This window comes from Ceratotherium simum, chromosome 16, assembly GCF_057802395.1.
Source record: "Ceratotherium simum simum isolate JZ-2026a chromosome 16, ASM5780239v1, whole genome shotgun sequence".
Lineage (NCBI taxonomy): Eukaryota > Metazoa > Chordata > Mammalia > Perissodactyla > Rhinocerotidae > Ceratotherium > Ceratotherium simum.
The window spans coordinates 50,414,350-50,486,438 of NC_141915.1; the positions used below are offsets into that span (position 1 = coordinate 50,414,350).

Sequence of the window (72,089 nt, forward strand, 5' to 3'; positions counted from 1 at the left end):
GTTGTTGCAGATGTAATTAGTTAAGAAGAGGTCAAACTGGAGTAGGGTAGACCTTAATCCAATACGACTGGTGTTCTTATAAAAGGAGAAATTTGGTCACAGACATGCACAGGGAGAATGCCATGTGAAGATGAAGGTAGAGATCAGGATGATGCAGCAGAAGCAAAAGATCGATAAAAATTGCCAGCAAACCACCAGAAGCTATGAGAAAGTTATGGAATGGATTTTCCCTTGCAGCCCTTGGAAGAGACAAACCCTGCCAACACCTTGATCTCAGATTTCTGGCCTCCAGTGAGAGAATAAATTTCTCTTGTTCTAAGCCACCCTGTGTTTGGAATTTTGTTATGGCAGCCCTAGAAAATTAATACAGTATCAATTCTTAATTCTTAGGAAATAGTTGATTTTTCAGGTATGACTGACTGAACCAGAGGAATTAACTTTGAGGCCAGCTCATTTCAAGACAACAAGTGATTAACGTTGATCTACAGTTTCATTCAATTAAAAGCAAACTTCCATTCAACACTTCCTCTGTCAAGTGCTGTACTCAAAAGAACTGTGTAAGACACAGTTCACCTCCAAAAGTAACAATTAGTCTAAAAACGGATAGGAAAAGATAAGAAAAGCAGACACATCTACTCAAAATAGTACTGTAACGTAGGTCCAAATGCTACTGGATTTAAGCAAAACGCAGATCAAATTATTTTGGGAAGATTAGAAAAGATTTTTTTTTTTTAAAAAAGAAGTGGTAGTGTTTGATCGAGGCCTTAAAATGTTGGTAAGATTCGACAGGTAGAAATTGTTGGCAGAAGGAGGGAGGAAATTAGTGGGAGAAAATTTCAAAGTTGTTCCATTTTGTGTGAACTTGAATTATAAGAATTAAAAATATGATGTATAGAAATATTAACAAAGTCTCATTGTACAAAATTTGGAATTGTTATTCCAAAATTAAAAACACAATTCTTTGTATAATTTCTAAGCTGGCGGGCTGAGGGGATAGTAAACTGTGTTTAAATTATTAGTAAATGTCGATGCTTCTTTTTCCGGTAAAACCAAATTCTCACCATTCTATGTCATTATTATTGTTCCAAAAGCCAATCTGGTGTTTATGGGTATTGGAAATTCTGTGAATGATTGTGGCAATTGTTATGCTATTATTTTAACATTTACAATTATTAATCATTTAAAATCTTTATATGTTATTAACAACATTATCTAAACTTTTATTATTTGCTGGTGCTCAGCCTGATACTGAAAAATGTCTCTAAAAACATCAGTAACTTGGGAATGAAGTTAGATGTGGTAAAGTGCTCTGAGGAAGACTAAGCAGTGGTTATGACGTACTGTAACGGTAGTCTAGAAGAATGCTCTCTGCACAACATGAGAGCTAATGCTGAGTAGAAACAAAACAGAGTGCTTTACAGTGGGTACACCTTCAGGTTCACCAAAATTCGGTAATTGGACAAAATAATGGGGAAAATGGAAAAACGGATGACTACACGTCTGTAAGAATAAATTTGCTTGTAGCTCTATGTGTTCAGAAAATACATACTCCAATCTTTGTGTGTGTTGCTACAGGATAATTGGTCCCAAGGTATATGAGTCGAAGAAACACATTCCTTGCATAAAATGGGACTGCCTCTCCTGGGAAGGTCCACCTCGGGTGGGAAGGAGTAGAGGTGGGAAGGCTGAGAGGGCTAGGAAAACGGTGAGCGGTCCAGCTTGGTGGGAGCACAGAGGAGAGGGAACTGAGCCTGGAAAAGGATTTTAGGAGCATCCACAGAGGGTCTCCAATCCCAGGTGAAGCACTGATGTTTAGTTTAGTGGGCAATAGAGGAAGCACTGAAAGTTTCAAGCAGAGCAGTGATACTGTGCCTGAGATTGTAGATGCTCAACAAAGTTGAATATTAAGTGAATGACTGATCGGAACTATCCTCTAGAAAGTTATCAATACCTTTACACGGCAGATATTATGTGAGATTTACCTAGATTCTGGGGTCCAACAGAGGTGTGTTCATGAAATTCCTCTTCTGCCAAGATAAAGTGCATCATTTCCCTCCCCAGCCCACACCTGCTTCCACAGAACCAACAGTGACAGGCACTTGCTCCCGATTCCTGGAATCTCAGAATTCTGAGAAATCCGAAAAGCTGCATTGAACCTTTGGTCCACATAAATGATGACTTTTGTTTTCCCCCTAATAAGGGTTTGTTGCCGGTAGCATCAAACAGCTGTTTCCTAAATCAAAGATCAATTTGTTAGATTATTTTTTACTGGTGGCGTAGGGCTAATTGCTTCTGCAAAACATCTGTTCCATAATTAGAAAACAAAGTTTCTTCGTCCCAACTGAGTGTAATTACTTTTGGCTACCAGAGGGAAAATTTTAGGATCATCATCAGAATTCAGTGAGGGTTGTTTGTAGCTGAATTTTTCTTTTCTATTTTTTTCTAAAGTAGCTAGGAGACTATAAGAAGATCTGTATTTATTAGCATTTTATAAGCTGTAATAGAATAAAGCAAAACTCTCCAATCTGTGTGGGTTTGTTAATGCAAATGATGCCAGTGAATTAAATTCAGTCAATTCAAAGGAATTCCATTTTGAAAAGAAGTGAGGGGATATCGGAATTAAGGGCCTTTTCAGGCAAATCCATAAATAGCTTTAATTCAAGGGCATCATTCACCCACTTGAGTTTAAGTTCTGCATTGGCAAAAAATGACTATTATAGATGCCCCCAGCTTGCTCTGATTTGCTCTTCATGACCATGTACTGTGAATGTAGGCTTGCTGCGATTGCACACAACCCAAGAGAGTTCTACTATGACGTTTGATGGTCAGCCTGTTTTCTACTTCTCAGTGTGTCACTTCCACCGTACCTGCCAGCCCTACCTCTGCATCCTGAGCTCTCAGTCGTTGCTATAGTTCTCCCCACATCACACCCAGGCCCTGCTCTTACTCTCTTCATCCTGTCTCTTGAGCTTCCCAGTCTCAACCCTGCCCTGATTTCACCTGTTTCCTAAATACATCCTTATCAGATTTCTCACTTCTACTTGCCAGTTTCCAGGAGTAGATTGCTTCCTGGAGCTGGTCTAACAAGTTTAAGGACATTCATTCCTCTCTCTTTAATTTTCCAAACTCCTTGTCCTTTGCAGGCCACTCTTCCTCTGACCAGGAATATTGGTCTTCCTTATAGTCCTATACTCTTTTCTCACTCTGCATACCTTGCCCCAGGCAATCTCATCCTTTTCCTTTCGTTACTATCTGTTTGTTGTTAACTTGCCATCCATATACTAGTCTGATGTGCTCCAGATCCATGGAGGCAGCCAACAACTGAATGTCTCCTCTTCAATGCTGTATTAGTTTCTAAGGGCTTCTGTAACAAACTACTACAGGCTGGGTGGCTGAAAACGACAGAAATTGCTAGATAACAGTGATATTAGAATTACTTTCAGAGGTGACAATCATAGCTTGTTAACGAGCATGATGATTGTTAGAAATGAGCTGTCATTGGAGAAAGGAAAGTACTCAAGTTTTGTGTATCAGCTAAAATGTTTTGGAGACACTACTTAACTTCCCTGACCAGAATATGAAAATCTTGCAAGGTTGTAGCCTGTACTCTTAGAGTGGGCCTCTGAGGCTGAGTCAGCGGATAATCTTGTGTTTAGCCTCTGACTTTGGAACATTTCTGGTTGCCTGATTCCAACTGAGAGCAGCTGAATCCTACCTCTGGAACGTTGTTGGGACTGTTGACTAAACCTTTCTAGTAAAGGTAGTGTTCATAGTTCCTAAAAGACAGAGAGCTGAGACTTCATCTGAGTCTGTGAAACAGATTGCATGAACTGTTTGGTGTCTTCTTGCCAATAAATGTTTGTTGAATAAATGTCCACGTGATAGGAAGAATTTGATTTGAGATTTTCTTTGCTTATAATTTGGTAGGAAGGTTATAAGAGAAGAGCTAATTCTTTCCCATTCTAAACTTTAGCAGCCACCATTATTTACAAAAAGAACTTATGAGTTTTGCATGACCCTTAGGCCAGTTCACAACATAAATATGTGTAGAAATAATGGATCACTTCATTCATCAACTTATGAATTGAAAAATTAGACTTCAAATGGAGAAGTACAAAGTCCTTTATCTGGACAATGTAGATTTGTTGCTTTAAAGGAAAACTTCTCTTAAGCCTCGGGAAATATCTAGTGGAAGGTGGAAGGTGGAAGAGGGGAAATTCAAAGATTAGCTGATGGCCACATTAAAAGCCAAGAGGGCAAGGACCCAGACACCCACTCTAGGGAGACAACGGTGGCAGAGACTGGCAAAATGGAGTCCTCTTGAATCCAGTGGCAATGAGGAAAAGACTTTGGTTAGGAAAAACATGTCCCATTGCAATTATCTTTCCCCATAAGGATTTGAGACATTTCTTTCTCTTAAATCAAGACCAGACCAGGCCCAAATGCCTGCAATGACCATAACAGCGGCGACCTACCAATTAGTAGGACAGTGGAATTAAGGACAGACCCATCCGGCCTAAGGAAACAGCAGTTAAAGCAAATCCTGCCTTGTCATTGTCTTCCCATTCCACATTTCCTTTGGTTTGAGATGTGAGGTCAGCATCTAAGAGACCAAAAGACAAGTAGCAAATGACACACAAGAGGAGGTTTTGTTTTGGGGTGAACATCATCTTAACTAACCAGATATTTAACTAGGAATTTTAATCTCAGGGTAGTGGTAAGGATGGGAGCTGGATAAATGAAGGAAGGATATGCCCTTCACTCATCCTTCCCTACTTCCATTTTTAAATATTACTAAACCGATCCCACATTGACTTCCCTTTATTCCAAACCAAACTGCTTTATTTCTTATTCAATTATCACAACAATGATCTGTTACTTAGCTTCTGAATATATAGTGTTTACAACTTCAGGGAGGAAGGTGAGAAAGACTGGCCAGCCCAGAAGGGAAGGAGATGGTGCGGTATGATTTTGATAAACTGAAAAGAACAGCTGGCAAAGCTTCCTCAAGGCTGTGGCTGTTCACTTTCCAGATGCTAAATTCTCCACTTGGAAAAGTAATCCAGAGAGGTAAGGCGTGAGAATGGATGCAGATTGGAGGCCAACCAGCTGGGTGATGGAGTACCCATGATGCACGTGTTGGCACTTCTCCATTCCAGCTTCTGCAGCAGGTAGACATCTTGACACATAGCATGATGGCTCTGGAAACCCTGAGCACCTTCCTGTGCAGTCATTCCCAGGCCATGCAGGTATTTCCAGAGTCTGGAGGTCCCAGGCTACATTTTAAAGAATGAATTCCAGACCCAGAGGAAACCCCAGAGGAAATTCATTACCAGCAGCTCTCCCATTTTGCATAAGAAAAAACAGAGGCGCCAGAGGGGGGAAGTGACCTGCCTAAGGTGATGCATCTGTTAGCAGCAAAGCTGGGGCTAGAACTCAGGTTTCTCTATTCCTCTTCCCAAACCTGGCACCACCTCCCTGTCTTTCTGGGTCTGAGGTCACAAGCCAGAGGCCCTCGGTTTTCAGAGTAGACTTTGTCGAATGTTCTAGTGCACGTTTTCTGCTCAGGTGCTTCAAGGATCTTTCTTGTAAAGGTGAGGAGGAGTGGTGGGTCCTCAGTAGATAGTGATTGTTGATTGTCCTCTGCAGACTAGCTATGGGATGGGGGTGGGGGGTGCTCTAAAAGAAATGGGGCTGGATTGGGAGACCCAAAGGACATAGGCTCAAACATCTCTCCCTCTCAGTTCTACCAAGTAGAAGGCCATTAGGATGAACAGTCTTTGAGTTTGAAGTGCAAATCTGGGGGATAGATTGATCTTTTAGTACACCTTGGTATCAATTGCTCTGTTCTGGTAGTCAACTCCACACTTAGTTCTAGGCAGCAGCACTCCTAAAGTGGAGTTTTGATTGAGAGAAAAGAAAATTTGAAGTTGGAAGGCAGACCTGGGTGGGGGTGGGGGGGATGTTAGAAGGAAGTCTCCATAATGTAATAAACAACAACAACAGAAACAATGACAACCACAATATGTTACCATATTGTTTCATCATATCACAGCCCACAACATCCAACTTATTTTCATGTAGAGGGCTCGTAAATGATATGAGCTGATATCTTTGTACCTCTGATCCTTCTGCTTGTGAGCAGCCTCCCACTCGCTCCTTCCTCCCTCTCCCCCATTTCTTGCCTACCTTCTTCTCAGTGCTCTTGTGTCAGTTAGAAGTCATGCCCAACAGTCTTGCCTGATGTTGGTGTTAGGTTCCCCTCACTTGCATCCTTCTGTGCTACAAGAGTCAGCACCTCATTACTATACTGTAGTTATTTACCTGCGTCCTTAACTAGACAGGAAGCTCTGTGAGGACTGGGATCTTGTCTGTCTGTACACTCTTGTGTCTCCAGCACTGAGCACAGTGCCTGGGAAAGAGTAGGACTCCAATCAATAATGATAAATGAAGAAATGGGTCATTTTACTTCTCTTAACCAAGAGGAAGAAGAGGGGCAGGACAGACAGGAAAGTCAGATGGACCAGAGGCATATGCTGTAATTTTAAGGTTTATTGGTGCTGTCTCCTTTCCTCCTCAGAGTCTAATCTCAACAAATTAGATTTCTGCTTAACATCCCCTCCCCTGCCCTATTGTTTTCCCTTCTCAATTAAAGTGAGTTTGGGAGAGGAGGGTTGGAAGGGTCAATCATAGTAAAGTGGATCTTTGTGTTCTACTTTCCAGAATAATCCAGGATTAGGTGTGCACTGCACTAAAGAGAAGGCATGTGAAAGGGAGTGTAGTGGATGCTGTTATGTGCCACTAAGATCTCGCCTTCACGACCAGGTGCACAACACTGATGTCCTGAGTGTTGCCTGTGGCTCCTGGTTGAGACCCTCCCCTCTGCTGAAGAGAACTTCCCTACTCAAGAGCACATCCCCTCCCCGAGGCAGCCCAGATCCAGTGACTGGTTGATGCAGGAGTACAAGGCTCAGCCCTCTTGAAGGGCCATCTTCAGAACTCCCCAAGGGTTGTGTGGGATGGGATGAGGCCCTTGCTGCAGCCACATCACAGCTCAACCCTCCCTCTTCACTATCTCCCTTCTCTCATTCCTTTACAAGTGTTGCAGAAGTGCTCACCAGAGAGCCTTCTGCACACAAATCTCCATCTCAGAGTCTGTTTCCTAGGGAACCCATCCTAAGAAAGGTAGTTAATACTTCATATGTCCACGTGCCCATCTATACATGTAGCTTGGTGAGAATTATTCGTATAAAAAATATTTGAGAACTTTAATGCAACTCATGGTAACTCCAGGCCAACCTGCCTGGCGGTCAGAATGGGTTCACATTCATAATAGTAATAAATAATCTTGACTTTGGATGTGCCTCTCACTACTGAAGGATGAACAGCTCCCTTCATAGCCCCACTCCTTATTCCTAGGTGTCCTCATATGTGCTCATAAAAAATCTTTGTGTTTCACCCCGGCCTCTGCCGTGTTCTCTTTCTTCTCCCCTAAGCTCCTTTGATGTTATTTTCTGCCTTCTGAGCTATACAGGGAGACTCTGCCATGGCGCTGCCATGGAGGGGCCCATGATCGAAAATGCTGGCATCTCCACCAAAGGCTCTGTTTTTGATTGGCCAAGAGTTGCTAGTGTCTCTTCCTGCTTCCAATATAGCTGCAGGTTCTAGGGTCTCAGACTGTCAGTGCTGGAGTCTTGGGCACTGCTGATTTGCTGGTGCCTCTGAGGTGCCAAAGTTGCTCATGTTTTCTACCACACCAAGGATGCCCTGTCTCTTCCCATTTTGTGTTACCATGCCTTGATTCCAGGCCAGTGCTGTCCTGGCTCCCATGGTCTCAAGGGATTTCCATCATTTTATTTGTAGCACTTTTCTTCCTGGGACTCAGGCCTAAGTCCACGAGGGGTAGGTCTGAGTGACAGATCCTCATGCTATGCCAAAAATGGCCTCACGTTTCCCAATGACTGAGGCATTTTTATTTGATCAACTTTAGGTGATTAAATAAGTGTGCCCAACAGGCCTCTAGTGATGCTTATTCATACCTGAATCCTCAGCGAAGCAGCTTAAGTTCAAGCCAAGATCCTTGCTGCATTGAGAACAATGGCAGTTTGCTTTTCTGAAACTTTTAGAAGAGTTTTCTGGCTCCTCTGTATGTGGGAAAGGTCAGAATGATCCAGATTCTTCAACATGTGCAAAAAGTCAGGCAACTACATAAAAAAATTTTTTATTGTAATAAAATACACATACATAAAATTTTCCATATTAACCATTTTTAAGTTACAGTTTAGTGGTACTAAATACATTTACGTTGTTTAATTATCACCACCATCCATCTCCAAATCTCTCCTCATTTTGCAAAATTGAAACTCTATACCCATTAAGCAATAACTCCTCATTCCTCCCTCTCCCCAGCCCCTGGCAACCACCATTTGCTTTCTGTCTCTGAATTTGACTATTCTAGGTACCTCATATAAATGGAATCATACAGCATGTGTCTTTTTGTGATCGGCTTATTGCACTTAGCATTATTTCCTCAAGGTTCATCCATGTTATAGCATGTCAGAATTTCCTTCCTTTTTAAGGCTGAATAATATTCTATCATATTTACATACTATATTTTGCTTATCTGTTTGTCCACTAATGGACACTTGGGTTGCTTCTACATTTTAGCTGTGGTGAATAATGCTGCTATGAACATGGTTGTATAAATCTCTCCTTAAGACCTTGCTTTCAATTCTTTGGGGTATGTACCCAGAAGTGGAACTGCTGGATCATATGGTAATTCTATTTTTAATTTTTTTGTGTGTGTGTGAGGAAGACCAGCCCTGAGTTAACATCCATTGCCAATCCTCCTCTTTTTGCTGAGGAAGATTGGCCCTGGGCTAACATCCATGCCCATCTTCCTCTACTTTATATGGGATGCCACCACAGCATGGCCTGACAAGTGGTGTGTCAGTCCGTGCCTGGGAGCTGAACCTGTGAACCCCGGACTGCTGAAGTGGAGGGTGCCAACTTAACCACTACGCCACGGGCTGGCCCCTCTATTTTTAGTTTTTTCAGAAACCGCCATACTGCTTTCCACAGCAGCTGCACCATTTTACATTCCCACCAAAAATGCACAAATATTCCAGTTTCTCCACATTCTTGTCAACGCTTGTTCTTCTCTGTTAAAAAAAAAAGTTTTTTCGGTAGCCATCCTAATGGGTGTGAGGTGGAAAGCAACTATATTTTAAAGGAAATTTGTTCTCAAACGGATGACCTTATGATATGTCTTTACCCATGTGGATATGAATAAAGAAATTTCTCCAATCTGCCCATTAGTGTTTGACTATGATGCTATTGTTATGTGAAGAACGGACAGGCAGATCTGAGAAGAAAGACACAGTCAGGTTCCTGTGCCCTGAGAAATCGGAAAAGAACCAAGCAGAGCGCTTCCTAAGGGGGGAAGGGAAGTTCAGCTCAAGTGGAGACAAGGCCCAGCTGAGCTGGTGGATGCTTCACGGCAGACTGGTCAAATTATATCTCTTGGACTAAGATCCTCATTAAAGGCCTGCACCTCCGAGACATTTTGGCCTACCTAGGCGCATCATTATGGAAGCCCGGGCATGATAACAGTAATTTAAACGAAGTTGAAAGAGCAGTCTAAATTAGAACAGGTACTCACGTTTCAACTTCTCTTGAGAAGAGTCTCCATGGGATAAAGAAAATTCACTGCAGGAATCATGAGCAAAATAATCTTTCGAAGGTAGACTTTACCAGCCCTGGTGAGCAAGGTTTAGAAACATGCAGCACTTCTCATGGCTTTAAGGGTTCTCGTGTTTTCTTCCAAGTCATTTCATCACAGAACAATTTTCAGCAGCAACTTGGTCTACCCTGTGGCTCAGTAAAGTTCTGGTGGGGCTTTTCATCAAACGCTACCTTGTCTCTAAAAGCGTAACCCTTGCTAAATAGCTACATTGTTCCCTGTGAGGGGGAGTTTTGAAATGCCTCTCTTGAGGAATCCCGGATGGAGTATGGAGCATTTTTTCTGCGCTCATCCCTACTGTTCTCCACTGGAATCTTTCACACACTCTGTACCCTGCACGGAGACTGTAAGGCAGCTTCTTGGGAGAAAGGGAGGAGGAGAGGGTCATTTTCTTCCTGCATTTATAACACCCAACACAGGAAATGCACAGCATAGGTGTGGGAGTTTGGCTGACGTGTGGTACAAAATAAACATGGTTTCCTGTTTTCCTCTTATTTTCATTCCTAAGTGGTAAGGAGTTGCCGGTACTTCCTGCCAGGACTAGCATTTTATACAGGCAAAGAAGGTGTCATTTGGGGACCAAAAAATATCAATACCTGCAACCTTCCAAAAATTCTCACTTCTCGCTCATCAGCATAATTCCTTAAAGTCATACTGAGTATTTCAAATTACGCTAAATCATTGTGTGACTTAAAGTGTTGAAAGATTGACACATTGAAGCATTATATTTTTCTCACGTATCTGATTAACTTGAAGCAATTCCAAGTTCAGAGAATATTCAGTTGTCCATCCATCCATATCCATCCATTCATCCATCTATTCATCCATTCATATCTATCCATCTATCCATCCATCTATCCATCCATCCATCCATCCATCCATCCATCCATCCACCCTCTAGGTGCATCTTTACTCCCAACCGATTTTATACAATCTAACATTCATCTTGTATGGTCTTGTGATTTCTAATAATTCCAGAGATATATATTAGCTTTTCCAGCGAGACTGCAATCTCCTGAGTGGAGAGAGAACATCTAATACTTTAAAAATATTTTGTCAGAGTGTAGAGCAAAAGGCCAGATTCCCAATAGGTGTGCAATATATTTGTGCTGAAATAAAATGAGACCTGGGAAACGATTTGCCTAGCCTGGCAGAGGAAGGCCTCCAACCAAAGCCCTCCTCCCGTTTCCCTGCAAGCCTGCTGCAATGTGGCCATTTCCAGACTGTGATTTACAAGAGGGGCAGAACTGCCTCAATTACACAAAACACACAGTGCTGCCTAAGGAAAATGCCTGCCAATTGCAGGGGAGTCTGCTGACATTCATTTTTAGTTCTTGGAGCTTTCAAACCTCCCGTTTGCCCTCTGTCATGGGCACGTTCACCTCTGAGTCACCTTGTGCTCTCTCTAGCATCTTCTTCAGTCCCTGGTAGCAGCTGCCACATTAACACAAAACCACACTTGATCTTCCAAAGCCTGGGTGCCATGTGTTTTTTCATTCATCCACCTCTTTGCCAGACATTTAATGAGTAGCCATTGAGTACCAGGCATTGGACCAGGCATGGGGGAATACGGTGGTGAATAATACATAATTACCACTCTTTAGGAAAGCAGAGCCTTCAAGACAGACATTTATTCATTGTGATAAACATTGTAACAGTGGAGCAAAATAGGGAGGAACTAATTCTGCCTGTGAGTTGGGGGGAGGTTTCACAGAGAAGGTGATTTTCCGGCTGAGTCCTGAGGATAAGCAGGAGTTCCCCAGGAGATGAAGAGAGGAAAGACAGTCATGGCAGAAGGAATACTATGTGCAAAGGTACAGAGGAGTGTAAGAATATTCAATGGTGAAGACAAGTTTGGTGTGAGTGGAGAAGCGTGGACGTGAAGGGGTGGCATTCAAAGGAGGGGGCTGGGAGAAACAGGAGATGAGGCTAGAACAGATGAAGAAGGGCCCTGTGTGACATGCTAAGGATTTTGGCTCTTATTGTATAGAGGCCATGGGCGCCATTTAAGGAGTGGGGAGACCTAATAACATTTGTGTTTCACAAAAATCTTTCTGACAAGGAGAATGGTTATGGGGCTATTGTAAATGTAGAGAAGAGATGGCAAGGGCTAAAGCTAAGATAGTCGAGGCAGATGGAGATGAAGCATGCAACTAATTTGAAAGATGCTTAGAAAACGGGAATAATAAGTGGGCCACACACACATACGGAAGGAGGGAGAGAGAGATGTTAAGACTGACCTCAAGATTTCCAGTTCCAATAGCATGATAGATGGCAGCTTTATTAAGTGAGATGGGGAATGTAGGAGGGAATAAAGACTTTGGAAGGAATGTGATGTTTTGGGTTTGGGACATGTTGAACTTAGAGACACCCAGACAAGTCTAGAACTCAGGGGGAGAGGGATGAAGATACAAGGGGTATTGTTTCAGGGCTCTAGAACTTCTCTGCACGTTACTCACAGATTAACAATTTTAGGGTAGAACGGGAAACTTTCTCTTCTTGAAAATTAGATAGGCTTGGGTTCGAGTCCTGTCAGTGTAATTTCCTAACAACCTGACCTTATACAAGTTAACCAACAGCTACCGGCCTGCTCACTCATCTGACAAGTGGAGGATATTCGTATCAATCTACAGTGTTGATATACCAATCTACAGGGTTGTGGTGACGCATTGAGACTTGGGAGACAGTCTGTAAACAGTAGTCAGCATGGCACAGAGTTCTAAAAAGACCCTTTTAAGCACTCAAGTGGGCTCTGTGCAGATTTAGCTATTCCCAAGATTCTCAATTAAAAAAAACCCAGAAGATCATTCTGGAAATGCTCCCAAGCTGGGTGCAGGCTTTCACTTTGCTTACCAAGGCCCTGCTTCCTCACCTTCGTTACTCCTGGAGGAAGGCTGCAGATTCCGAAGGACACTGGGCCCTGAGATTCAGCTCACGTGTTTCCTTTCCTGGCATTCCAGAAAAAATTTTGGAAAAAACCCAAAAGCCTACTGTCCACATAGCAGCCCTCAGCGATTACTGCAATTGCTCAATTCCATGGTTATTCACGAAGTACAGATTATAGGGTAACTTAGCTCAAGGCTCTATGACTGGACCAGATAAAACTAAATTGAAAAAAAACAAAACATGCAAACGTTGGACATTTTCGGAGCATATGGCAGCAGTTAGTTCTAGTCAGCAAGAAATAGGAACAAAACAAAACAAAACTGTAAGCTTTTTGTGTTTTTTTTTTCTGTTTTGTTTTGCTTCTCAAGGATGTCGATAATCTGAGACCTAGGCTTGCAAGCCTTGTTTGAAAATACCGGATGTCAATGAAATGATGAAAGTACAGGGTACTTGCAAATTTTACACGAGCCCTGTTGCAGTAATTTGTTGCTAGATCCGTGTCTTGGGACTTGGCATTCGGTTTTGCATAGAGACGGCGGTGTACAGGTCTCCGGGCCAGCCTGGGCAAATAACCCTGCTCCAACTGACAGCGGCATCCACCCAGTTGCTCAAGCCAGAAACCTAGAAGCTATTTTGAAGCCTGCTCCTACACCTGTGACGTCCACTGAACCATGAAGTCTTGCCACTGTCCCCCAGACTGTGTCTCTGACCCATCGCCGTCTCTCCGTCTCCTCCTCCTCTGCCGGGGGCCAGGCCATCACATCTTTTGCCTGGACCATGGCATTAGTCCTCGAACTAGAGGCTCTTGTTTCTGATACTCAAATGCTCTCTCCATGTGCTAAGGAGGGTCATCCTTTTAATAAGCAAAGTAGCATGACTCTCCCACACTTGCAACTTTTCAGTGGCTTCCCACTGCCCTTGGGGAGAGGTCTGAAGTCATTGCCTCTGTCACCCTCACCTGGCACCACTATTCCCTCTTCGCTGTCTCCCACTCCAGCCACACGGGCTCCCCCTGCGGTTTCTTGAAGGCACTGTGCTCACTTACCATTAAGACTTCACACATACTGTTCCCATGCCTGGAAGAGGCATCCTCTATAGTTGACTCACCCCTGTCTCAGTTTAAATGTCACTTCCTCAGGGCAGCCTTCCCTGATTTCCCAGATAAAGCCAAGTCCCTCTGCCAATATGCCCCCATAGAATCCCAGATTTCCTGTAGAAATCACTCACGTATCATCCTTTATTGCAACCACTTGCTTGTCTGTCCTCCATCCCCCCGCCTCCCTCACCTGTCACCCTCAGGACCCAGAGTCCCCTGCAGATGTAAACCCCAGGGATTACCAGCTATGTAGTTTCATGTCAGGGCGTGTCTCTCCTGGGCCCAGGCAGGCCCAGTCCAGCCAGCATCACAGATTTCCTGTCCTCCCTGCCACCTTGAGGCATGTGGGAGGGTATCTGAGGGCACGCACGTTTACCCAGTGACATATGGGAGGTCACAACGGCAAAGCAGAGGAGGAAGTTTAACATACAATAAGAAAATTACAATTTCTAGAGTCTCAAATAAAAGGTGCCTCTGAAACTCCAAAAAAATGGAGCCAACCCATGTCCTTGGACTTCAGTCCTGCTTCCTCCTTGTAAACAGCAGACTGCAGGTGCTTTCATCCACGGGCAGTGCTCCCAGCCTCTGTGCACCCCAACCAACCCCAGGCCAGGCTCTGGGCACCTGGTAAGGAGCAGCACTCGCCTGGCCTGGGCTGTGGGAGGGCGGGGCTCTGCTCTTCATAGAAAGAGGAGAACATCTTTGCTCTCAGGGGGAAAAGTAAAGCATCAGAGAGAAAGGTGGGGCTCCCAGGTTGGTGTGGGGGAGCCTTCATAGACTAAGGGGCTGCTATGTTGGATTTTGCAGCCTTAGTCGCGTCTCGCACCCTTCTTCCTGAATTCATTACACACACACACACACACACACACACGCTCATGCACGCACATACGCACGCACACGTGCGCAGAAGTCTGGATTTGAGACCTAGAATCAAGTCTTGGAAAAAGGTAAGGAAAAACGATGACAGCTATGGTTATGTACTCATTATGTGCCCGACACTTTCTACCCATGACCTTGGTGTGAGAGGGGTTTGCCAGGAGCTCCACCTCTCCACGAGAAAGACTCGGGGGCACGTAGGAGCTCAGCGAGCTGGAGAGAGAATGCTGAGCTGTCAGGTGTCGAGTAGCTGATTCAAGGAACAGGCGGAAAATGAAAGAGTTAAGCCTTGAATCACTGCCATGGATGAGCAAGAGTCTAAAACGGGAGCTCAGGGGGATCAGCGCAGACGTTGGGCGGCTCGCTGTTGCGAGATCCTGAGGTCGGGGTGAGGGGGGCAGAGAGACAGGGAGGGGGAAGGGCAGGGGTGGAAAAGTACTGGGTACTGAGTCAGCATGGGGAAAGGTGTCTTCAAGGTTTCCCCTCGTTCCCCGCCCCACAAGGAGGCCTCGACAGAGGCTCCTGAAGAAGAGCTCTATTTGCCCAAGGGCTCAGATAAAGAGACCTAGGAAGGAAGGCACCGGGGCTAGGAACACAAATACGGGAAAAGCACAGCTGGCCAGAGGGGCCTGAGTCCTTGCCGCAATGCCCTTCAGAGTCTGCAGTCACCAGGCCTGGTGTGGGCAGCGCAGCTTTCTTTCCCCGGGAAGCCTGCCAGGAAAGCCTTGGAACTGCCCATGGTCAGGCCTGAAAAATCACACGTAGACTTTTCACCAGGAGCCAGCCTCCTTAACATCCCAGAGGCGCCTTGCCCGAGGTCCCACAGTCATAAGTGGCAGAACTTGAACCAGCTTTAAGCTTCTAACTGTACAAGGAAACTTCTGCTTGTTCCCCTCCATTCCTCCTAAATTCCCCCCACTCATGGAACTTGCACACTTCCAAAGCTCCAGAGTCTCCCTTACAGGGATCTTGCCGTGGACCCTGCCTGCCCCCAGCAGCTGCCAGGAGGCTGACGTTCTCACTTTTACGAATTCGCACTAGAAGGCAGCAGCTGAAATGGAAAGACGTTATCTACAAGCAGGGACAGAAGAATTCATTAGCATTTGTCATATATGCATGGGTTATTTTATCAAGAGAGCTAAGAAAAGAGCAAATAAGCCGTAGGGCAGAATGGGGTAAAAATGTGTGTGGTGGTTCTGAACAAGAATGGAGTATAAATGACTGCTAATCGGGGCTGTGTGCCCCGGGCAAGCCAGGGAAAGCACATCTGGGCTGTAGAGGGCTCCCAGTCAAATGCCTGCATAAGCGAGGCAGCAGCTCTTGAAACATCCCTGTTCTCATCCTTAATAATAGTGGATTATTATAGTGGAACAATAGCGTGGATTGAATGAGGTAAATCCACACAAGCTTTTAACCCTGTGCCTGGGACAAAGTAATTACTCAGGATATGCTGGCTGATGCAATTATTATTGCTTCTCACCTATGAGTCCTGCCTTGCTCAAGTCCCACAGTAGAAGAAAAGCTTTGTCTATGTAGATCTCGCTTTATGTATTAATGGGTTCCTGCAAAGACGTATGTAAGTCAGATTTATTGTCAATTGTGAATTACATTGGTAGTTCTTCCTCCTAATGCTTGGGCACGTGGTCTAAGCGTGGAAAATCTCTGTGGGTCTCCAGCTTTCATTGCCTTCCATTGTAATTCTCCAGAGCTTTATCTCTGCTTGAGTCTGGGTGGAAGGCTACACCTCATTTAAAAGCAAACACACCCAGGTGGGGTAGCATTGATGTTAAGCCCTCACTGGCACCCATATGGAACCTGCCCTTCTGTATGGAATCGTCCCCATGAAAGTAGAAGCAGGTGGGAGGGTGTGGCTCATGCTTAGAATAAAAGGAGAGAAAGACAGAAGCTTGTACACAAACTGCCAGGTCATGCACAAGATGTGCAGGGTGGTTTCTGAATGCAGATGGCAAAGTAGCCTGCAGGCAGGTAAGGTAGAGATGGGACAGCGTCAGGCAGCCATCTACCATAGGTCCTTCTAGGAAGGGAACTGGTTAAGTTCTTGACTTTCTTTGCCGGTAGATGGACATAGTCATGGACTCTAGACTTTAGGGATATATTTTTTTTTAAACCAGAGATAAGGGAACTAGAATCCCTTAGTCAGAAATTGTAAAGGGAAATTTGGCTTACAACAAAGCAGCAAGATTTTTCTATAAAGGGCCAGATAGTAAATATTTTCAGCTTCGCAAGCCACGGAGCCTCTGCTGCAGCTAGTCACCTCTGCTGTTGTAGCACAAAAGGAGCAGCAGACAGTATGTGAACAAATTGTATGTCTGTGTTCCAATAAAACTTTATTGACAAGAACAGGAGGAGGGCCAGATTTGGCTCAAGAGCCACAGTTTGTGGATCGATCCCTGGCTCAAGAGAAATGGGAAACACCAAAATCTAGAATTCTGCCTGTGTAAATGTAAAGGATATGAGTAAGATGAAAAGCAAGCAGGCAATTGAATTAATCAACAGAGCTGCAAAGGGAACGTTTGCCCCAGGCTGGAAGAGAACGTGTGCCAGAAAGGAGGGGAACTGTGGTGTCTGCTGCGTATCGTGTCGTGCAGAAATAAACATAACAGGGCTAAAAAAAATTAAGCCCTCCATGAACCTGTGAAAAAGGTTAAGGGTTAAAAATAAAGAAGAAGTAGGTTTTGTGTTCGTTTCGCGGGGTTGTTTAGTATGTTCGAAAGTTGGAAGCAAGGAAAGGATAGACCACCTGTCTGGGGACAGTGCTCCAATGCAAAGAGATGCCATGGCTTTGGTGACCACAGCCACGTGGGAGGGGACCTGGAAGTGGAGCGGGTGACCCTCTGAGAGATGTCGGGCAATGGTGGCAAGAAATGGCCTAATCAGAACTATGGAAAAGGGACCTAGGCCCAAAGACGACCTCAGCGTTATCAACAGGAGCGAGAGATGGAAAAACAATCTAAAAGCTTCCAGACGTAAACACTAGTTGTCTCTAAATGGTGTGGTTTGGGTAATTGTTATTTTCTTGTTTGTACTTTTGCGTAATTTTTTTATTATAAGCATATATTATTTTAAAATAATAGGAAAATGGAAGCTATTTAAGGTGGAGGAGGCTTCTTAGAGGAACAACCTTAGGACTGATGCTTAGGAATTATAAGAAGACGGATTTTCACTCAGCATAAATATAAATTCTCACTGTAATGGTCTGACCTGCAAACTAATGAGTGTCCCACTGTGGCAGACATTAATTGCTTCCCCATCTGTTGTTTTCCTACTTACTTTTCCTGACGGTAGAACTTGCCTCCCAGTAAATACCCGATACCTGCCTTCCCAGCTTCCCTTGTGGTTATGGCATGGGCAAGCCACACCATCCCAGCCAAGAAGAATTATTGGGAAATCTGCTGAGTGGTTCCTGGGAGAGGTTCTCCTTCTGTGTGCGTGCGTGTGTGTGTGTGTGTGTGTGTGTGTGTGTGTAGCATGAGGAGAAACTTCAGCCTTCTAGTATTTGATGTGCTTATGTGAGGATATGGTGTTTGGTGCAGTAGCAACCATTTTGTGACCATGAGGAGCTAATCCTGAGGTTACCATCCAACACTCTGGTGATGGTAGACCAGAGGATGGAAAGAGTTGGTCCCTTGATTCATTGAACTGTAACCATCCCCTCCCCCCATCTTCAGACTTCTGAGAAAAGTATACTTATTAAGGATTCAGTTCTAGTTGGGTATTGCAGCTTCTAATTGTTTCACCCTCCCCAAAATGTTCACACAAAGGCACATTGGGGAATTCCTCAAGTCATCTAAATGTTAAGTCAGGTTTGGGAACGTCCCAGCATTCCCGAGTCCCTGAGCGCAAACTGTTTTAATGCAAAAACTTACAGCAAGGGGCCAGAATGCAATTTTGCAATTTTTATTATTTCATGTCGTTAGATTTTGTTACTTTAACTATTGGGGGGAATAAAGGTGTTTTAATGTGGCTCGCTGGTTTCTCTTTCTCCTGGTTGCTGTCATCCTTTCTGAAGGCCAGCTCTGTGGAAGACAAGGATAAATCCTGGAGATTCCCTTTGGCGGTGCATGAAATGCCTGTTCTCTGTATGTGCTGACTCATGGGCAGATCTTGGGGAAACACCAGTCTTCGCATCTCCTATGAGGCAGAGAATAACGGCAATGAAATAGAGGATGGGGGTTGGGACCTCCAGCACAGCAGGTTCATATCTTGTCTCTACCACTGACTAACAGTAGTCATGGACAAGTGAGTCAACATGTCTCAGCTTTTGTTTCCTCATCTATACACTGAGGATGATGTTAATATGGTGGAGGTCATGAAGATCAAGGATGTGTGAAGTATTTAGCATGATACCTGGCCCGTAGCAAGAACTCAATACATGGGTACTATTGCTCCCAATGCATGGGAGATCTGCTCTTTCCAAGTGGCACTGTGAGTTGAGAGGATGTCCCTATCTGGAAACTTTGTTCTTCCACAGGACCTTGGGGGGTTGGATTGAGCAGAAAGCAGCTCAAATTTGGATAACTCTCATCTCCTTCTGGCTCTATCAATTTATGGAGCTATTCTTACTGATGTTTCATTATATTTGTGTTTTGTTGCATGATTTTTGGCTCATGGCTCAGTTTCTCTAGAAGATCAGAAGTTTCTTGAGGGTAGGGTTGAGATTTCTGATCCTGGGTCCTCCAGAGGGCTTAACTTTGGGTACATGCACATGCTTAAGGAATGTTTGGCCAGTGGATGGACAGATGGGCAGCTGCTACCTGTGATATGAGGAACTGGGACTAGTTTCTAGAAAGTTCAGACAGCAAAATCTCTCAAATTTGGCTGCACGTTGGAATCACGTGTGGGTAGAGTGATCAATGACCAACTGTCTGGTTTGCCCAGGTTCCAGTGACTCAAGACTTTGAGTTTTAAAGCCAGGAGTGAGGGGTTTCCTGGGACTCAGGACTTTTAGTGCTAAAAGATAAAAAGTCCCAGAAGAAGTCTGAAAGTAAGTCCTAGGAAAACCAGGATGAGTTGGTCACCCTGCCAGTGGAACTTTAAAACAGGCTGATGCCTGGGACCCACCCCCACAGCTTCTGATTTAATTGTTATGGGGTGAGGCCTGGGCATCAGCATGGTGAATTACCCAAGTGATTCTGAAGTTCAGAAAGGATGAGAACTGCTGCTGAGCGAAAGTTCGTGACCTGGGTTCCTGGGCACGCTGTTGAGCTGTGAGTGGATTACAGGTGGCCTGACATGCTGGCTCTCTTCAGACTTAGGGGTGCTGATGAAATGAACAAGGTTGAGAAGCCCTGACTGAGCAATGATGCCTAAAGGTGATAAACAGAGAACTTGTTTAAAAAAGGAAATTTCAAGACCCTCTGAATTGGAATCACTACCTGCCCAGAGATCTACATTTTAATCAGGCTTCTTAAGTGATTCTTATGCACACGCAAACTTTATAATCAGAAGAATGTATATCTAGAAAGTATCACCAGGACATAACAGTCATAGTTTCAAGGATATGCATTTTAGAATAGTCCCACTTGAATTAACTTGGGTCCAGAAGGTAACAGGTGAGGTAGAGGGATGGGAACTAGAACCATCTTCCTGTATCACCAAAACCTCCCCCTTCCCCAGATCTCTTCCTCCAGCTGAAATGGTCTTCTTGTTTCTGAACACCACAGCTGCAACCATCTGCCTTTCTATCTTCCCCTAGACCTCACGTCACCGCCCTTTAGGTAAGCTGGATTTAGTCTCTTGTGGTAGATGGATCTTTGTTCTCAATGCTTTACTCCCTCCCACCCTGTGAGCCTGCAGTGAATAAAAGTGGGGTTAGTATTTCTCTGCAGACTGGAGAGTGAGGAACATCAATGCTTGAGATTGTAAGCCACTAAGTTTTAGGGTGGTTTGTTACGCAGCATTTTTGTGGCCAGAACTGACTAATCCATTCCTCAAAAGGAGAAAGAATTGGGGTTTGTCACTGGTCTCACTAAAGGACTTTGGAACCCTTTACAAAAGAAAAGCTTGCTCACCGTGGTGGCGAGGGCCTGGAAAGGGGAGAAGATCTGCCCAAACTGATAGCACTTGTGCACACTGACGTCTCCATAGCGACTGTGGCGCTCCTTCCGGCCTGCCAGCCTCTTCTTGGCCTTTGTGTCCATGAAGTGCTGGAAAGGGCCCTGCTGGGGCAGATGGGCCATGTGCACCTGCAGTGAAGAGCCCCGCTAGCACGTGGTCACCAAGTACCAGGGGTCACATCAAGACGAGGTGTACTTTGTAAAATAGGCAGCTCTTGCTATGCCTCTCATTCATTAGTTGGACTTCCATTTACCTCTATTAGTTTTCTGTGGCCTTGGGAGGCAGATAAAAGGGCCGTGCCCTCCATTTGTTGCTGGGAGCCTGGCACAGCAGTAGATTGAGGGTCAGGGCATTGAGTTCTAGTTCAGACTGTGCCACTCACTATGGGACCTCCACTCACCACCCACCTCTATGGTGGATTATTGATGAAAGTCTTGTTCCAGCCTGGAAATGGCATGATTTATGTGAAACTGGCATGTCAAGAATGCTATGAGTTGAAGGCCATCCTTCCCGGAGGCAGGAGGCAGCTTCTGATGTGTGATGGAAGGTTCTATTGAGATTCTAATCTCACTGATATTAGAAACCGAGGAGCAAAGGAGCCCCATTTGCATTCCACTAGGAGAGACACGGACACAGGGTGACCAGTAGATTTCCCAAGCCACTGGTCCCAGAGCTTCCCTCCATGGTGCCCCCGCTGCCCGTACACAGGTCTGCGAGCTCTCAGTTGAAGGCGGCTCCTGCTGGGTACCACAGCTCCAGCAGCATAGGCTCTGCCTTTCAACTGCATTGACTCTAGCTCTCAAGGGGTTTTCCCACTTCCTGACCATCTCACCTTCACTTACTTTCTGTCTTCTGGCCTAGCCTCTTTAGACTGACAACCAAGTCCCAAATTCTGCCTGTACATCAGTTTCTCCATGAGAGCTGGTACCTCTTCTTGCTCTGCCCTCATGTGGCCAGTGGGAGAGTGATGTCCAGCCCAGATTCTTGACCATGGGGCCCACCCCAGGCATGCTCGGCCCATCCCCCCCTTATGTACAGAGGAGGCTCAGCAAACGTCTCTATCCACATCTCAATCCTTTTCACCCCTCAGAGGCAGGGATGTGGTTGGCAACATGGTGGTCGTGGATGGATTCTGGCTGCTGATGGCCGAGTGTGCCTGCCTTTCTGGCAGGGGCACCTGGGAAGTGGGGATGTCTTGAGGAGTGGGCGGCTGGACACACCGCAGGAACCTCATTCCAATTAGGGGGTTAGGCCATTTCCTGCCTCCCACACAATAGGAAACAAAGATGTGTGTTGTTTTATTTCTCCCAGCATTGACTGTAAGGATGCCAGACAGGCACTGCAATAACTCTGGAGGCAGACGGGAGACATGGGAGCTGACGAAAATGGCAGGCCACTAGGGATTTTAGAGATCAAACATCCCACTTCCCAGATGGAGAAACTGAGACCCAGCAAGGTGAGAGAACTTTCCTGAGGTCTCTGTCACCTTCTCTTGCATCAAGTTTAAATTCACATTTGTAGCTTCAGGGTGGATACTCTGTTCCAAGGAAGGCGGTTTCCAGAGTCCACTTTGAAGAAAGATAGTTTGATGCCAATGGACCTTAGTTAGGGCCAGACCCCTCCAAACCCAGTCACTCTGGACTGGGTCAGAGCTGACCCAGAACAGAGCCGTGTCATCTGTGAAAGACGAGAGAGGCCTCGATCCCTTGCCTTTTGTCATGTTGCCTTTCTTTAGGAGAGTCATCACCATCATCAGCACCACTATCACATTTTTAATACAGGAGTTGAAGTTTGCATGCATCTTCTTTTCTGCCTGGATCACTTCCCCTCCATTTCCTCTCCTGTCTTCCCCTGTCTTACTCCTATTCATCTTTCATGACCTTGATTTTGGCTTCCAGTGAAGTGTCACCTCCACTAGAGGCCTTTCTGGCCCCCCAGTCAGAGTTAATGCCTCCTCCTCTGGGCTTTCATTACTATTTACCCCTATAGTCTGTGTCCCCAACTTGACTTACTGCGTGTGTCTCTCTACTTGATCATGTCCCACCTAGACCCTAAGGTGCTCGAGAACGGGGCTTGTTTTATCCATCTACATGGATTATCCATCTGCCTAGATTACATGTCATTTAGTAAATGCTCAACAGAACTTTGTCACACGAGTGAGTAATTAAGTTTTGAAGAAGGCCATTTCTGGATTTTAAGACAATAGAGAGAAAAGGTTAGATTACCACCAAACTTTTCAAAAACGTCTCTTTCAAACAAAGCAAAATGAACCTGGTAACCAGAGGGTGAGGTATTAGGGGATAAAGACTCACAGCATCTCACGCGGTGGAAGGGGCAGCAGGAAGTCAGGGCCAGGAGGAGGAGCAGAGGTGCCCTGGGGTGGGAGAGACCATTCGGGACATAACTGTCTGATTTTGAGGATTTCTTTTTTTTTTTTTTTTTCTTTTTAGGGATCCCTGATGAGGTTTAAAATGCATTACGTTCTGTGTCCACGGCTTCATTGCTCTCCTTGCACTGTCTCACATGGTGACAGGAGGTGATGGGGGTGGGATGGGGATGGTGGTGAACAGAAACCACTTACTCCTACTCTTTTGGTCTCGGTCAGCCGCAGCACCTCATTTGCTCAGCTCGCCCCTGTATGGGGCACATTCTCACTTCTCAGTCTGCAATGGATAAAGGACAAAAGGAATCTTTGGAAGACTTACGTCTTGCATTCGGAAGCTCTTTGCTATCTGAGGAGACAATTCCCAGCTTCGTCCCACAGCTTTGGTGATGCTCAGACTCGAGATTAACGGTGGATAAACAGGTCCTGGGGGGATCGGAAGCTTCCAATCTGTTCCAAGGAGGCGAGGAGAGAAATGCCACGCTATAGAATCCATGCACAGTGCTAGCTTCTTCCCCAGCTAGGCCAGGGTTAATTTCTTTGACCCCACCCGCAGCATAACAAGGAAGAGCCTTGTGCAACTGAGAAGGAAGCAGACCCTCAACCCAGAGGCAAGAATGAAAGTTCCTGTTAGGAGAGCAATTGAACCTATATGATATTCTGATTTGCTTTTCTGGAATGTGATAAGCATGGTGGGCAATTCTCTCTGCCAGGTGCATTATTGGTAAGTTGTTTTGCTAATACCACATGAGTTGAGCTGATTCTTGCTCTGGGGGTTTAACTGAGTAGAGAAAATCATTGGGGGCTCCAGCATGGTGGTTTAATTAGGTTAATTAAAGAATGAATAATGTCACCCTCTCATTTTTCTGCATTTGTGCAGGATTATTTTTTACCTTAGTGCAGAGGTAAGCAGACTTTCTCTGTAAAGGGCCAGATAGTAAATATTTTATGATTTGTGGGCCATGCAGTGTCTCACAATTATACAACATGGCTGTTGGGGCACAAATGTAGCCATAGACAACATGTAAAAGAGTAGATGTGGCTGTGTTCCAACAAAACTTTGTTTATGGGAGCTGGCCCTGTGGTGTAGTGGTTAAGCTCGGTGCACTCTGCTTTGGTGGCCCAGGTTTGCAGGTTTGGATCCTGGGCATGGACCTACACCACTGGTCAGCCATGCCATGGCAGCAACCCACATATAAAGTGCAGGAAGATTGACACAGATGTTAGCTCAAAGCTCATCTTCCTCAAGCAAAAAAAGAGGAGTATTGGCAACAGATGTTAGCTCATAGCTAATCTTCCTTGGCAAAAAAAACCACTTTAATTATGGACACTGAAATTTGACTTTCATATAATTTTCACATGTCACAAAATAATATTATTTTGATTTCTTTTTCAACCATTTAAAAATGAAAAAATCATTCTTAGTTTGCAAGCCATACAAAAACAGGTGGCAGGACAAATTTGGCCTGTGGGCCATGGCTTGCTGACCCCTGCATTAGTGGATGCCTCAATGGCATCCTCAATCCATTAGTGGATTCCTGTTGCAAGGAGACAAGTGCTGGTTTCCAAAATAGATATGAGCATTCTGAAGTTTTCTCGGAGAGTTCAAAATCCGTATTCAGCCTAGACACCTGACCCATGACCAAGCCTTAAACAAACCAAGCCCAGGCTGGATGGCCTAATTCAATTACAAAATCTAGGGTTCCCAGGGACCTTTAAGTTATTCAGTCCATATTCTAGACTTTATGTATGACCACATTTAAACCAACTTAGGCATACAAGGCTCTCTTCCAAAAAAAAAAAAAGAACAGAACAGAACCCAACTCCTAGAGTAAATCATCCTCGTGTCCCTTAATCAAACTCACGTTCGTGCAGGCCAGCTTTCAGTGGCACAACTCAGTTCTGCTTCAGTGTAACCTAACTTCCCAGGGTTGTTGGGCATTGTTATTTATTCTCCCACACATATGCACTGAAGGGGTAAAGAACGGCAAGACTCCATGTCTAGGTTTTCTTTGACGGTTTCCTCTTCTGGGCCGGCCATGACCTTGGTGTTGTTCATTTCCTTTTCCCCAGATTTTAGGAGCTGCTGCTGTGGAGAGCTGGGGTTGGGGGACTCGGGTGGTGTTTGCTGATGTGATTCCTGACTGCCTCCAGCAGCCCGAGGGGAAGCATTGCCCTCCTATCAGAACTTAAAAATAGAGAATGAAGGAAGCTTAACCTAGCAGTTTCCCAGGATGCCAGAGTAGATAAAAAAAAATAATTCAGAATTATTCTTTCTAGGGTCTGCCACAGAACTTAAGGTTTGAGACCATAGTGGGATTCTGATCATTTAAAACTTTCTGTTGGCGGGAGTGTGGGTTGGGTGGACTAGTACCGCCCAGCGCAATGTCTCCCACACAGTAGACTCTCAATAAATGTTTATAAACCAAATGAGAGGGGGTGAGGGTTTTGGAGAGCATTTTGTCTGAACGGGAACTTTGGCTTTCTTCCAGATGAACGGCCTCTCAGGTTGCATTTCAGGTCTTTGTAGGAGCATGTGATATTCTGGGGTAAACACTCCCCTTTAGACCCCAGGCAAACCAAATTTGGGCTTAATTTTACGAAGCCAGAGTTCACATGCTCTCTGTCTCAAACAGCTGCCACTGGCTGAGTGTTATCTTAAAAGAGGAATCCAGCTTCCTTGGGCTTTGCCCAAGCCTCCTCAGACAGTACGTGTCTGCTTTCCGCTGCGTTTGCCATCAGTCCTGCTGGAAGCAGGGACTATCAGCGGGCAGAAGGGACCAGCCCCCACCCAGCCCAGGATGCATTCTGGGTTGTGGAGCGTGCGAACCCTTTGTATGGGTGAAGGCCCTGGGGGGTTAGAAGGGGTGGGGGAAGAGGAGACTGTAGCTTTCTGTTACTCTTTTTCCTTGTAAAATAATTATGGCATTTTGGCAATTTTTAAGCTCCTATTGTTGGTAATAATTTTTTGGGGGGAGGATGGTGGCCAGGGGAGAAGGAGGAAAAGTTGGAAAGAGGCTGCTTTCTGGAAGTGATTAAACCCTGGAGAGAAATACACACAGAAGACTGAGAAAGTTTTAAAAATGGTTATTTATAAACTAAAAACTAGCTCCATGCGCTCAATCTTGAAAGCACGTCTCTGATACAGAAAGGGCATCTTTGCATGTTGGCGTTAGACTCTGAGCTCTGGAAGGCAGAATTTGGATTCTGCTGATCTCAGAAGCCCCGGCACCCAGCAGGAAGCTTGGCATACAGTAGGTGCTTAACGCACGTAGGTGACAGAGTACACATTGAATGAGCAAGCAGAGAACACGCCGAGCACCAGCAGCTTTCCTGGATATGTGGGCAATTTCGTCTTTTCCCTATCCTCTCCCGGCTATTCCCCACCCAGAGGTGAGCTGTCTGCGCAAAGCAGATGTGGGAGAGTGGCTTGAAAAGGTGTGACACATGTTGAATTTCAGTCTCTCGGCTGAAAGTAAATGGAAAAATGCTTTATTGCTGCTCATGTCTCTTTGGCTTATCATGTCGCCAGCATTTTCTCTTTAAGGAGAATTTCGCTTTCAGACCATTGAGAGTCTACCCAGCTTTGCCTACAGCAACAGTTAGAAGTCAGATGTCATCCCTGGTGATGTGTTGGAGCCTCCTGGGGGGCTTTTAAAAATTCCAGTGCAAGGGCGCACCCCAGGCCAATTGCATCTGAGTTTTGGCAGGTGATACCCTGGACAAGCCCTCTGGGTAATTCAAATGAGTGCAGTGGAGGCTAAAAACCACTGGGTGAGAGTTTGAATTCTCCAGTGCTGGAACAAAAGCATCAAATAGCTGTTCCTCTGATTGCAATTGAGCCTTCAAACCGGGGGGCATTTAAGGGTGGAAATAATAATCCTGTGGATTACAGTATTTGATTGGAGTCAACACTTTTTATTTTTGACAGTGGCTTTGACAAGCCAAGAAAATCATGAGTCTTTAGATTGAAAGTCATTTAGTTGGATTAAAGCTTTATGGCTTTTTGCCAAGTTTTGAACCGTGTTTGGGGCAGTACTAGCACTAGAGAAATGCCATGATTTCTTTCAGAGCAAGGTTTGCGTTATTATTTCCTGAATCCCCAGTTGCTAGCACAGAGCCTGCGGTGTAGTAGATGCTCAAAAATGCTGAAATAATGATAACAGCTGCCCCTTGCTGACTACGAACTGTTACATTCACCATCTCATTTAATCTTTGAAGCAACCATACGAGATAGGTCCTGTTAGTATCTCTATTTTATAGGGTGTGGTAGGCAGAAGTCTAAGACGGTCCCAAGATTCTGCCCCCTATTATGCATGCCCTGTATAATTGCCCCCCCCTTGAATGTGGTCAGAACCTGTGAATATGATGAGATTTCACTCATGATTATGTTACATTATGACAAAGATGAAGGAATTTGGCAGATGTAATTAAGGTCCCTAATCAGTTGCTTTTAAATCCATCAAAGGGAGCTTACCTTGGGTGGGCCTGACCTAATTAAGTGAGCCCTTTAAAAGAGGGTCTAGAAGTTAGACTCAAGTCCTACTAGCCTTGCAGAAGCAAGCCACCATGAGTTCTAAAGCTACAAGGAAATAGATTCTGCCAAAGACCTTGAGCCCCAGCTAAGACCCTGAGCAGAGGACCCAGCTAAGCTGTGCCCAGACCCCTACCCCACAGAAACCGTGACATAATGAGCAGGTGTTGTTTTAAGCTGCTAAGTTTGTGGTGTGTTACATGGCAATAGAAAACTAATACACCAGTGAAGAAATAATGGTGCAAAGAAATTAAAGGACTTGGCTGAGGACCCACATTAGGAACTGGTGGAGCTGGGAGTCAAACCCCAACATTTCTGACCCCATGCTGTTTAACCACGACGCTACTATCAGTTTGTAAGATGAGGTTCATCTGCCCTAGCTCACTGGTTTTCTGTAAGCTATACACTGGGACAAAACGAGGGTTGATTCCAAAGCTTGCTGCTTTGTGAAATGAAGCGGAATTAGAGGCAGGAGGTACCAGCATATCCACACATGGTTTCTACACACACAGTGGGCATCAGAGCCAGAGGTGCGGAAAGGATGTCTTTTCAGATCCACACTCCAAGCTGTACCCCCAACTTGACACATATGTAAGTTGTGCACAGGAGAAGGGCTGAGGAAGACTCTTTTAATCAGGACTGGGAGCACAAAGGCCAATTTACTGAACATCAAAAAAGCCTTGAGAAGAAAAAGACATGGCTGTGGTCACACAGTGATGCCCATCTGCTTTGCTCCCATTGAGAGGATGCTGGCCTACTTTTACGATCAGATCCAGAATTTAGACCTTATTAGAGTAGCCTTTCCTTAGAGAACAGCTAACATTTACTTCCAGTAGTGATGTACATTTTAATCCAGCTATTCCACTGTATGTGTGAAAGTCTATTGGTGGGGAAGAGGTGTCTTGAAGACTTATTGTTTTCTGGTGCTTAGCTAGAATGTACCTTTCTCTTTTCTCTGCACCCACCTACCCTTTTCCTGCCTGGAATGGATGTGATGCACAGAGGTGAGCAGCCATCTTGTGAACATGAGGATAAGCAGAAGCAGAAAGCTATATGAATGGCTTGGGTTTCTGATGCCATCATGAAGCCACCTACCAGCCCTGTACTGCCTTCTTCCTGACATCTTGTCACGTGGGGGAAATACAATCCTTTTTCTGTTGGTGAATTTTTTTTCTTTTTATCCCTCCAGGTTAAATGCAATTCTAGATATAAAAATCTACTTCATAATGTACACCACCCCCCAAGTATTTGAAAATACTTGGTAAACTGTCCAATGTTAACAGGTGTAAGGAATAATTAAACATCTTTATTATAATTTAGTGCTCCCTTTCTAGAGCTGTAATCAGTGTGAGAGGGGAAGGACAGAGACACCTCTCTTTTTCAGTACTGACTCATGAGAAGTACAGATAAAGATGTGGGATGGGGAATAGGGTAGTTGAAATAGAATTTAACCAGAATAGCAAATCACTCTTTGGGCTTGATGTGTCTAATTTTTTTCTGAGGCAGAAAAGACCCAAGAAGGAATTGCTCTCTGTCTTCGAGCACACCTTACCTGAGCATCTGTTTGAGATCTAAAAATTATGTACAGGTTTGGGGTAGGATGAGTGGGCTGTGGCTGGTATATATGCCAGAAAGGCCATCGCCTGCATCAACAGACACAGATCCAACAGGATCTGGAACAGGAAGGGGATAGACCCACTTTTTCTCTTCTTGGTCCAATCACAGCTGAATCCCTGAATTCAGCTCAAGGGCACCTGGACCAACTACAGCTCATTCAGAGGAGAGTGATGAGGATGGTGCAGACTACTAAAACCCTAAAACTCTCTTTGTTTTTTGGGGCACCACTAAAGGAGGTAGGAATAATTAGACTGAAGAAGAATGAACCCAATGAGGGATATGACGGTTATCTTCAAATACCTGAAGGGCTGCCATGTAGAAGAGGGATCAAACTCATTTGACCCAGCCCCAGTGGGTGGAATTGGAACCAATAACGGAAGCTTCTGGGAGGCAGGTTTGGATTTGGGTTTGCACACAACGCTAACAGCCACAGCTGCCAAAGACCGCGTGACTCATCCCAGTAGATGGTCCCGTCGCTGGTGGTAGTTAAGCATAGATTGAACCATTGCTTGCAGGGATCCCAGCACACATTCACATGCTGGTTCCTTCACTCAATGACATCATTGATGAATTAAAGAGTTGTTTAGTGCATAATATGTGTCAGGCTCTTAGTGGTCAGACTACAACCTTTAAGATCTCTCCCAGCTTTGTGATTCTTTGATGCTCTGAGTATGATGAGCTCCATTTTGCACAAGGAAAACCCAAGGCACCAAGATCTGGGACAAATTGCCTAAAGCCACACAGCATGTAAGTGGCAGACCCTTCATTCTCTCTGAGCCTTTGCTCTATCTACTCTCCTTTCTTTTTCAATCATCTGTTGCTTTCAGAAAAAACCAAGTCATGCTCTGCTAAACCATCTAGTCCTGGTGAGCATGTTAAGGCAGGATGTACAGTTACCCAATACTGGTCTGAATGATGTGTTTTCCTGACTCTGACAAATTGGAGCCAGCTCTGCCTTTGATCTGCAATCTTCCAAGTCTCCCCAGACACCCCCGAGCAGAGGCGGGTTATAGGCAAGGGCTGTGGTTCAGATTTCATACAACACACGGCTTTCTGATTGGGGAGTGGCTGTGGATTCTTCCGATACAGGCACCCCCGCTCTTCTCTCCACTGAGATTCCAAAAATTGCTGTGGAAACCGCACATTTCCAAGCAAGCCCACTTCTTTTTAGACATTTCTGAATCTCTCTCTCTTTCTCTCTCTCTCTCACACACACACACACACTCCACCACTCCACTTCAATCTTTCATCTTATATCTATGAATATTTCCTGCCAGGATCTCTTGCCTGGCAGAGCCTGCACGGGTTTAGGAGTGTCTCATCAGGCAATGAAAGCCAACCTCGCTTTTGCAGCTGGGCATTCCACAAGCAAGCAGGGCCATCCAGTTCAGGCCTCTTTTACTTGTAATGCGTCAGGCTTTCAAGACGTAGAGAGAGCAAATTGGCAGCTGTGTAAGACAGTCTGACGCTGGTAAAAGCATCTGTTGGAAAACTTGCTTTGTAATTTCCTGAGACTTTCAGGGTCAGAAGTGGGTAGAAACCCCCAAATGGAAGAAAATCCTAATCACTTTCAAGTGGGAGGAAAATAAGAAACAGACGGGTTCACATGGGTGCAGTCTGTGGATTCTGAACTGCCGGCTCCCAGGATAAATGTTTCCAATGCTTCCAACGCGCTACTTTCTTAGGGAGCGAGCATTGACATTCTCCTGAGATGACTTATTTGCCCCAGACTAGACCATAAGTGGTGGGAGTGGCATTCTAATTCACCCTCCCCCAACATTGCTCTGGAAGGCTGGAAATGAGTTGGAGAATGGAATAGGCCCCCTTAGGGCATTCCCTGCATTCGTGTCTTTGATCATCTTGATCAGTTTTATTCACCGAGGTATTTTCAGCACCTGGAACAGTGCCTGACCCAGAATGGGTGCTCAACAAGTATTCACTGAATGAAAGAATGAATCCATTTTGTATCCTATGCACTCTCTAAAGTTCTTGTCACTTAGCTGACTTTGTATAAATTGTTGCTGCATGAAACCTAGGTAAAAAAAAGCAAAGGAGACTTTGATGTCTAAACAGAACTGGGGAAGAATATGAATTGGGAAGTTGGGAAGAGTTGGGGAGAATCAATGTGGCTGTGTGGAGGTGTCTGGGAAAGCTGTAAGCTCATGTGCAGACTCGCAGAAAGTATCTGAGCTGGGAGACAGGAGGAGTCCAGAAGTTTCTCCTACATGCCTTTGAAGTTTACAGCTCATTCTGTACTCTGGCTGCAACGAAGACTTTGTACTTGCTTTGCTTTAAGGCTGAGGCCTTTATCCTAAGATAAAGGGTCTCCTCTCTCTCTCCTACTTCGCTGTATCCTAGAATTGTCACCCTACAATTCTCCTTAATTACTAGTGTCAGTCCTGGGGTGTAAGATTGAGCTTTGCAAAAGACCCATTTTCCAAGCTCTGTCTTAGCTGGTTCACATCTTCACAGCTTTCATTGGCCTGAATGTAACTAAAACCAAGAAGACTTTTAGGGAATCGAAACTGTGATTTTCAAAAAGTGAGCAGTGTCTGCATAACTCAAAATGCTGTCTGATTCTGTGTGAATAGGTCTCTAGAGGTAATTAGGAGAATTTATGTATCCCCTTCTGGCAACTGGAAATTGTCACTCTGTTTAGCACTTGGAATAAATGATAGCTCTATGTTAATGATCAGAAAGAGTTGCATCTCCAGTTAGTAAATGAGGCTTAAAGATAACTTTCCACCTTAAAAATACACCCCTTCCCCCCTCCTCCATCAATGAGGCATACTTAGCAGAAACATCATGTAGATGTATTTGTAAAAAGTTTGATTTCTTTAGTTAGAGCAAGGGATGGAAATGCAAGGATGACTTGCCTTATGCCTTCCCCAGCTCTCTTGGCAGAGACAGCACAGGCTACTCCATACGTTTAGCCCAGGCTTGCAATTTTAGAACTTTGAGAGCCACAGGCGAGGATAAGTCATTCCTTGGGTAGTAGATAGGTTAGGCAGAGGAGAAGGGAGAAAGAAGGGGGAAAAGGAGAAAGAATTTACAAAAAGAGAAAGAAGGAGACACATTTCCAGCCAGCTCAGTTGCCATTCTGTGGATCAGGTCCATGGCCACTGCCCCCTGGCCTGAAGTCATCTTTCGTTGGCACTAAGTGATTTGTTCCTCATTCTGGAAGAGATATCTCATTGGCTAACGGCTGTACCTTGCCTTAATGGGATACACCTGAGGCTCAGGTATGTGTTTCGCTGGGCTTAGAGACTGAGCCCAGTGGTGAGGAGCCCAACTTTGCAGAAGTCAAGGCAATGAATGGGGTCAGGAGTCATGGGCCCTTGGCCAGAACCAAGCCATCCCCTGGAGATGGTGCTCTCTACCTTTCCTTCCAAGAATCAGATTCTCTCACTGAGAAAATGAGGCTGACCCTCTGTGACCCAGGACACAGAATGTGGCCATTGAGCTAAGTGGCATGCATGGCCTTTGGTTTCATTGGAAGCAGTCCTCTTTTGCCCAATACCAGAAAGTACCTAAATACAGAAAATAGAGCTTTTGAGCCAGAAGTTCAGTCATGCATAACAGTAGCTCTGTAGAGTTGCTGTTTACAGCCTTGATTTTTTTTCCTGTTAGTTGTGTCCTATCACATCAGCTCTGCCCTTGCCCCAGGAGCCTCCAGGTCCAGAACCCCATTTTGTAAAACCAAAGGATGCCTACAAATGCAACAGGACTGTGTCTGTAGCCCTGGGCTGGCCTTACCCTTGGTGTCTTTTCGCGGGTCTGTCTTGCTGAGAGAAGGGCCTTCCTCAGCAGCCTTGTCATCTCCTGTCTCCTTTCTTTTGTCCTTGGTGATCTGGGCACCTTCCTCCTTCTGCAGCATCTGACCATGAGGTGAGGGCTGGTCTTCAGGCAGATCCTCTTGCTTCTTGTTCTCCTTCTTCCTGTCACAGGGAACTCTAAACATAAAAAAACCCCACTGTCAGGTGTGATATTGTGAGTGATTCAACAACACCCAAATGAGTGGCCGAGCACGTGGGTCATAAGAGGAAGCAGTTGAACTGGAACTCTCAGCTTCATGAAAAACTACTTAATCTAGAAAGAAAAGAAATTGAAACTGTCCCCTTATTCTTGCATATAGTAGTAATGAGAGAAGGGTGGGATATCTCCCAAGCAGTAGGACAGTTGGAGAACAAGTTCCACATATAATGTTCCAGTGGTGACATCACAGAATTAAATACACACACACACACCCGTGTATATATATGTACTAGAAAGAAAACAGTCTTAAAGTGATGAAACACGGGAGGTTGTTCTTGAAGGAGAGCCTGAAGGAAACATCTAAGAGCTAGTATTTCATTTTTATGGGGTAGGATTAATATACTGCATCAAACTGTGTTTTCCATTTCTTCCCCCCCCCCCGCCCCATTTTCCCTTATATCAGGTATTTGTTTATATTTTGGGGAGTATTAACATAGTTCTTCAGTGCCTCTCAAACATCCAAGGCATCCCTCTTGGCAAGACCTGACAGGTCTTTCCTGATCTGACCCTGCTCACTTCTTCATCCCCTCTTCCTCTCTCCCCCTAGTGCTGTGTCACCAGCAGAACTGTCCCAATGCCCTGGAAATGCTGTGGGCTCGCAGGCTTCTGTGACTCGGCTTGTATTTCTCTCTGTGCCCGGAATGTAACGTTTTCCCTCCTTCCCACCTCTGAACTCCCATCCTCCTGGGAAACTCCTACTTGTCACTTCCTCTATGGTGCTATCTATGACACTCCCAACTCCCATCCTTAGATGTAGTCCTGCCCTCCCTCTGGTCTCCAGCATCTTTCAAGTATCTCCATTCTAGTAATGACCAATTGTGCAATAAGTGGTCAGTTTTTATGCCTATCTCCACTATTAGATTTTGTATTCCATGAGGTTGTACAGTCTATCTTGTTCACCAACATATCTGGCAAGAGGTAGATGCCCAATCCATGTTTGATGGATGAATGAATGGATGGATAGATGACAAAGTATTGGGTGAAAGTGTAGGGGAACAAAAGACAGTAGATTAAAAATATTAGCTATGTGAAAAGGAGAGACAGAATGGGGGTGGGGGGGATCTGTTCAATCAACCCCAGATCCACAGTGATGACCAGAGTTAGTTAGGAGCAGAAAGTCAAGGTGGTGCTTCTGTACCCATGAAGGTGGCATCTGGGATTCGTCAAGAGTGTCCTGCCACAGTAAGGGCTCAGAAAGCAGGACATGATTTTGCTTTCGCATTTTGTGGTTAGCCCATCTGCAGAAGCCCTAAGTGGTGACATCTGTGGTGGGTTTAATTTTTTTCTCTGAAAGCCAAAGAAGTTTAATCTGAAAACCAGCACCCTGGAGGTGATAATTAGAAGAGAATGATTAAGGACTTAGAAATAACAGTGTCCCTACTGGGAGCCTTAGGTTAATACCAGTTATTGAACTATCCTTGCTGATATTGGATGGAAACCTGAAATTTTCCTCATGCCATACAAATTTTTTTAAAAAGTGCATCATTTTTCTTTTATGAGTTTAACCTTGGTTTCTGAAGCTCTTTATTCACTTATGATGGTTCCCTTGCTCTTCTCGGAAGATCCAACTTAAGCAGCTTATGTGATGCACCGTTCTGAGTAGCTGGGCAGCTGTTTAGAAAAACAAAATTCTTAAGCTTAGAAGAACATCTGCTCTGTGTCTGATTACTAGATGCCTCCAATTTTTCTAGCAAGTTGTATGTAACGTTGGAACTGACAACCCTAAGGCATATTTTGGCACATTAAGGAAATCTACTCTCAATAAATATGTTATTATACACGTCTCTAGTGCCCTATTCAAGGATCTTAAAAGTGCTTCACTCACTTTGGGATGCCTGTATATAAAGTTGAAGCTAAACATTACCATCTACCAGACCCAGGCAGATATGCAATTGAGTGTGGGCCCACAGGACTCAATTAAGCCTTGCCTTGTCAAGATGAATAGGGCCATCGAGTGACTGCTGGGGAGCTGGGGATGTCCTCCACGAGAGCACATTCTGGCACAGAAAAATTATACTCATAAAATGTTGAAGAGAAGAGAATGTTTTTTAAAGGGTCCCAAGTCAAGGAACCAGTGGGGAACTGACCAGATTTCCATCTGTTTCAAATTAAATGTGTTTATTATCTTTGCATCTTGCTCCCCAGCTCAGCATAATCAGTCAGAAAATATCTTCTGTGATCTTAACTGAAAGCATATTTTTATAAGTTTAACTGGCTGTTCGCTTTCACACACGAGGCAGTGACATTTCTTCCTTTACTTTGACTCTGATATGTGCTTTATCAGAGCTATAGGAGGGTGTCTGTGGGCTCTATTTGTTCAACACTCATTTTTTTCCCTGTCGTCATCCAGACTCTATGCTAGGTGTTCGGGTAGAGTGGGAACAAGGCAGTCAGCTAGTAAATATTTAAGTAAAGTAATTGTAGTTTGTGAAAGTTGCCAGAAGGGAAATTAACAGGGGAGATAGAGAGAGTAACTGTCAAGGACCACCTTTTGAATTGGGAAAAGGCTCTTTGGGCAAAAGAATTAGGGGCAGAGACCTGAAAGATAAGAACAAGCCATTGAAATAGAAACTGGGAGATGCATGTTCCAGGCAAAGGAAACAGTAATTCTAAAGGCTTTGAGACAGTCAAGGGCTTGAAATATTTGAGGAAGAGAAAACAAGCCAGTGTGGTTAGAGGACACAGAGAGAGGGAAAGTGGCATGAAATGAGGCTGGAGAGAGGCCAGGGCCAGGTCAGGCTGGGGCTCATGGGAAATGTTCAGAATTTTAGATGTTATTCTAGAAGCAACAGAAAGGCAGGAGAAAACACCATCCTTGGATTTGCATTTTAGGATGATTAGGCTGGCTAATCTGTGAAGAACAGATCAGAGAGGGGGAAGGGGAAAGCAGGGAGGCCAGGTGGGAGGTGGTTGCATCAGTCCAGGTGAGGGATGAGGATGGCTAGCACTGGGATAGCATCATTGGAGATGGAGGCAGGAGCTGGGATGGAGAGGTTTTGGAGGTAGACTTGACAAGACCTGCTGATGCACTGGCCTGAGGGGATAAGGGAAAGGAAGGCTCAAGAGACCTGCTGGTATTTTGACCTGAACAACAGGGTGGATGATGGTGCTGCTCACAGAGAGTGGGGGGTCCTAGAAGAGGGACGACTGTTTTGTGGGAGGTGGGGAATGGAAATCTGTTTTGACCATATTAATTGGAGAGACCTTTTACTAAGCTCTATGTAGTAGAATGTAGAGTGAAGAAGTCTCTTGGCACTATAAGTCTCTTGAAAAGGCAAACTTTGTAATTTATTATTATAACTTTAGAAGCAATGATAGAAACATTTGGAAGAACATGTGGTAGAGCTTGAGACAACAAAATCTTGGGAAATTAGAGATGGCTTAAGGGTTGGCAATAAATCTAGTGAATGGCATAACATATGGAAATATGTAACTATGGATTTTCTCCTTTGCAACTCCTTGTCTGGTCAGACTTTATTCCTATATTGAAATAAAAATGCTAGAAGAGGGGTGGGTGCAGGAAGTCTGAGAGCTGCTTGTGCTGAGATGGGTGGTGGAAACATCCAGAAAGGAAGATGAGAATTATGATTCGGAGAGAGAAGAAAGTACTTGGAGCTTGGAAGGCATGCCTGGGGATGATAGAATAGACTTATTTAATATTGTCTTTTGAGTTTCAGCAGGTGGAATCTATTTTTTTTAAGGTTCTCTTTAAAAATGACATTTTCTTTGTAAATCAGGTATGAAAAAAAATGAACTGAGGCACCTCTTAGTATTTCTTCAGCTGAGTCTCTGCCTTCCCATTAATTTTTAGCAGATTCTGTTTGTTTTTCCACCAGCTTGCCCACTTCTGAGAACACACTGTCCCACTCTTTGCTTTGCTTATCTCATTTCTGTTTGGTGTTCTAAGAGTGTCCATGGTGCTTTTAGGAAGCATAATATTTGGATGGTTGGTGAGCAGCCTACAATGTAAAATTTATTATCTCGAGGTTATCACTGGTACCTGACTTGGAAGAAGAGATTGTCCAGTGGGTTTCTGGTTTGTGTGCTTAGAATCTCAGAGTTGTGCAGGGGAAAATCATCTACTTTTGGTAGAAAAAGTTTAAGTTTTGGAGTCAGAGGGCTGAGTTGAGTCTTAGCTTGGCTGTTTTCTATTTTGTCTCTTCAGGTTTGTGACTTAACATCTTTGAATCAGTGTTTTCATCTGTAAAATGTGTGTTATGATATATACATAAATTGCAGGTTTGTTGTGAAGATTAAATGATATGACATACGTAAAGTTCTTAGCATGCTACTTAATTCATGCTGGTAACCACAAATAGTCCATCATATTATTATTATGAAACTTACAAGCATGATGGTTGCCAGTTTGACAGGAAATACACATTCTTAGTTTGCAACCCCTTAAAAGCTGTTGACAGGCATTACAGCCATGGGTGGAAGGGTGCTGGAGTGCTGGGGTACTGGAGTGGAGTTTCTCTGTTATGGTCTAGTCAAGGTTGCAAACTGGAAGCTCCTGGGAAGTTTACTTTAACTCACGCATTTTTCAAATTGAATGAAAAATTTAAACCAAACAATTAAATTAAAAAAATGGAGACCTTTCCTATGCAAAGTGGATTACAAGCTTCTCTTGAAAAAGCAGATCTGGTGACTTTAGCCCTCACCTTTCCAGATGGTGACCATCAGTTGTGACTTAGAAGCAGCAGATGCTAAGATAGGATGTGCTCTTTCCACTTCTCTCCTGTCTATTCCCAGCTCCCTGTCCCTCTTAGAAAGCCTAGTCTTAGATCTTATGCAGACTCTTAACTAGCTTGTACGACCTTGGACAAATTCTTTAACTCTTTTAGTCTGAGTTTCCCTGTCTTCAAGATGGAGATGATAATAATAATGCTTACTCCAGAAGATTCTTTTGAGGATTAAATAACATCAACAAAATGTTTTTCCACAGTGCTTCGCATACAGAAAGCACTCAGGGTTAGCTAGCTATCCTTATCAGAATGCTTTGCAAATTAGTGGGCATCTAACCGAAATACATACCTTGATGGACACTGACAAAAATTAAACTATGGATAAGACAGACATATGTTATAGGGATATAATATTTTTTAAAAATATCAATGAAATTTTCTTTTTCATACATCCTTGTACTTGATCTGTTCCTCACTGCCCTTTCAAGGAAAATCTTTTTGGCTGGATACATCCTGTTGTCCATAACATCCACCCTCTACTCATCTCCATCCTGGAGCTGACTGGTTGGGTTATATCAATGGACTCCCTTGCCTCTGGCATCCAGTTAGGTGTGGCCAGTTGGATGCTCCAGCGGGGAATCAAAAGAAGGGAGGACAATGATGTCAATATTTATCCCACTGGCTGGCTTCTTCCCTGAGGGGTTACCCTGAGCTTGCTGAGACCCTAACTGAAGGTTACTGGTTCTCTCTACACACTTTCTCCTTCTGGTTTTGGTAACCCTTCCCTCAGATCTTCAGGTCTTGGACCCAGGAGTGGTAATGATTCCACTGATACTAGCCCCAGGACAATGCGCTGTTTCTTGCAGTTCCCCTATACCTCTCCCATACCTTTGCAAATCCACTTTGATCTTATCCTACGTTGAGTGAGTCATCAGCTGATGTAGCTTCCATTACCTTGGGAAAAATTAGGATTCTTAAAGCAGAAAGGAAAGAAGGTAGAGTCAATTTTAGGGTCCTAAGCTCAAGATAGCATTTTTAAATCCACAGCAAGGTAAGAATCATGCTTTGTGAAGACAGAAAGAGTTTTCTAAATTCCTAGAGGTTTCCTTTACCATATAAGGAGCCAGGCTAGATCAAGTAGGATCAAAACTATGGTGCAGAGCACGTAGAGGAAAGGACTTGTGGGAAATTTCCACCAGATATGAAGAGGAAGTAGAAAGTGTTGCCACAGGAGATGGGAGGGTGACTCTGAGGGGGTAAAACTAGGATGCGTATCAAAGCTTGGCCATTAAGAAGGGACTGTGTCTTCCCTCAGGCTTCCCCTTCCACCACCCCACCAGGCTTAAGCAAAATTGAGGCAGAGGGTGATGAGATGTTAGAAATCCTCACAGAAACCCCAGATGGTTTGAGGGAGACTCAGCCATCTTGGATCACCCCTGATTTCCCACTGGGTCTACCATGGTTTGGAGGTGGTGGAACAGCCAGGGTAGAGGGTTCCTCATGGCCTGGAGTTCCTGTCTGCCCTGGTGAGAGGACGCCAGGGTGTTGAGAGCAGCTGTGTCCCAGCATAGGCCTGTGGTCAGGGCAAAGAAGCAAGAGGCCGCAAAGCACAGAGACCTGGTGATTTGAGGGACCGTGGGACCGTGGGCTTCAGCAGCAGATGCTCATGGAGGACAGTGAAATCAGCCACAACTAAGTAAACACCAGCCCAGGACATTTAGGGACAAGGCCAGTCCATAAGTGAGGACACCAAGAACACAAAGGTCCCCTGCCTCAAGGATATGTCACCTTCCCTCTGTGCCCAGATACCCTGTTGGGAAGAAGGAGTGGGAGAAGTGACCCCTTGAGAGAGGAAAGAAATAGCCTTTGAGTGCCTGGGTGTTTACCCAAATGAGGCCAAGTTAATCTCAAAGTGAAATGTTTCAAATAGAAACAGAGTGAGTTTCCCTTTATTGGAAATTTTTATTTTTCTCTGCCATCAGGAAGAATGGGAACTCCAGAGTAAGAGAGTAGTAGATGATAAATGATGAGCCTCATTTTTTTGATAGCTGAGTGTTCTATGTAAAGTTTGAACCCTCTCCTTGATTTCCTTACAAGATTGACCCTTTACACTGGACCTTTGCCTTTGAGCCATTGAATCAAATTATGGGTGGTGAATATGTTTAACCTAATCCAATTATTACTTTTACTTATTAAATAATTTTTAATACAATAACATTAAATGAAATTAATACAGAAAGAAAAATATCCATATCTCCTCTACCCTACTGCAAAGACGTCCATTTTTTTTTTCAGTGGTTTCCTTATCCATGTTGTTAAAATACTGGCTGACAGATTGGGCAAACTCTCTGCCTAAGAAAGAGTGTGTTGCTGACACCCAGAGCGTGTCCCTGGTGACGTAAAGGAAGAGAAGGATGAGCCGATTACCTGACATTGTCATATGGCATCAAGCTCTTGCTTACTTGGGAGACCTTCCAATTAGTGAGATGGGACATTCTTAGGATGGTGTTCAGATTCAGCAGTGTTGACAGGATTTCACTCTTTATTTCCTACTTCTTAGCCTTTGTCCTTATTCAAAATCCCAGGAGCCATGGGGATTTCTCTCTCCTGTCTCTGGCATCCTAGACCCTGATTCTGGAGCTCTAGCCTCCTTTGGAATGTTGACATTATGAGGTTCCTGGAAGAATGTTGTAGATGGAACTCCCAGGCCTTTTTAACTGGAGTCCTAGAGAAGAGATTTTAGCTTTGTTGACCTCTGCATATTTTCCACTTTGTATTCCAATGCACGTGACATTTTAAAGTGTTATACTCGGACTGGGGACTGTGCAGTGAAGCAAAATACATTCCTCTGCTCTTATATGTATTGCTCTGATTTGGAAGCAGATGCTGTTCTAAACGATTGCTTGTTTATGTGCTTCCATTTATCTGGAACTCAAGAGACATGCTCAGATCTGCTCGCATCCGTGAGTAGGGCAGGTGCCTAATTTCAACAAGGTTGCCTGCCAGGGTTAACCTGGATGTGATAGTGTGGATGGGGAAACCTACCTGTGGTAAATGAAAGCAGCTGGTATTTTGAGAAGCCATTTGGTTGTCTCTTTACATACTCACTCCCCTGAGTGTTCCCTCAGCAGTCCACAGTTTGTGGGTTCGTTCAGAAGAGCCTGTGATGATGGCGGCCTTGGCTGCACATGTGAAGTACTCTACATGAGTGATGATGCTTCTACGGGCCTTTCAACTGTGAAGAAAGGGGTACTTTTTACCCCTTAAAATGGAGGAGATACTGAGTAAAATCTAGACACAAAATCTATGGACAAATGGGTGAAATAAGCCATTTAATTAAGGCTTTATAGTTTTTTCCCACTAAAAACAAGGCTTTTTTGTTCCTGAGGCCTACCAAATTAGCTTTACTGGTATGACCAGATGTTAAATCACATTTACTGAATAAAATGGGAAAAAGCAGATCATGATAAACCAGGTTGGTATTATTTCTAAATTCTATCATGATTTACTCTTTGACTCATGAATAATTTAGAACCGTTTTTAGTTTCCAAATTTTTTTTTGGAATTGAGTTCTCATTTTATCATATTATGGTCAGAGAATATAGTCCATATGTTTGATCAATTCTTCAATATTTATTAGGATGTCCTTTATGGCCTAGTATGTGCTCAATTTTTGGAAATATTCCCTGAAAATTTGAAAAGAATGCAGATTATCTAAGAGTTGAGATAAAGTTCTAAATATGTGGATTTTATGAAATGTCTTAATCATGCTGTTCAAATATCCAACATCATTATTAATTTTTTAATCACTTGATCAATCAGTTTCTAACAGATAGATATTAAAATCGCACTTTAAGAAATTCAGTTTTTCATAATTCTATTGATTTTTACTTTAAATAAAATTTCTGCTTTTATAGGTCAATCAAACTTTGACAAACTTCATATGGTTCACCTATTATTTTGAGGCTATGTTGCTGATGTTTGTTGTCTCTGGCTTCTTGTAGTTCTCTGGTATATTACGTGAAAACCATCCTTGTCCCTAAATAATATTTTACTTTAAAGTCTGTTCCATCTGACATTTATGTGGTTAGAACATCTTCATTTTGATCAATATTTTTCTAGGATAATCTATGTGACTTTATTGTGATTGAGATCTATTTGGACTAATGTGTGGCATATTATTTTTTTCTCTTTATTACGCTTTTTCTTCCCTCCCTGTTCCTCTTATTCCTGACATCCTTTAGTTAGGTAAGTTTTTTTTAATCTGTTGATTCTCTCTCTCTACTCTTTGGGAAGTAGTATATTCTATGTCTATGTTAGTCCTACCAAGAGACTCAACTCTAACGACTTCATTTTTTTTTTCCAGATAAACTCACCTGAGCTTGAGGGAGTGTTCAGTAGTTGGAAATATCCCACATGTGGACAAACTCACTGGTTTTTCCAGAGACCAGGATGCTGTTTATTTGGTCACTTGTCAGCCCAAACACAGATATAGCTGGTAGAAAGGAGCATAAGATCTACCTGAATATAGTGAAAAATCAAGAGAGGCATTTAGTTGATTTACGATGCCCAGCTCTCACAATTGCACCATCTTTTGCCTTACTTAGATCATGGTTCTCAAACTAGTGTGCCTCAAATCACCAAGGGGGCTTTTTAAATTTAGATTGTTGAGCCCACCTCACTCTGATTCTGCGATGTGCCTAAGAATCTGCATTTCTAATGAGGTCCTAGGTGATATTAAAGCTACTACACTCTAAGAACCACTGCCTTTGATTAAATGTAAAGGTAGATCTGTATCAGATGCCTGGCACTCACCCCTTATGTAAATTATGTGATTATAGTTCAATTTGATTTGATTCACTGGGCGATCAAATAAAGACTCTAAGTTGTCCTCCTGGGGGCTTTTAATTTTCAGTAGTATTTTGATTCTTTGCTTAATAATTCAACTCAAGTCCCAAGGTTAATTATGTTTACATATATTGTTCCTTAATGATTGCTGAGCAGTGAGGAGCATCTTTGGTGATGGAATTTAATAAACTGAGCATTGCTATTGACTGAGAAAAATGGCAATTTCCTGGAGTTCAATGTTATATTTTACTTCCCCATCCTGTTAAATTTTTTTCTTTTTTCTTTTTTCTTTTCTATGTTGCTTCTTCCTTGCACCCTTCCTCTATTTTCCACCATGAATCTCCATCTCTCTCTCTTACTCTCTTCTCCCTGGCTCTTGCCTTTTCTCTCTTTCCCTGTCTTCAGAATTATATGCAAGGAAAGCCTGGAACATGAGCACTGAGTCACTATAGTGTGGAGGTTAAGAGTGTGGCTCTGTTGCTGGACTGCGTGGCGCTAACACTTTCCATCTGAGTGACTCTGAGTAAGTTACTTAACCTTTCTCTACCTTGCTTGCTTCATCTACAAAATAGAGGTCATAACAGTTCCTGCCTCATGGGCTTGTTGTGAAGGTTAAGTAAGTTAATACAGCTAAAGGACAGAAAAACACAAGTTAAATGTTCCACAAATATTGCCTAACATTCCTGGCATCAAAATCTCCTTTTCTTTAGTTTGAAAGGATGATAAGTTGAAAGACGTTCACCACATGTTATTGAGTGAAAAAGGTCACAGAACAGTAAATGCAATATAATTTCATTTTGTAAAAATAGTGTCTATATTTATACACTCAAAGGAGATAGATAGAATTTCCTGGATTATGGGTTATTTGTATCTTCCTTTGTTTGTACTTCCTAATTTTTCCAAAATGAACATTATATGAGTGTAATAATCTACATTTTAAAAACACCTTGAATAGATCTATTTATATGTTTGCTATATGCAGAATTTAATTTAGTGAGTTATAACACAGAGACTGTGGACATACGCGAGAAGACTACAGTTTGAGTCGGTCATTTGATAGGGTTGGTAGAGAGGAAAATCAGGCAGATAATCTCAGAGAGATTTAGAAACTGGGAATGAAGACATAAAAATTGAGGCAGTTAGCCATGGTGGAGGGAACTGAAAGGTCACGTGGATCAGGGCTTGAGACTTTAGTCGTGGGGAGCCACGCATGGGGGCGAGCAGCTAGAGATGTTTGTCAGCAGAACAAGGGCAATGAGGCTGACATACAGCAGAGACAAGACGACACGTGGCCCCAGAGAGAGGGGTGCAGAGAGAAGCTGCCTGGGTTCCCAAAGGCACCCCAGCTTTCAGTTCCAGTACCTCTTGGGGCTGGGGTCCTGTTGAATAGGTTGCAAGCAACTGTGTACCTTAGAACCCATTCCCCATTTTGTGAGCTGGCTGGAGTGAGTTTCTGTTTCTCGCAAACAAATCCTCTGGAATTTTCACTGGCTCCTTACTATGGACCTCAGAGCCCATTATTATCAGCCACTTCTTAAATGCACCTGCTTATATTTGAAGTTTTTTCTACAGTAGCAGGGTGGGTGAGAAGAGTCTCAGAGTGTTAGCTGTAGGATCAGCGTTGACTTCCTGCAGCTGCCAGTAACCATGGGCCCTCATCTATCAAAGTAATTACAGAATCCTAAAGCTGTAGAGATGGAAGAAAACTTCCCATCAAGAAGCTCCGTCTTTGAGAGAGAAGCAAAGTCAGGCCGGGCCCCTCCGACGCAGGGCATGGAGGCTCCAAGCAAAGAAATAATGAGGAGGCCTGGGTCACGTCATTTTACTTTATTTTTAACTGTCTGCATTACACTATTTAAAACTGGAGATTTCAACCCAAGAGACCCAAGCCTATTGCACTAGGAAGTGGTGATTCCCTCTGAGTCAGTCTGGATGCTATTTGAGGTCATTTAAAACCCTGGGGTTTGAAAAAAAATTCTTTTTTTTTAATTACAGAGGAGGACCTAGAATTAATGACAGAACTGGACCTAGAATTTTGGTTTCTTAATTCCAAATTCACCATTCTGGCTATGACTATGAAGGCCACCCTCGTTCCCCCACCCCCACCCCAGTGCACCCTTATGCCTTGAGGCCCTGACTGTCTTGAACCACTGCTTACCATACTCCTTTCTCTCCCCAAAGATACTCCATCTGTGGAGAGACCCTAAATTGGAGCTTCATCGGACTGCAGCCTTCTTTAGGGAGGAATGCGTAGCAGGATGCTGGAGAAACAATCCTTTTTCCACACAACACTGTAAGCTAAAAGAGACCGAAGAAGTCCCCTGAGAAGAGATTTAAGCAGTAGTAATCGCTCGCCTTGAGAAGCAGCTGAGAGCTGGATCTATATAAATTTGTGTACTCATTCTGCAAGGTGGTGCACTCTGCTCACGGGCTGGTACTACACGTAGAAGCTGGTGACATTTGGTCTTCATATCTCAGTATGGATTCCAATTTAAATACAAAGTATTCAAGTTAGACACAATACAACTTCATTTAATTCACTAACTCAGAGGTTATAATTATATAGATGGAGAAAGGCTGATGTTTACCTTCATGCTCTTTATTTTAAAAATGAGAGAAAATAAGAGAATGTATGTGTGTGTGTGAGAGAGAGAGAAGTAGTGACAAACTAAAATAGCAAATATTTCTTCTACTTAAAAAATATCTATTTGTATAAGATGATCAATACGTTCATTAAATATTTTTACTCTTTAATCATTGAAACAGGTTTCCAAAGTATTACTTCTTGAAAAAACTATTAGCTCTAATTGAAATTACTTCACCTATGTATGGAAAAGAATCATGTTTCTTGAAAATGTAATAATTCATATACTTCACTAGATACTTAGATGATCTCATTCATTCATTTAGTCATTCAACAAAAATATATTGAGGGCCAGCTCTGCCCCAGGGCTTTGTACCATCCAGTCCAAAGATTCACTATGTAATGGAACAAGTGAAAAGAACTGCTTTTCTTGAATTTCTTCTTTAAAAGTCACTTTATAGTGTCTACTGATTTAGGAGAGTTTAATGCAAACATATGAGGATAGAAACGTGGATTACATGACGTTTCCAGGCACAAAAGACAAACTGTTCCTTCACTGTTAAAGTCTAATAGACTTGAACTAAAAATTGATCATCTATGATGTTCTTAGTAAATTCTATTGATAAATATGGACGGAAGATATGGCGCCACAGATGTGTTTATTTGACTTAGAAAGGGCTTACTAGGAGGCAATTTTTGTGGTGCATTCTTTTTTTTAGTGATCATGCACAAATGATTCTTTTCATAAAAACATGTCATAAAATCTCCAATGTGGCCCTCAAAAGGAAACAGAGTTAAAATAAAATAATGAAGGTTTTGCTCAGATCTTCCAAAGAGGGGAGGAACGTCACTGATAAAACAAGGACATCTTCCATGGGAAGGGGCCACTGAGAACAGAGAGGTAAACAATTTGGGGGAAGAGTAAAAGCATTCAGGGACTTTGGCAAATATCTTAATGCTCAAAAGGTTTGGGGAGGGCCGGCCCCGTGGCTTAGCGGTTAAGTGCGCGCGCTCCGCTGCTGGTCGCCTGGGTTCGGATCCCGGGCGCGCACGGAGGCACCGCTTCTCTGGCCATGCTGAGGCCGCGTCCCACATACAGCAACTAGAAGAATGTGCAGCTATGACATACAACTATCTACTGTGGCTTTGGGGGAAAAATATATGAATAAATAAAAAATTAAAAAAAAAAGGTTTGGGGAGATTTGGAAGTATTGCAGGTGACTACTGGGTAATCAGGGGACTTTTTATTCTGAATGATCCTATCTAGAAGGAGAAAAAGAAAACTTATGTTTAATGGGCGTCTGCCCTGAGATGGTCATGGTGTTAGATGACACACACACTTACATATACATATATATTGATTACATGCATATATATTAGATTACCCAGGTTATATACATATATTCACATTTTACATAATATATTATAATAATTTAAAATGTAATAATTGCAATAAACCTGTGATATAAGTATTATTTTCCCATTTTAATGATGAGGAGTCAAAGGCTCAGAGTGTTACTTGTGTAAGGTCGTACATAAGAGGAAGAAGGAAGATTTGTGCTGAAGTCTACCATATTCCTGAGCCCGTTATTTTTTCCACTATATATTGATGTCCAGAGAATAAATCAATTGAAAACCTCAAAAATCAAGTTGTATTTTGATATACTCCATCACTTACTAGCCGTGTCACATTGGGCAAATTCTTTAAGCTCTCTGGGCTTCGTTTGACTGTTTGTAAAATGTGGATCACAGCAATCTCATTGCGTGTCTTAAACAGTTGCTGAAAAATTCAGTGAAGTAATCAAGTCCAAGTACTCAGTAAGCTGTACAAAGTAATGTGCAAAACAGTATTGTAGAAGTACTGTACAAAAATAAAGACCCGCTGTCTTGTTTTTATGATTGTGCAAGGAAACCAAAGGAAATTACCTAAATTTAGCCAATGATTTAAGCAAGATCAAAAAGAATGCAAAAATATTTTTTATTGCAACTTAAGGAAAATACAAATTAAAAACTTCTTTGTTTAGAACAGTGGAATGTTGATAATTGTTAAAGCTGAGTGCTGGGTACAAGGGATTCTCATTATTTTTGTGTGTTTGAAAATTTCCATCTTAGCAAAAGTAGAAAAAATAGTTCCTTGTTTGGCTACTAAAGATTAGATAGGATGGTGGTTAAGAACAAGGATTCAGTAGCCAAAAAGCCTGCGTTCAAATCTTGTCTCTGCCACTTACTATCTATGTGACCTTGAGTAAGTTACTTGACCTCTCTGCACCTTGATGGCCTCATCTATAAAACAAGGATAATCATAGTACTACATCATAGGCTTGTTCGGAGAATTAAATAAGTTGATATTAGATAGACAGTAAATTATATATAAGTATTTGATCAATAAAATAAAAATCTTTTGGGTTCTGAATAGGTACTATGATTGACAGGGAACATGAGGCTCAGAAAGGTCAAGCAACTTACCTAACATCACAAAGTCAGTAAGTGGCTGTGCCCAGGTTTGCTTCTGGGTCTATCTGACTCCAAAAGCTTGGCTCTATGTGCCGTGTTGTCTCCCTTGGGGGACCTACTGTAATTCAGCCAGGTCCTAATTTGGCAAATGTTACCGTATTGGCCCTAGTATTTAAGGGCGTCTTGGAGATCAGGAGGGTGGCTGGAGTGGGTCTGTTTGCAGGAGGCCCTGAAGAACAAGTCCTGCATAGAGGCCAAGAGGCTCACTAGTGGTGCAGCAGGAGATACCCTCTGGGGACCCCCGGACTTTTCCAGAAGAGTTTTGAAGGGAGTCAGAGTTGCACAGTGTGGGGGAGGTGGGACTTGAGAAATACTCTATGTGACTGTTACTGGGATTCCACTTTACCCAATGTGATCACGAGGTCAAGAACTTTAGTAAGAAACACAAGACAGGCCTCGTTGTGCGCCCCTTACTCCACAGAAGTCACATAACAGCCACCGCGTACATGATGCTTCCCATGTTCCAGGCCTTGTTCTAAGTGCTTTACACCTATGAGTGCATTCAGAGTGTAGATGTTAACCTGGATTCTCTTAAACGACCCATACAAGCTCTAGAAGCTTGAATCCTCCAGCAGATTTACAGCCATTATTTTGCACTATCTTTTGCTAATAGAATTGCCACTGAACTGATTTTATTAGCTCTAGAGTGAAATAAAAAATAGAGCTAGACAGATTATGTAGGCTGCCTCAGTCATATATAGGGGTGGGAACACTACAGCTTTACTGTCATCTCTTCTGGTGTAATGTTGCTATTCTTTCTGAATCTGGTGGGTCTGAACCCATCCTACACATGCCGATCTCACATGATGTTAGAAGGAAAAGTGAACGTGGAAGTGGATTCAAACTCACCCTATTCCTTAAGAAAGAATTAAGAAAAGGGTAGCTCCTTTGACACAGAGGGAAATACTCATAAATAAAGGCATTGGTAGCACATATATTGTCCAAGAATGTTTCAGTCCTTTTCAGTTTGACCGAAGTACATTTCTGAAGTTCAAAATTGAATAGTCAAATGCCACGCAATGACATTTCAATGAAAGCAGTGGGATTTTGCGGATGCCTAGATTTGGATTTTAATGACCCTCTGAAATCTGGTGGCCAGTCCTCTGTGATCACAGTGAGGGTAAAAATACTAGCAGCAGGACTGTAATTAACATCGGTACACCTTCTCCTTTACAAAAGAGATTCGTGGGCATTTTCCCACTTGACCTCTTCAACAGTTCTATGTGGGAAACTATAGTTGTCTCCATTCTAGGAGTGGAAGAAACTGAAGTCCAGGGAGATTCTGATACTCATGTACCACTGCATAGCTGGTTAGCCGTGGGTCCAGGATTTGAGCTCAGGTCTTTACCTAAGCATTGGGAATACTTTCATTATATCCCATTGGTTCTGACCAAAAAGTAATGAACCTGTGGCAGGAAAGATTGATTGTCTGTGTCCATTTGGGCTGCTATAACAGAATACCATAGATGGGTGGCTTATAAACAATAAACTATTTCTCATAGTTCTGGAGGCTGAGAAGTCCAAGATCAAGGCCCTGGCAGATTCAGAGTCTGGTGAGGGCCCATGTCCTGGTTTGTAGGCTGCTGTCTTTTTGCCATGTCCTCACATGTCAGAAGGGGCGAAGGAGCTCTATGGGGTCTTTTTATAAGGCACTAATCCCATTCATGAGGGCTCTGCCCTCATGAGCTAATCATCCTCCCAAAGACCCCACCTCCAAATACCACCATGTTGGGTGTTAGGATCTAACAGATGAATTTTGGGGGGACGCATTCAGTCTATAGCATTAATGTTCATAAAAAACAGACATAGTATGGTACCAAAAATATGAGCTTACATGTAAATGCCAAGAAAATTTAACTCATGAAATTATTTTGAAACCAGCAATCCTAGATCCTTAGGGGATAATACACGTAACGAACTTTTCCACTAGCCTATTGATTTTTTTTTTTTTCAGCAGACAGGCAGCTATTTGCAAAGCTGCTCAATGGAATGGTTTAATTCTTTAATAACAGATTTTCCAGTGTTTTGGGCCACCTTGAAACATTGACAAGTTGTATCATCTGAGAATTCTTGGGATAGTCAAATATAGGAGGGGAAGCCTGCTGATTTGCCCAGTCCATTAAGATGACATTGCAGGAAGAAGTTAATAAGAATCTTTCATATAAAATGACATTTCCTGAGATTCATATAAAAATAGTGAATAAAATGATTATGGGGAAGACAGCCTATTAGCAGAAAAGTTCCTTTTTCACCTGATCACCAATTAATGTAACTTGGAGGGAAGCCAGCATGGCATCTCCTAACCTTCCTTTGTCATTCAACATCTCTCTCTGAGAGGGACACGCACTGGCTCTGTGAAGTAGAGCAGGCCAGTTGGGTCTCCACATTCCACACTAGGATTTCTCCAACAAAACTGGTGGTAGCACGGAGATCAAGAGATGGACAGTCATCCACAGCTCAGACACATTCCATGTGGAACTGTCCTCCCTTCCAAGAATAGTAGGCAATCCCATGAATGTTCTGGAAAGAACCATAGAGGAAGAGACTCATCTGGGTCCCCAGAGAGGATAGGTCTCCCTTGCCCAGTGGACTGGGTGGATGTTGACAGCCCCACACCCCAAAATGAGCTTTAAGAAGTCTAGAGCAGGACTCTGCTGATGCCAGCCCTTCCCAGCAGTGGAGAAAGTGTATTTCTAGGCCTGTCCCAGACTGCTTTCTGGGGTTTTCTTCTCCAGGTACTAATAACTAGGTGAACCAGAGACACAACAACCAGTCTCTTCTCTCACCAGTGATCTTGTGGTTCATTTCTCCCACCTTATCCACTCATTCTTCCCCCTCAACATACTCTTGGAATTACTGTATTTTTCTGTTCGTGTTTATGGTGATTACACATTTGTTGGTCTTGTCTCCCATACACCCTCTTTAAAGGGTAGGGATGGGCCTCTTCTCCACTATCCATTATCTAGAGTGTCTGCTTACAGGACTCCATGCCCTGAGGGGGTGAGTAAATGCTTGTTTACCAACTGCCCAATTTCTCCATACACCCTGTCTTCTACTTTGGGAGCTAGTCTGACTAAACCTTCAATCAAGTCTGGTCACGGTAGTTGAGGTCAATGCCATTCAGAGTTAATAAGTTCCTGAAGCACAGAGCTAGGCTCTTTAAATGAATAAGACAGTCTGTACCTTCCAGAGCCTTTCAAGCCAGAGGAGGCATTAGTGCAGCAGTTCTCTTCCTTCCTGTTAACACACACTGGTGGGTCCAATTAGTTGTGAGATGTGTCACCAGTAATTTGTTACTAATAATAAAGTACTGAATGAGGATGACTTATTTTTTAAAAATAAATTTGAGTGGATTCAGAGTTATTTTTATAATAACCCTTCATAATATTTGTAGCATTATTTATGAGTGTGAAACTGTAGTTTTCAACTTTTTTCCCTTCTGATACACATGCCTCATACACCCCCATGGGCCTATTTAAGGAGTGGTTGCTTCTTTCAGCTGAAACATAAGAAAGATGAGTGGTGGTGTATGTGTGTCAACCAGTGTACTAGCTCTGACCCCCCGCCTTTCTCACCAGTGTAAAGAAGCTTATCTGAATGCAAGTCATTATGGTGACATTATCACAGATACTATCTATTAAGGGGAGAGGGAGATAAATTATGATGAGAAAGGAAAGACAATGGGTCAAGTTCTTGGATAGCACAGATCTAAGCTGAGTCTTGAAAGGTGGGCACAGATCCCTCCGGGGTGCAGGAGGCAGCTAGCTGTAAAAAGAGTTGGGCAAAGTTGTGAAAGACGGAAAGTGTTCAGGGTCTTGTGAGTTGTCTAGTGTTTGGAAGAAAGATAGTGGGGAGGGTTCTAGACTAAACTGGGAAAATCTTGGAGGGTTATGGAAGGCAGAAGGATTTAGACTTAATTCAGTATGTAGTGGAGAGCCATCTGAGTTATTCAAATTGGGCACATTATCTCATCTATTTCTATGGGCCAGGCACATAGAATAGTTTTTGAATAGTTGCTGAATAGGTTTAGACACATCTGTCCACTGTTTAGGGCTTTAAAAACATTATTTCTAAGCATAGTACAGTGATTAAGAGTCCTGGATCTAGAACCAGTTAGTTTGGGTTCAAAAACTAGCTCTGTCATTTATTGGCTATAGAACTGGGGTTGCTGTGTCTCGGTTTCTTCATCTGTAAAAGAGGAATAATAAAGGTGCTTATTTCATGAATTTGTTACTAAGTATTAAATGGATTCAAATATAACTTGGCACAGAATAAGCACTCAGTAACTGCCAGCTGCTAATATGAGTATGGTTGTTGTTATTACTTTTGCCGAGTGATGGATGGATGGATGGGGGGATATTCTCTCATCGTTTCCTGATGATGTGGGTGAAATATGACATATCTTAACGAATCAACTTATATTTGTTGAATGAGCATTTCAGTCACAGTGTCATGTTCTCTTACTTCTCATAGAGAAGTGAGGTGTGTTCACAACCCTCAAAGATGTCCCAATCCAATGAGAAAAACAAGACATACAAGTGCGGAAAAACTAATCAGCAGCAAAACAAAGCAGTACCAGTTTATTAGATGGCACAACCAGTGCCAAATGAAGTTTATGACACCACATTTCTCTGAGTTTGGAGAAGGAAATGATGACATGTGGGTTGGAGTTCTTTGGGAAATCTTTAAGAATTGCAGAGGAATTTGATCTGGGAGGTTAAGTTTGGGTAGGAATCGGATATCTGGAGAAAGGATGAGCTGCTTCCAACATCTTTCTGGGTCTTTACCCAGTCTGATAGTACTTGTCACTCTGAGTTCTTTCAGTTAGACATTGGTTGGTAGTTTAACGTGTTCTCTAAATTTTTTCAAGCTTCATTGTGTGTGTTTATGTTTCTCGTGCCTTCTGTACCTTTAGATGCCTTTCCAGTCCCCAGTGTGGGGCTCTGTATAATTGTGTACTCAAGAAAGGATCCTTCTGCGGTTCTATAATTTGTAAATACAGCCATCATATTTATCTGTTACAGATAGATTAATCTGCACATACAAATCTTTGCATGTTTTCCAGTATTGAGAAAATTTTTTTTCTCTGCCCAAATCCTTTTTTTCTGTTAATTGGTCAGTGGGCCACTGACGGCATAGAGCAAATCTCCATTCGCTCCGTATCTGTTTAAAAAAATGCCTGAAAAGCTTTGCAAAATAAGCTCCACTGACTTGGCCAAAAGATGGGGAGGAGCAGGGAAAAAGGAACGAGGAGGGGATGCCATTTGTTGGGTTTTCTCAATAACAAAGATCAGGAAGCCACATATAAGAGAAATGGAACTCAGAAATATAAGTGGGTGATTGTCAAGAAGAGGTTACGTTTAATCTTTGCTATTTTTTGCTCGTGATTATTCTTATTTGTACTCACTCTAATTTCCTCTGACAGGGATAAACGTCATGGAGGGAGGGACTGCATGTAAGGGGAGACAGGTGGCCTTGAGTGTGAGTAAATGTTTGCTGAGTGCCTAGGACAGCAGAGGCAGGAGGAGAAGGGTACAGTGAAGGACAGAGGATTATTGAGGGAGCAGCAGACAGCAATGGGAAGCACCTGCAGAAGATTCCATAAGCAAGCATTCTGGGAGAGGACTGTCATTCAGCGGTACCAGAGTCTTTTGATGACCAAATGGCCCAGTATGGAGAAAAAGATAAGGTAGTTGGGAGAAACAGGAGGTAGTGGTTCAAGAGCCAGGGAAATGAGGGAGAGGGAACTATGTTTATTGGATTTCTAGTGTGTGTTGGTGGTTGTGATGGTAAATTTTATGTATCAACTTGGCTGGGCTATAGTGCCAAGATATTTGATCAAACATTATTCTGGATGTTTCTGTGAGGGTGTTTTTAGGTGAGTTTTACATTTAAATAGGTGGACTTTGAATAAAGCAGATTGCCCTCCATAATGTGGCCTCTGATCAGTTGAAAGCAGGAATAGAACAAAAGGCTGACCTCCCTGGAGCAAGAGAGAATTCTGCCAGCAGACTGCCTTTGGCCTTCATCTGCAACATTGGCTCTCCCTGGTTCACCAGCAGACTGCCTTTGGGCTTGACCTGGAACCCTTTGTTCAGTCTCCACCCTGCTGTCCTCCCCCATCAGATTTTGGACTTGTGAAGTGTGTAAGCCAATTCCTTAAAGTAAAGCAACATCTCTCTCATATATATACACATCCCGCTGGTTCTGTTTCTCTGGAGAACCCAGACTAACAAAGTGGTATAGTAGATACTCTATGTATATCTCACTTCGTTCTTAAGAGCACTATTCAAGGTCACGTAGCTACTCAGTGGCAGAGACAATATTCAAATCCAAGTCTGTCTGACTTCAAATCCCATATTGTGCTCACCAAAACACACTTCTTAGAGCTCAGGGAAGGGCTTTTGAAAAACTAGAACCTGAATCACTGGCTTCTTGTTGGTGTGAAGATTCTAATGGAACCTAATAGGAGACCTAACAGAGAATCAAGTGACTGGGCTCGCTGCCTCACTGGCTGTGCTGTACAAACACAACTGGCCTTCAAGGCTGAGAAAACACTGCCTCCGGTTCTTGCCAGCTCAGGTTGGCTGGAATCAGGGTGACCTGGTCCTTCTGAGCCATTCAGTTTCAGTGGAAGGAGAGGTGATGTTTCTTTCCATTCCAGGTGCCTGGAAGTTCAGCTGGGGAGTCCATTATCCCGTCAACAGCCTGCCAAAGAGATACTCTGCTTTTCTATTCCTTCTCAATATTTCCTGGCAGCAGCCTCCCCCTTTATTCCTGCCCCTCGCGGTGTAAATGTGGGCCTTGGAAAGCACACGGGAGGAATTCAGGGTCCATGCTACAGGAGAAGGGCTGGTGGGCTGAGGGATGACACAGCTCTCCCTTATTAATCTTCCCCATTTAGGACCAAGGGCAGAAGGTCTGAGATAAGGTGGTAATTTTCTGATGATTTCTTTCTGCCCGTTGGCAGCTTGGGTTGCAGGACTGCAAAACCAGAGCAGGTTTTTCCAATTGCTTTGGGCAGCAGCATGGTCCCCTGTGTCACATGCCTGAGCTCTCCACTTCTTGAAATTAAGGCCAGCTGCTTAACAGCCAGCAGTGAGGAATGTGGGGGTGCCAGCTGGTATATGGGAAGCGTAAAAACCTACAATCCTAACTGGCTTTAGGCTTTATGCTCCTTTATGCATTGGAAAAAGAAGAGAGGAAGGGAAGCATAATTGTTTTATTCTTCAATGGTTTTCTTTCAAGGGAATCTATGATGAAACTGGAAATAAGTGAGAATGATCTTTTAAACACTCGGTATACCAAAAGTTACACATCCTAGCGAGTATTAAACATGTTAAACCCTATCAATGTAGTCATGTTGACTACATGCTTATTCTAAATCTTTGCTGGAGTGTGTCTCTTCCGTCGTTGTGTCTTTGCCTTCAGAAACCAAGTGTAAAAGGCCAGACATTTGTCACAGAGGAAGCAAATTAAGATTAATCACGTCTAGCATATCAATAACTGTAATGGGGCTAAATATCATAGCTTTAAAAATCTGACTGGATTACAAAGCAAAAACTAACTATAAGGTGAGAAAAGAGATATGTTTAAAATAAAGTGACACAAAGAGGTTGAACATAAAGGATGGGAAAAGGAATGCCAAATTAAATAAATAATAAATTAAATTTTATTTTATAAATTAATAAATAAAATTTATTTTTATTTATTTTGATAAATTTATTTTGATTTTTATAAATAAATTAAATTTTAATTAATAAATTAAAAGAAAGTACGAATCCTCATCTTAGTGTCAGAAAAAGTTAAAGCCAAGGCAAAGAACATTAAATGAAACAAAGAAGGTTAGGCTTTGCAATTTTAAAGAGAACCACATTTAAGATCTGCCAAATATGTCCCATGGTCTGTGGGACCTAGAAGATCATTTTTCTACTAGTTTTCATTTTTTATCCTGTACTTTGGTGAAAAAAATTAGAATTTATTGAGACTTTAAAAATCAGTCAATTTCAAATAAAAAAAAAATTCCATATATCAAGTTTCTCTTGTAAAATCAGAAAATCTGGCAATAGTGGGCCTGAATTTTCATGTAGCATCAATCTTCTAGGCAGGGATTGGCAAGCTATGTCCTGTGGACCAAATCCAGCCCACCACCCAAAGAAATCCACACGGAAGAAATCTATGCCAAGACACACAGCAATCAGACTCCAGAAAACCAAAGACAAAGAAAAAATCTTGAAAGCAGCAAGAAAGATGTAACACCTTAACTATAATTTCTTATTGGAATGAAGGCCAGAAAGAAATGGCAAAATGACTTTCATGTGCTGAAAGAGAAGGGCTGTACACCCACAATTTGATATCCAGTGAAAATGTCCTCCAGGAATGAAAGGAAAAGCAAGACATTTTCAGATGAAGGAAAATTAAGAAAATTTGTCACCAGTAGGCCTTCCATAATGAGATCAGCTGAGTGGTTTAAACAAACACAATCCAAAAATAGGTAAAAATAAATGAAACAAAATTCTGTTTCTTTGGAAATAACTAGAAAATTGACAAAATCTCTATCAAGACTTACAGAGAAAAGGAGACTGATTTAAAAACCACTAATTACTGATACCAGAAATTAAACAAAACACTGCAGACTCTGCAGATATCAAAAGATAATAAGAGAATTCTACAAACAACTCTACACTTATAAATTGGACAACTTATGTGAAATACACCAATTCCTCAAAAGGCACAAACTACCACAGAATACGAAATAGATAATTTGAATAGACCTATAACCATTAAAGAAATTGAATTTGTAATTTTAAAACTTCATAGAAAGAAATCTTCAATTCTAGATTATTTTGCTGGAGATTAGCACCAAATGTGTAAAGAAGGATTAACGCCAATGTATACAATCTCTTCCAGAAAAATACAAGAGGAAACACTTTAGATTAAAGAAAAAATCTGAGATGATTTATAAGCTTTCGTTTTATGAAACCATGATACTAAAACTTGACTAAGACATCACAGGAAGGGAAAATTATAGGCCAATCTCTTTTGCAAACAGATGTAAAAAATTTAAACAAAATATTGGCAAATCAAATCCAGTGATGCATAAGGAGAACAGATTATGTACATCTGCATCCAGGAATACAAATTTGTTTTAGCATTTGGTAATCAAATAACGTAATTTACCATGTTAACAGAATAAAGAACAAGAAACATATGGTCATCTGAATGGATGCAGAATAAACATTTGATGAAATTCAGCATGTAATTCATGATGAGAACTCTTCACAAACTAGGAAACAAAGGAAACTATTTAATCTGATAAAGCTTACCTATAAAGAACTTATAGCAAGCATCCTACTTAATGCTGAATTACTGAAAGTTGTCCTCTGAGATCAGAAATGAGACAAGGATGCTTACTCACTGTTACCACTTCTGTTGAATACTCTATTCGAGGTCAGTGCAATAAAAAATTTTAAGAAACCCATAAAAATTGGAAAAGAATAAATAGAGCCATTATTATTTAAAGAAGACACATATACACACAAATTATGGGTATATAGAAAATTCAAAAGAATTTACAAGAAAAGAGTTTTAACTAATAAGTAAACTTAGCAAGGTTGATGGAAATAAGGTCAGTTTGGAAAATCAACTGTATTTTCATGTAGTACCAACAGACAACTAGAAAATAAAATTTAAGAAATGCTATATTTTATGTTAGCATAAAAAATGTAGGAATATATCTAAACAAGATTTTAATATCTTTACATAGAAAACTTCAAAAACACTATTGTATTAGTTTCCTAGGTCTGCCACAAATTAGCAAAAACTGGTTGGCTTAAAACAAACTGTGTTAAGAAACAAAATCTAGTCTCCTATACTCAGACTTTTTCAACCTGGATTTCATGAAAGCATTAATCCCTAGAGAAAGTGATTTGAGTGACTGTTTTCTCAATTCTCCCAAGGGCAGCACAGAGTAGGACCATTCTAGCTGCAAAGGAGAGCAGGAGAGAAGTTAATTCATTACATACAATAGATGCCTTAGGGCATTAGGGCTGAAGTCACTGCAGAATCCCTGGTTGAGGAGGGCTGTAAGATGAGAGTCTCTCTTAGAAGTTTGGTGAGAGGTGGAGAGGGAGAAGTGAGGATGGGTAACCTATCCAGTCCCCCAGGCTCCCCTTAGACCCTCTCAGCATGAAAGTAATTTATCTCCAGATACTAAAGAGTGAGTTGTCAGCATTCCAGTAGTAATTGTGTTATAAAACATAATTGTGTGCTCCAGAGCTTCTCTATCCCTTCTTTCTCAGAACAGACTCCTTGAGACCTTGGCTGTACTTGGATTTCCTTTTCTGCATTCCATAGCACTTACTTCTGCCCCTGGATAATGTTTCTTCTTTAGGAATCACAATTGGAGAAGTGTTGGAGCCACTTGTGCTTCCAGGGACTATTGTTTGAGCACTTCAGATGAAAGCTAAGCTGAGAAGATCATCACAGGTGGCTTAAGTGTTTGCAGAGCAGATATCTACCATAGATTGCCCGCCTCTGGGCGTTTCTGGAAAGGATTGTATTCCCTTCTCTTTCACCTCACACTTCACTTAGGGAGAAGGCTAGAGACTAAATCTATCCTTGCCGTACCCTTGGCATGTTCCATCAGTGTGGACCTAAAACCCTAAGAGGTTTCAGTCACAGTGGTGATAACTGTGGTTATACAAGACTCACAAGGTGGGGTCTGGATGTGGGTTGGCTCTTTGATGAACTTGAGGAGACCAACACAGTACAGGGAACCAGGAGAAGGAAGGCAAGCTGCTGGACACGCAGAAGGGGCAGTGTGGGAAAGAATGTCCTAAACCTTCAACACCGAGGAAAGAAGACAAGCCATCCTTTCCATGGGGCTCTGGCCTGTGTTAGTGTTAGAGCCTCCCACACCCGTCAGTCATTGCTGTGCAGCTTGGGATGCTCATCTATGTCCTCTTCTAAGAGGCGTGTGTACCCACAGCAGCCTGAACATTACATATATAGTAGTGGGTTGACTGTGACTCATTCCAATGACAATCCTTTTATTTTGATGGCCAAGATATATGTGTGGAGCAGGGATAATGATTTTGGAAACAGCCTTATGGTGATGTTACCTATGCATGAAGGAAGACGGTTGCTTTCTCCGGCGGTTGTAGGAAGCATTAATCAAGAATGGATTTTTGTCTTATCTTTGTCTCTATCATTTAATAAATATTTATTAAGTACTCACTAGGTTCTGGGGACTATGAAGATAAGTAAAACATAGGTACTGTCCTCAAGGAACACTCGATGTGGCAGGAAGACAGACGTGTAAACCAATAGTTAACATGTCATGTGATAGGGTTTATGCAAGAAGTGCAGACAGAAACTATCAAACCTGCTTATAGATCAGGGAGAACTTCCTAATTCCTCTGAAAGTAGAGATATTTGGACTGAGTCTTATAAGATGAGTGGAGGGAACAGGATGAGCAAAGGATTAGAAAGACCAAGACGTGTTTAGGGAATGCAAGTAATTAGGCAAGGCCAGGCAGTAAGAATATTTGAGAGAGAGAGTGAGAGAGTCAGGAGAGAGATTGCATGTGTGTGTGGTTCAGGGTGGTGGGAGTGACAGAGTGGAGCAGATATTGAAGCTGGAAAGATATGCAGAAGTCCCTCAAAAACCATATTATAGAATTTGGACTTTGTTACAGTGGTGTTAAGCATGGAAATGATATAACCAGATTTGCTATTTAGAAAGATCCCTTGAGAAGCAACGTGGAGGGTGGATTAGAGGACGGGAGCTTGTAAACTAAGACAAGAGCGATGAGAAGGTGAATCAAATTGACTGAACTTGGAGATTAGTTGAATCTCAGAAACATTTGTGAAGTCGAGGAAGGAATCCTCGGCTGACACCCAGGTTGTAGGCATGGGTGGGTGGGCATATGATTAGACCATTAACTAAGCTGGGAAATATAGGAGGAGAAGCAGCATGAGAGTGGGCAGAGGAGCAAGGTAGGGAATTCATAGTTTGGATCATGGTGGAGGGTGAAACCTCTTCTCCAACAGAGATTGTGGTCTTCTTATCTAGGTTTAGGGCTGCTTCTCCGGTTCCTTTATCCCTTTAGCTCTGGTTCTAGTTTGTTCTATTCAGAAGTTACATCTTTTTATTTCTAGTTTTACTTGCCTCTGTTATAGATTCTCCCTAATTCTAATTGTTTCTGATACTTAACTCCACACGGAAAGAAATACTTATTTTCTCTGCAGGTGGACAGTCAATAAACTCTGTTAGAAGTTCCTGTGTTGAGAAACCCATGGTATCACTTCTCAACTAGCCACCCTAATGTCGTAGAGTGAAGGCGTCAATTTTCCAGAATAGTAAATAAATGAAAACACACACACACACACACACACACCCCTGGACTTTGGAATCATCCATCTATCCATCCATTTCAATAAATATTTATTGAGTACCTATGAGAATCCATTACTGTTGACACTTGGAAAACATTTTTATAGCATAATTGTGGGGGAGACAATAAAAAGTAAAGTGAAGAAACATTGTACTTTCGTATGGTGAGAAGAGCTTTAAGAATAAATCAGTGCAGTGGGACAGAGAAATGGGGGATAGTTTTAGATAGGTGATAACTGATGAGAAGTAGCCACTCACGCAAAGATTTGGGAAAAGAGCAAGCATGTACATTTGGGAAAAGAGCAAGCATGTACATCTGGGAAGCTGGTATGTCCAAGGAACATTCAAAGGTCAGCAGAACTGGAACATGATAAGCAGGAGGGAGAAAGCAGGAGGAGAAGGGGTCAGAGCTGGGGCCCCTTGTAGGTCAAGAGAAGGAGTGTGGATTTTACACTAAGAGTGAAGGAGAGTCACTGGTGGATTCAAGCAGGAGAGAAGCATGATCTGATGTAGCCCTTGGAAGACCCATTCTAATTATTGGTCAGAGAATGGCCCAAAGTGACGAGGATGGTGTTAGAGAGACCAGGTAGGGGACAATTGGAAAGATGAGATGGCTCTTGTCTGAGTGTTTCTATTTAGAAAAATACAAAGTGAGGCCATCAATTGGGAGAGAGCTATGAGGACACCTGATGTCAAGGGAAGTCGTGATATTTCAAACTATAGTTAATTATAATAATGAAAACAAAATGCAACATTCATTCAGCAAACATGTTCCATGTGCCTTTACTCTCTACAACCCTGTGAGCTAGAAGGTTAGGACTGTTGAGTAACTTCTCCAATGCTTCCCTTCCAGTTGGTGGCACATCTAGAACTGAAATCCAGGCCTGCTTGCTGTCAACGCTGAGCCCCTACAGTCTGCATCTCACTGGCTACAGAGTTTAAATGCTGCATTTCTAAGTAGCATTTAGGACTTTTAATTGCCAAGGTCATTAACTGCGGAATCTCTTTCAACAGTTTATTTCTATCTTCTGAGGAAGGAGAAGGCAGATTCTTTCCTGTGACACTTGTTCGTTCCCCATCATCATTTTAACTTGCCCATGCAGTACATTAACTCAAGGATACTTAACTCTTCAACCCAGTAAGTGAGCCTCGGCAGATGAATGCAAGTGTAGAGGGTTTAGCTTGAGTGGGGGCGTATGTGAATGCAACACGTGATGATAATATGAGGCTCTGTTTTAGAATCAGCAGGACTCTGAGGACTCTGATTGCTGGGAAGTAACTGTATCTATACCTCAAATAAGAAAACAAGGCCACATCATAACGGTGGCCTACGTCAATTTAGGAGGAACAGAAGGTTCCTGAACTTTTCTATTCTGCTTCTGTTTAGAACTCCTGTCCCTCCTCCGTTCCAGCAGAAGACTGTACTAGCCTGAGAGGTGAGACTAGGAACCATTGGAAAACCACTCAGACCATATATTTACTTTCAGAGTTGGTTGATTACGTCAGTTTGTGCTTCAGGCATAGTTGTTTGTGAAGGAAGATGGCTCAACCAGCCCACACCTCAAGGCATTAAGATCATATTCCTTCAACCAGCCCGTAACACCCTTCTATTACAAAGGCAAGCCAAGAAGTGTTGAAATTATGTTTTTTCTCTTCCTGTTCAGAGTTTTTAAAACCTGACTTTACCCAGATACAGTGTTTTTTTAAGAAATAAAGAAGGACCAAAAATTTACCGTGTGACCTTGTGTAAGTTGCTTAACCCCACTAAGCCTCAGCGTTTTCTCAGTTTTGATTGGGGATAATAATGGCACCCTCTCAGAGAGATTTTGGGAGGATTTGATAAGAAAATCTATGTAAGGCACTTAGTATATTGCCTAGAACACAGCAAAAATTTGATCAATGGTGAAATGTTATGGACATTTCTTTTTAAAAAATCTTTATCAATTAGTTGTGATTCTTTGATCCTGTACCCTTCACCCTCTTTAAAACATCCTATTGGCTTGATTTCATTTTCAAACTTTTTAATCTCTTTTTAGCAGCTTTTGAGTATAAAACATGGTTAAGAAACTGAACTAGGATCTCTTCTGCATTGGCACCATGTTCTACTAAACGGATCAAACTGTGCTGGTGTTAGGAGGGTGAATCAGAATGGTGAGCTATGAGCCTGAGAATCCTGGCACTGGATCTGTCCATGGGTTACAGCAGCTGGTATAAATAGCTGTGAATTTCCAGGTGATTCCCTAAGGCACCACACCCTAAAGAAGGGAGGTGCAGGGTTTTCTCTGCTAAGGGAAAACAGCCAAAAGAACACATCTTACTCTCTCTTCACCATGGGAAGAGCACCAGGCATGTTCCATGGACAGCCAGAGCCAGTGAAAGCAAAGCCCACTCACTGCATTCTTGGAATAGCTGAGTATCTGCCCTTGAGCTTCATAGATTTCCAGAATGTCTATGCAATGTCCTTGGATAATGACTGTTGGGTGATTGATGGTGTACGGACTCCACAGTTGTACAGAGCCATCAGCCCCTCCCAGGGAAGCTCAGAGATTTGCAATAGTCAAAGCATGTGACCTCTTGGAGAGTAAACAACAATCACACAAGGCTATGTGAATGGACAACACGGTCTAGAAGAGGGATACTCTCCCACTGGCCTTTAAAGAATGTCTGGGATAGATCTCGACCTCACTCTCTCTCTTTTTTTTTTTTTTTTTTTTGGTAAGGAAGATTGGCCCAGAGCTGAGCTAACTTCTGTTGCCAATCTTCCTTCTTTTGCTTGAGGAAGATTGTCCCTGAGCTAACATCTGTGTCAATCCTCCTCTATTTCACATGTGGGATGCCACCACAACGTGGCTTGATGAGCGGTGCATAGGTCCATGCCCAGGATCCAAACCCAAGGACCCTGGGCCACCAAGGTGGAGTGCGTGAACCCAACTACTACCCCACCAGGCCAGCCCCTCCACGTCACCCCTTTAATACTGCTTTTGTAGTTTTTCTCTTTAGGTCGATGTCTATGATTACCATGGATGTTTGGAGGATGGAAGAGAATGAAATGATCTGGTTCTCTGGAACGTACTAGATTGGGAAATGGCTTCACAGTAGAGACTGGAGATGTAGAGATAGCTCAGCAAGTGGCTGTGTTTTTCTATATCCTGGGGTGTGAGGAGAAGAAAGTGAATAGTAAATGCTACTCTTTATTGAGAGCTTACTATCTGTTAGGCCTTGCACAAAGGATTTTGGATGCATTATCTCATTTAATCCTCATGACAAATTAGAGATAGGGACTATGTGTGTGGACTTTCATTGTGTGGATGAGGAAACCAAAACTTAGAGAGGTTAAACAACCTGCTCATGGTCACACAGCTAGTATATAGTAGAACTGGGTCTTGAACAAGACCCTCTGATCCTAGAGGCTGCATTCTTAACCACTAAGCTAAAAAACTGTGACTTTTAACTTGACTTAGAGAAGTATTGGACAAAGCATATTTCTTCAAGAGCAGCACCTACATCTTTGACGAATGTCCTTGATTCTAAGCTCCCAAAGGAGCAGGTCTATGTCTTATTAGAATTTAGTATCCCTGCACCTGCGTGTTGGCCCACAGTTGATAACCAATAAATATTTGTCACTTGAACTAACTGAACTGATGAGTTCTATTTGACGGTTTCTGAAACTATTAAGAAGTTTAGAGATGTTAAGAGATGTTGCCACCTTATATTTTTGCAAGCAAACAAAAATCACTAACCTCATTTGATTAAAAGCACTATTTATTTCTGGCAAGATATTGAAGTTAGAAATGTTGTCCTTCTCTCCATATATTGCCATAAATTATTAATTTTCTTTGGTCACAAGCACCTAGCATGGTGCCTGGTATGAGTCTGGATGATAACATATAACCGCAGCTTAACAATATTTACTAAAACAAGAATGTACCCTTTGCAAGGCTTGACTTAAATATGTAAGGAGACAGCACTGCCAGCCACCAACGCAACATTGAGGGAATTAATCTGTTTAATGTGGGTTGTCACATTCAGGAAGTTATCCTCTTATGATTAAGCCTAAGAGTTCATTGGAACAAAACTCGGACCTTTATCTATGATTGTGTGTACGCCAGTGGGGCCTGATCGAGATGAAAGTAGGTTTCCCCCAGTGGTGTGCTGGTAAATGTTTAACCAACGGCTCCCCAGAAAACAAAAAATCCCAGGTTTGTAGCATTGGCTGTTTTGCATGATGCAATACTCCCTCCACAGGTGATTTCAACTCCAGTGAAGATGGAATTGAAAAGAGAGATACACAATCATCTCTCTTGAGATAGTCCGAGTGGACTCCAACACATTGCTTATTCCTCCATAACGTCCACCAGGTCTGTGTGTGATTCCCATCTCACCGTCTCTGCATACAAATGGCTACTGTTTTGGTTCTCTCCTTATCTGTGGCTAAGGCTAAACTGAAAGGTCTACTGACACAGCCCATTATTGTGGCTTTTTGTCTACTGAACATTTGAACTTCACGAGCTGGATTCTCAGCATTAAGCTCCAGATTCATAGGCAATTCAATTTTCTGTGATGTTCTACCTTGGACAGAGAAGTAACTAGCCTCCAGGATGAGCCCCAATGATCTCGGCCTCTTAGTATTTACACCCTTGTGTTATCTTTTCCCACATTCTGTTGGCCACAGAATGTGGCAGAAGTGGGGATATGTCACTTCCAAGATCAGGTTAAAAAATCATTCTGGCTTCTGTCTTAGTCATACTTTCTTGGATCATTCACTCTGGAGGAAGCCATCTGCCAAGTCATGAGCAACCCAGTGGAGAAGCCCATGTGACAGGGACTAAAGCCTCCTACCAACACAGGAGTGAGTTTGGAAGCAGGTCTTCCAGCCCCAGTCAAGCCTTCAGATGACTGCAGCCCTGATGCCTCAGAGAAACTCTGAGCCAGGACCACCCAGCTAAGCTATTCCTAAATTTTTGACACTCAGAAACTGTGTGAGATAATATTTGTTGTTTTAAGCTGCTAAGTGTTGGGATAATTTGCTACACAGCAATAGACAATACAGGCAATTTCTTATTTTTAAGATAAATATTTTGTCTTTTATAGTAAGATTTATTTGCATGACTTCTACCAACGTCACTCAAATTAAAAGTTTTGTCCTTATTAATTCCTTTGAAAGTGTATTTTTTTACAAATTATTCAGTTCATTCTTCCCTTCCTCTCACTCCTCCACCACCTGTTCTTGTCTTTCAATTTCACATCTAACGTATCTTCTACAACAGGGAAGCAGGGAAGTTTGGGAGCAGAAGATACCTGGACTTCGATTTTTGAGGTGAGTGATTTCCAGTTCTGGCTGCTGTGTGATGTTGAACAGGTACTAAAACTTTCCAGGTCTCAGTTTCCTCATCTGTAAAGTTGGGATAAGAGGTACCTTTAAGAGGTATTGTAAAGATTAATTACAATTAAATATGTGAAGCTCCTTACACAGTGTCTAGCAAATAACGTGCATTCCATAAATAGCAGCTGTAGCACAATAACCACGATGACAATAACAACAAGGACAGTTGATCCCCAACCTTCATGAAGATTCCTGAGAGTCCATATGGCTCAGCCAAGGATGTTTCAAATAAACTGTTGTGAGGATGGTGGGAGCAGAGCACACTTGGTCTTCACGGTTATCCCCCCAGAGTAAGAGTGAATGACTATAGATTGGTGGGTGGGGGAAGGAGCCATGTCAACCCTCAGATGCAGGTTGAGTAGGGAAGGCTACAAGCTGCCTTGATGAACTCTACGGGCATCGTTTCTCATCTCCCATCCTTGAATCTCCAGAATCCTTGGCCTCGAAGCCTCAGTTTAGTTCAGTAAACCTTTAAGTGCTAGACCCACAAAAGAATGAGCACCAGGCCTTGTGCCAAGGAGCAGACCATCATAACCCTTTGTGCTACATGCACAGGTGAATGGAGATCTGTCCCTGGCGTTAAGGGCTCAGAGAGGAGCACACCTAAGTCAGACTGAGCTGTATGGAGTAGTCAGGGAGGGCTTCCTGGGGGAGGCAGGCCCAAACCAAGTTTTAAGAGATGAATTTCTTTCTCTATATCTTGGCTGGACAGGACTCAAGTCATTCAACTTAGCTGGATTCTCACTCCTTAAAAGCACTCAGACAGGAGTCTTTTTTGTTTGCTTTGGACCCTGAGCTTCAGGAAGAAAGAAGTATTTGGATAGGATTGTCTGTAGATGTAGATGTTACTAGTCCTATAAGTGACATGGCTCTTTTTCTTACAGGGTTGGGGGGTGGGGTGGGGAGAGTTTGGGGCATTGGTTGATTCTTAAAAGAATATATCTGATCAACAGGAATTAAAATTCTACCAGAAAAGAGGCCGATTCTATCTGGTCCCCTTGCCCTTTCAGGCTTAGCACTTGTAATTGTTTAAAGCAGAACTAAGATTCTTATCCTGACAGGAAGGTCTGCAAGAGCCACACAGTGAAGACAAGTCTTACTGATGGTCCCAAAGCTCATGAAGAAGCCAGAGAAAAATTACCCAGCAGGGGAACATCTCCCTGGCTCAGCAGTTTTATTTCTTTTAAGTCAATACGTTTTTCTGAGATGATCCGGGAAACTGCTACAGAGTTTGGAAACTAACAGATGCAGTTATTTTCAACAACGAATTGCTGCCTCATAGGGTCATTGCTCTAAGGTCTTTGGCCCACAAAAGACTTCAAACTAAGTACATGTCTGTTCCTAGATCCTACGGGTATGAAAGACGACCAGGGGTGGTGTAGCAACTGTAGCTATGGTGCAGACCTGCCCACTCTTTTGGACAAATAAAAGGGATGAAGGGTGTGTTCCTGGCAGAGAGTTAGGGCTTTCATCATTGCAGAAAAAAGAGTTACTGCCCCAGGGTTACGCCTTTGGTTTGCGGAGAGATGAAGAACTGAGCAGTTTTTTTTGGAACATCCCAGTAGTCAAGTTGTCTTTCAAGGGACTGAAGGTGGCTGAAGGACACTTCCAAGGGACTGGGAATGGGAGTGATGCCAATGGTGGAACAGCTGGAGGGGGCTCAGGGTGGCCTTGGGTGGAGATGCCTGTGTGCTTTGGAAGGGATGGGATGGGCCCATCAGAAGCAAGAGAGAGTCCTATTTAATCTACTCTCTGCTCCACAATCTTAGGTTTGGAAAACTGCCATGGGACTTGGCTTTTGTCAACCATTAGGATGCCCTGGGAGACCACAAAAATCCAGCTAACTCTAAGAAGACGAATTCTGTGAACTCTGGAATTCCTCAGCACAGCAAGGTGAACTAGGAGTGGGGGGCGTTGCCTACACACCCAATCCTATGCTACAAAAAGATGGTGATTTTATTCAGCATTTCCAAAAGAGTATTGCAGGGCATACTATTCCAATGATGTTAATGGAGGGGTACTGTGGAAAAAAGCCATCTATGTTCAAGTAAGTTTGGAAAATATGTGGTTAAATGGAGTTAAACTGTTTATTTTCTACAGGATTTCTCAGGACTTCTCATCTGCCATGTTGAATGGTGTATCTCTAAGAGGAAGACTGTGTGTATATTTGAAAAGTCAGGTTCTAATGTAAAAGGTAGGTGATGCTTCTACTTTTGGGTTATTCCAGTAACACAGCACCATTGGCACATTGCTTAAAACTGCAGGAGCACAGACATGGATTTACATATTTTATGTGAATGTGTATATTCTGAAAAAGAACCAAACAAACGTCGCATGTACAAGGAGAGGATTAGTGGTGGTGGGGATGGGGAGGGGGGAGAGTGAGGGCTTTCGAGGTAGAGATTTAAGTCAGCCCCTCTGATTGAAGGTCAAGTGTCTGTGATTCTAATTCTAAATCACTGGGTGACCTTCACAGGGTCACTCAACATCTTTGGTTCTGTTTCCCATATGCAAAGCAGAAATTTAAAGAGTAAAGGCATCTCAAACTTTTCTTACCAAATATGACAAGGATTAGACAAGCCCATGCCGTTGAAATGTTATGAGGCCTGTGGTCACGCACACGGCCTGATGACAGGGTATAGTCTTGACCGCCAGCAGGATTACCCGAAGGGTTTGCCGAGCAGGCAAAGAGTCTGCCCGCCAGGACTGGGGTCAGGGTGAGTCACGCCCTGTGTGCGTAAACATGCCGGAGGGCACGCAGGCTGCACCCCTGGGCTATGGTGGCTTACAGCCCCAAAAGACAAGCCTGAAGCCCCGAAGAGAAAGAAAACCTAGAACAATGAGAAGAACAATGACCTGTCTTCTGTTGCAGAGAGAAACAAGACAAAATAGCCAGCCAACCTTCAACCAGCATGGTATCTTCCTTTTCCATTAGCCTACAGGTTTCCCTAGTCACTGGGGGTTTTATGGGACTGCCCAAGTGGGTATTTGCTTAGAGCATGCTTGGGCCTACCAAAGAGACGGGACTCACAAGAAAGGACACTCTAAAAAGTGATTTTTTTCTGTTGGTGGTGACGGCAAGCTTGGGTACACTGGGCATGTAGGCAGTGTCCTTTGTCCAAATTTTTATGCTTCCTCTTGCCCATTGCTGAGTCATTGGGTTATCTTGAAATCTGAGGAAAAAAGCCTGTGAAGTGTGGCTTGCCGACAGAAGCCCGGCTTTTTTGAGTAGAACAAGAGCGCCACCTTGAGTTGTTTGTGAGTACTGCAGACCCTACTGGGCTGAGCAGCACTTCCGAGATGGGGCAAATGGAGCTGGCGGTTCCCTTTTGCAACAACAAGCAGAACAGTAAGGCCTGGATTACCTCTATGCCAGCCTGAATTATTTTTAGCAAAAAGTGGTGTATCGGTCAGTGTTCTCCAGTGAAACAGAACCAATAGGATATATTGGTATGCTATTAAGAGATTTATTTCAAGGAATTGGCTCCAGTGGTTGTGGGGCTGGCAAGTTTGGAATATGTAGGGAAGGCTAGCAGGCTGCAAACTCAGGCAAGAGTTGATGTTACAAACCTTGAGGCAAAATTTCTTCATCTCTGGGAAACCTCAGTTTTTGCTCTTAAGGCCTTCAACTGATTGGATGAGGCCCACCTGCATTATCCAGGGTAACCTCCTTTAAATGGATTAAGTTAATCTCTTTAAGATTAATTGATTGTAGATGTTAATCACATCTACCAAATACCTTCATAGCAACCCCTAGATTGGTGTTTGATGAAATAACTGGGTATCAGCCAAATTGGCACATAAAACTAACCATCTCATGAAGCAGTAATAGCTCAATTAGAAGATATATTTTTTAACATTAACAGAATGAATTATTCTTCACTCGTTCCATTACTGTAAGTATTCAGTGACACTCAGGTTGTATTAGGTACATGGCCATTTCTAGTTATTCCTTGTAACACAGGGTTAGATTCTATGTTGCTACCAGCCTACAATATGTGTTGTATGACTTCCCCTTATCTCATCATAGCAAAGAGTACATTTCACAACAGATAGAGTGTTTTTCCAGAGTTGATATTTGAGGGTCTGCATGTACGTGCAATTCTTCAACCAGAATTCTTTGCCATGTAGTTTAAGGCAAAGTTCAGAAGCCTGGTCAGAGCCTCTTCCCAGGAGGACTGGCACCCTTGGTCCTTAGAAGCTGATGTTCTTCTGTCCAGCACTCCTGGCAGAAGCTGAGAGAGAGCTTCCTGTCCCGGCAGGCACCCCACAGAGAGAAATGGTTACCCTGCGTAAGTCTCCCATCTGAATCTGCAAAAACGAAAAATGACTCCACTGATGTGATGGCTTTTTACCTCCTATGATTTTTGACAGAGGCGTCTGTGGTCCCAGACACTGAGAATCCCTCCTCTGTGGACCCTCAGAAAGCACAGAGGAGGAGGACAGGATGGCCAAGACTCACGTGGTTGGTTCTTGTTGGAAAGAGAAAAAAAGGAAATTGGATCTCACAGGGCCTCTCTGGCCAGATGGCGGAGGCAGGAAAATCCCCTAGAATCAGCTAGGGAGAAGGTGGAAGTATCACATCTCTATAGATCATAATTATTGGTATGTAACTCTAGTTTTTATAACTCATCTAACCAGGTGTTATGGGCTGAACTTTGTCCCCTTCAGATTCATATGTTGAGGTCTTAACGCCCAGGACCTGATTACTGTAACAAACTACCATAAACTGGGTGGCTTATAAACAACAGAAATTTATTTTTCACAGTTCTGGAGGCTGGAAGTCCGAGATCAAGGTGCCAGCAGATTTGGTGTCTGGTGAGGACCTTCTTCCTTGTCCATAGATGGCCATCTTCTTGCTGTGTCCTCCCACGGCAGAAGGGACAAGGGAGCTCTGTGGGGTCTCTTTTATAAGGTACTAATCCCATTCATGAGGGCGCCACCCTCATGACCTAATCTCCTCTCAAGGCCCCACCTCCTAATATTATCACTTTAGGCATTAGGATTTGAGAAATGAATTTTGAGGGGACTCAAACATTCAGTCTGTAGCAACTACAGAATAAGCCATTTGATTTTATTAAAAAATAAAGGATAAATATAACAAACATAGCTATTAACATTTACTTGGTATGTTTTAAAGAAAGAATAAAACTTACAAAAGTGATGGTGTATTTTATTGTTGCAGTTATTAGCATAACCCTGGTCAGACCTGAGCGGAGGGCTCAGACAGACCGTCAGAGACTCAGGGAATGAACAGATGCGTCCTTCTTCTCTTGTTTTGAGACTGGGGACTCCACACAGCTTTGCGCTCAGATCCCTTTATTAGCTCTATTCTAGGCTTTTCTCTGTTTGTCAGACTTTGCCATTTTGCTCTGTTCATAACTTACCTTAGCGTTGTTGTCTTTCAGAGAGAACTATCTGCCCACTCTCCACTCCCGACCTCCCCTCTCCAATCCTCTTGCCCCTCTTGGACTGTTTTCATCCTGAGAATACTGCCTAAGTTAGAAAAGGGAAGACTGTGCAACACTGCCATGCAGGACTATCTTTGGGAACCATCCATGGGGTTCCTGACCCTTACTGCCTTTTGATGTTAGAAGCTGCATCAATGCCTGAGCAGTTTCCTTACTCAGAGCTGCGAGTTATATATGGGAAATGCCTGCCTCGCCCCATCTCTCCTCTTCCAGCTGCAAATGCCCTGCCTGGGGAAATGTGTATGACCTGAAATGCCTTCCTAAGCATTTGCCTGGATCAGCTAGTTGATTTTCTCTCTGCAGGCTGGGCAGTCATTTGCTACAGGTTCGGAAGGAGAAAGGAAGAGGAGGACTTGATGAAGAGGCTCCCACCCGACAGGAAGAGAAAATGAAGAGTGCCCTGGTCTCAGGTAAGGAAGGTGAGGCCAACACCTGAGGAGAGGGGGCGTCATGTGTTTTTCAGGGACAGGTGTAGATAGAGCCCCCAGCTTCAAAAGACGGAAAGCTAAAGAAGAAACCTGGCAGGTGAAGGAAAACCTTCTGTTTGAAAAAACACATTAATTATCAATCAATAGGTGAATCTTGATATTGATATGTGGCCAGATGGTTTAGTCTGTTTCTTCTGCTAAAAGAACTAAAACCTCATGTTTCCCTGCAAAAAAAATAGGCAGAGAGGGATAAGATAGCTGAATGATGGAGATTCTCACGCTTCCCCCATAACACTGAGGGACCCAAAACGTCCTTATGCCCGCATGACTTTGGAAATTTTGTTGGATCAGCATTTTTTTTTTGCAAAAAAGAAAGGAACTTTAAAAAATTCTCTTGACATCATCCCTCCTTTTACACTGGAGCAATAAATGTGTGCAGAAGTCTTTCTGGTCAACAAGATTGTTACCAGCTGCATTAACCTCAAAGTAAAAGAAGAAAAGATTGAACAATCCATAAGAAAAGAACGTGCTG

The 72,089-nt window shown here is 43.0% G+C and overlaps 1 protein-coding gene across 1 annotated transcript; it reads right to left on the bottom strand.

The window, feature by feature from the left end:
- Positions 1–18,521: 18,521 nt before the first annotated feature.
- Positions 18,522–33,771, bottom strand: LOC101390670 (uncharacterized). Its single transcript, XM_087441889.1, has 5 exons — positions 33,764–33,771; positions 32,969–33,165; positions 23,384–23,511; positions 20,633–20,779; positions 18,522–18,752 (listed from the first exon to the last, which is right to left on the bottom strand). The coding sequence occupies exons 1-5, from the start codon at positions 33,769–33,771 to the stop codon at positions 18,522–18,524; spliced, it is 711 nt and encodes a 236-aa protein (XP_087298015.1).
- Positions 33,772–72,089: the final 38,318 nt, after the last annotated feature.

Bases quoted from the DNA above. Each gene is read 5' to 3' on its own strand.
- LOC101390670 (XM_087441889.1), bottom strand. The intron at 23,512-32,968 runs GTAAGGCCAGCC...TCCTTGGAACAG, and splicing joins CCCGCGAAAAGACACCAAGG to ATTGGAAGCTTCCGATCCCC. The intron at 18,753-20,632 runs GTGAGCAAGCTT...TCTGCCTCATAG, and splicing joins TCCAGGCCCTCGCCACCACG to GAGATGCGAAGACTGGTGTT.